Below are 72,089 nucleotides of genomic sequence, written 5' to 3'. Positions count from 1 at the left end.
GTGCACAAAACTAATTAGGGCTACAGAGTTTGTGTAGTAATGGGGTTTTTTTTTTCCATAATACAATGATAAAGCTAAGGATTTTAATCTGTGTAATGTATAGCACAGTAATTTGAACAAAAAAGCATAATAGGAAATTGGAAATTCTAATGCTTGTTTCTCTGTATGTCATGCAGGAATAAAACTGAGTTAGTTTCTTTATATAGACTTCTGTGACTAAGAATGCTCCTGTGTACCCTGGTACAAGTATAAGTAGGTAATTTGGCTGGGAGTTGAAATTTAGGGGATGTGGTGCAGAGATATAATTTTACCACCAGGGGGTGTTCTTTCATCTTCCGGAATGTTGATGAGTTTATGTAACCACAAACTAACCCTAAACCAGCCCCTCTAAAAATGGGCCAGGCCAGATCCCAGGAAATGGGATTAACTTACATCATTCACACAAATTCCCTTTTGCCCTTCCATTTTAGAGACTGTTGAGTTTTCCTTCAGTTGAGAGAATCATGCTGGCAGCAAGCCAACCTACATGAACTGTGGAAAACAGATTACACCCCTCCTGCTGATCAAAACAGGAGAATGATGACTTAAGAAGTTAGTGCAGGTAGCCATTTCTGATTATCCCCGGGGAGCAGGAGTTTCAAGTAAGAAAGAACTAAGCAGTTAGAAAGCAAACATCGAAAGGATTTGAGGGGTAGCAAAGTCTCCTGCTTGAATTTTGATCTGAGCTGATTTACAACTGAAAAAGGTTGATGCCTCATTACAGACCAGAAAAGCCTAGGAAAATTACCAGAGAGATTTTGACAGCTTCCAGAGTCAGCCAGGGAATCTGTCCCAGCCCATTAGTATAGCCAAGTTTAGAAAGCAAGGCCTTGGAGAGGTGCCCCAGGGAGATGCCCGAGGGAGTCCGTCTGAATCCAGCCAAATGCTTACTCTTGAAAAAGGAAGACTTTGTCCCCTCTGTCAGCTTAGTGCCAGAAGCTCTGTCAGGGAGAAAGGCTGTGAAGCTGAGAAATATGGGATATTAGGTCGTGTCCAACTGAAGCAAGTTCAACAAATTCAAACTTTGAGTCAATACATTTCCCCTTTTAATGTCCAAAAGTAATACTTGCTCATTGCTAAAACCATACAATACAGAGGCTAAAGTAAAAATCAAAGGACTGTCCTCTTATGGCCAGCCCACTCTCCTCAGCCCCACTTACCAGAAATACTCAGTTGAGAATTTGCTTATATTTTTCAGGGCTTCCTTTTTCCCATGAATTATTTTTAAATAATGGATCAGTCAATCTGTCTGGCTCTCCATCTATTCATTCTATGCATCTATTAATCACCCATTTGGTTTGGTTTGGTTTTTGCCAAAAAGATATATATATAAAATATATATTATATATAAGTATTAATATATACTATAATATATACATATTAATATATAATATATAATATATTAATACATAATATTATATAATATTAATTAATTGAAACATCATTTCAATTTAATGAAGCCGACTTTTCCAAGTCGGCTCCATTCTTTCTTATAGTGATACAATATTCCATTGTATGGATGGTCCATAACTTTATTAAGCCAGTGCCCTACTGATGAACATTTGTGCTAGTCCCAGTTTCTTTTTCTATTACAAGAATGATATAATAAAATTCGCAATTAAAAGATGTGGTTATTAATGGGTGTGTTGTGTTAAGGATCAGACATTGTGCTAAGCCCTCTACAGGATATTAGGATGAATGAAATATATTTCCTGCCATCTTGGAGTTTACCCTTTTGTGTGGGAGAACTATTTAAAAAATGACATGGTTGGGCATGGTGGCTCACACCTGTAATCCCAGCACTTTGGGAGGCTGAGGCGGGCAGATCACTTGATCAGCAGTTTGACACTAGCCTGGCCAACACGGCAAAAACCTGTCTCCACTAAAAATACAAAAATCAGCCGGGCATTGTGACACGTGCCTGTAATCCCAGCTACTCAGGAGGCTGAGGCAGGAGAATCGCTTGAACCCAGGAGACAGAGGTTGCAGTGAGCCGAGATTGAGCGACTGCACTCCAGCCTGGGCGACACAGCGAGACCAGTCTCAAAAAATATATATATATGACGTAAGAAAAATGATTTACATACTAAATAGTTGGATTAATTATAACATCTGCCCAGGGAGTAGAAAGGAAGGTGCTACCAATTCTGACAGTTGGGATTAGGGAAGATTTCGCTGAATTGACTTCATCTCTGTAGGAATTTGCTTTAGTCTGTTTAATGTGGGGTAGTTGAGGTGGAAGCTCGTACTCTTAACAAAGTCATCCTGTTCACCATGCACTGAGGCAAGGAGCTCTACAATTTTTGCTATTTGAATTTCCTCTAAAAAAATAATTTCATAAAGATCTGGGAATGATTTGTCCTTCTTTTTTCTTTTTTTTTTTGAGATGGAGGTCTCACTATGTTGCCCAGGCTAGTCTCAAACTCGTGGGCTCAAGCGATCCCCGCCTCAGCCTCCTGTGAGATGACACGCACACGCCACTGTGCTTGGCTCTTGCTTTGTCTTCTTCTAAACTTGTTTTGCTGAGTTTAGTCTACAGCTTTGTCTGATAATCTTAAAACTCGTTACAAATATTCAACATGGCACCGCTCCTTGCTCTGTCCCAAAATGTTCTGGGTAAATGATCTCCAAATCAAGCGTGCCATACATTGTTGAATTAGTATTGTTACATCTGGTGTGACTGTCTAGAAAAAGCCATTTTATCAGTACATGGAATCTAACAGTATGATTTTAAAAGAAAACATATGAAACAACTCACCTGTGATAGCAAATCTCTTTGAGTCAGAACCTTCCCAGCAATCATGTAAACATACTGGAAGGAGAGTTTTTATTTTTAAGCAATCTTAATTAGCAGGTCTCTTTCTTATTGACATCTTCAAAGGGCTGTCAGCTCCTCCCTAGATGAAAGGTCCTGTGTAAGGACAAATTATTAGTATGCTCACAAAATACACACACTAAATGCAGGAAAAGTGCAAACGGTTTAACTCCACAGCCTGCAATGCTCTTGAGATACTTTGATCTGCCAGGATAGCCATTAATTATTCTATATCCTTTACTCTCTAAATGCATGCATCAAAGCATGTTCATGCACACCCTTGTAAATCCAGCTGTTTATTTCAAAATAGTTCTTCTGAATTAACCCTTGTTTCCTTTTTCCTTTGTTGAGAGCTGCTGATCCAGCTTATTGGGGAAAGGGTATATGTAACCTTGGGTTAAGAGTAGAAAATAATCTTTTTTTTTTGCTCTATAAAGATGTTCATGGGCTGGGCGCAGTGGCTCATGCCTGTAATACCAGCACTTTGGGAGGCCGAGGAGGGCAGATCACCTGAGGTCAGGAGTTCGAGACCAGCCTGGCCAACATGGTGAAACCCCGTCTCTACCAAAAAAATACAAAAAGTAACCGGGCGTGATAGCAGGCACCTGTAGTCCCAGCTACTTGGAAGGCTGAGGCAGGGGAATCACTTGAACCCAGGAGATGGAGGTTGCAGTGAGCTGAGATTGCACAACTGCACTCCAGCCTGGGGGACAGAGCGAGACTCCATCTCAAATAATAAAAAAAAATGTTCATAATATAAAAATGTATATTAATAAAGATTCATTTGTAATCTGGGAAAATATATATAATATAATAAGTGAAAAAAGCATGATACAAAAATTTATAGAGTATTATCACAACTGTAATACTAATAATTGCTGACAAGAATTAAATACAATGCCAATCACTGACCTGAATGCTTTACCTGTGTAATATACTTTAATCTTCACGATGAGTTGAATGTTGTCATCTCTCTTTTACATATAAAGAAACTGAAGCTCAGAAAGGTTGAGTAACTAGACCATGATCACACAGCCAATCAGTGGTAGAGTTGATGGGGTTCTATCTGGTACTGACTGACAACAAAGCTTTGTGATGGTCCTGCTGCCTTTTAACAGTGAATATACCTAGGCAGAGAGATTTGGGGTGATTTTTCCCCACTTTTTTACACTTACATTTTTTTTAGAATAAGCAAAACTAACATACCAACTGCATGAAGTAATCAAATAAAATTAATAAAGAGGGCTGAGTAGCTCTTTTATTCATGGCGTGATAACTTGAGATAAATATAGGTAACGTGTCATTAAGCTTAAAGTTGTCTGGGCCTCTGCTTCCTTATCTTTAAAATGAAAGGGTTGTACCAAGCAATCTCAAAGGCACCTTTCAATTTTCATATTACTTTAGTTCATTGTTTCTGATTATGCTTCGGAGATGGCACTTTTCCTCAGCAATAAGTTGGTTGTAGTTCCCTAAATTTGCTCAAAGAGCTTACCAAAGGAAGAACCAAAGGACTGATTGGGATTCATCTTTAACACCTCAGGAGAATAAAGACTACCTTTGTTAATGATGAATTTTGAGTAAGTATTAATTTTGAATACGTATTAATGTAAAATTGTTACTTATTAAATTGTAATTGTAAATAAATAATAAGCATATAAATTTTTATCATATATAGTTAAGGCTTACATGTCTTGATATATACATGTAGAGAGAAAAGGTTATGATAGTTAGCAAATGAACCTATCCACCACCTCAGTTATCCTTTTTGTGTGTGTGTGGCAAGAGGACCTAAAATCTACTTTTTTAGCAAAAATGATTAAATATAGTTCTCATGTTGTACATTCCATCTTTAGATTTGTTCATCCTTTATATCTGCTATTTTGTATCCTTTGTCCTGCAGCTTCCCATTAAGCATATTTTTCTGATCTAATTCCAGAGTGAAAGACATATTGTGTTGGATATCAGTGCTAGGTCTTTTTCTGACCAGGGTTTAGTTTGGACATGTCTGGAATGCAAGAGTGAGAAACCCTTTGAAACTGCATGGAGTGTAGGTGTTTCCAGCTGAGAGGAGCATTTGATCTTTACTTGGAAAATAAGTACCTGCACTACAAAGAAAGGTTGCTTGTCTCCACAGAAGGATGAGTTCCTCCACAGGAAGCATGTGGCACCAACCATGAAAAAAGAACAGAACTCTCTGCAGTGCTATAAATATTAAGATGTCTGGGAAACATGAAGGATTTTTATTTCTGGCTACATTTATTTATCATTTCTATTTTTGATAATAGACTAGTCTTTATTTGGAACTCTTTCATTCCCAGTGTTGTATTTTTCAACATAGGGAAATGTAATGATTCAGCACATAACAGGTATCCAATAAATACTAGTTCAATAAGAAAGTTTGTTAACATTTAAGCTTTAATTAGAAGTACAGTTTTTTTTCAAGGTAAGTTTTAGGAACAGTTCTCTTCCTTTGATTAGTATCCAGAAGTCCATCTTCTGAAGACCCTAGCATCTTCACATCAACTTTTAAAAACTTTCCATACCACATAGACCAAAGATTCAAATATAAAAAATGAAATCATTTTTATACTAGACATGGAAGAATTTATTTATCATCTTAAAGTGGGGCAGGGCTTTCTACTATTTCTAAAAATCAAGAGCTTACAGAGGAAAATGATGAAGTTAGTAAAGTTAATAGAGTAATTAAAATCTTCAGTAAAAGCAAAGAACAACAAAACAGGCACATTATAAGAATAATTAAAACATTAACAGCAAACAAATATAAAAGGTTTGCCACCCATATCAAGATAAAATAACTAATCTACCAACATATGAAGAGTTCCTAGCAATGAATAAGAAAAGGACAGAAAAACAATAGAAAAAAGGCAGAGAAAATGAATTGAGAGTTCACAGAAAAGGAAGCACGTAAGGCTCTTAAACCTAAAAGCAGATGCTTAACTGAAGTCATAATTAGAGAAACCCAGGATATAATTACACTAAGTTGTTGTGCCCCATGCATCAGATTGTCAAAAATCTACAGATTTCATACATACTCTGTAGTCAAGACCTTGGGAAAGGAAGACTGCATTATTTGTGAGAGGTTAAATTGGTACAACCTCTACAGAGGACAATTCAGCAATATCTATCAAAATCACAAATCCACACAGTCAAAGACGATTTATCCTGAAACTAACAAAGCATAAGCTTCAGGAACCCTCACTTGCACAACCCCTTTTTGAGGTTCTGGAAGGAGCCCTAATGATTTTTCGCTATATTATATGTTTTTGGAATCGTTGCAAAGTAAGGATTTTAGTTACAATTGGTTAAGACCACTGCTTTCTTTCTACTTAGACATCTCCTCCATCATACTTTCCTTTGTGAACTGTGGCAATGGAGTGGCATCAGGAACTTTTGGGATCTAGCTAAAGGGAAATTGACTTGGAGATTCATTAAGGTTTGGGTTTATTAGGATGAATTTACATGTTGTGCAATCTCCACATGTATAGCCAGGTTATTGCTAGGTGTCCTGGTGCAGGAATGGTTTCCAGAAATACTCCTACCACCCACTGTGCTAACCACCTGCCACTCTAACTAGAAGATGCAGAACCAGAGGTCATATTGAAACATAAACATGTCTTATAATGCTTGATACCAGAATTATGTAGGTAGTAGAAAAGAAACAAGGCTTGAAATATGTGGAGTCAGAAGCCAGTCTGTGGAAAATTATTTTAATACTAGCCAGGTAAAATAACAAGCAGAATGTTTCATTATTACAGATGCCTGGTCAAAATGGGTATTTTAGCCTATCAGGAATGTACCTGATGATGTAGCAATTAAAAAACGCAGCATATATTAATAGTCTTTTTTACAAAATGGGAATCACATGAAATAGAATTTCTCAGAATTTCCAGGTTGTAGGATACAAACCTATAGCAGCACTAGACATAGCAAGCACGTCTGTGTGAAACCGAATGCTTAATGCATCACAGCTGTCAATAATTTAAAAAAAGACTTTCAATCAACCATACTAAACAGAAGACTGAATTCTCTTTCTGCTTTCTGTCTTTATTTTTTTTTTTATTTATTTATTTTTTTTTTTTTGAGACGGAGTCTTGCTCTGCCTCCCAGGCTGGAGTACAGTGGCCGGCTCTCAGCTCACTGCAAGTTCCGCCTCCCGGGTTCACGCCATTCTCCTGTCTCAGCCTCCCGAGTAGCTGGGACCACAGGCGCCCGCCTCGTCGCCCGGCTAGTTTTTTGTATTTTTTAGTAGAGACGGGGTTTCACCGTATTAGCCAGGATGGTCTCGATCTCCTGACCTCATGATCCGCCCGTCTCGGCCTCCCAAAGTGCTGGGATTACAGGCTTGAGCCACCGCGCCCGGCTGCTTTCTGTCTTTAAAATGATGTTACAAAACTGTGGTCACATAAGGAGGAAATCCAAGTCTGTACAGCAAAAAAAGATAGAGAAAAAAGCTTTATAAATGTGTGTCAGAGAGTTAATTAGCAAAAATATTACGTTATTTTTCAAGGTTCTGTGATACTTATGGTATTTGTTAGCTTTTTTAAATTAGTAATTTATTGTGATTTCATTTTGTTGTTTACATTCGTTATTTGGTTTTGTAACTACTTTAGATTTGATAATTTATATTATTTGTGTTTGTTTCCAAGGAGCTTATTTAATCAGAACTTCAGAGGGCCCTAGAAAGCTGCATTTTTAACAAGGACCTCCCCTCTGGATGCCCTTCCCCACTTCCCCTCATTTTAACAAGGATTCTAGGTGAATTAAAAGTATGATTTGGGAAGTAATTTTAACCTTCATTGTGTGTCAGGTTATATATACAGTAATATTAAGTTATAAATCATGTAATAGGAGAAAAAAATTTTTATACAAAATGTTAATAGAGGCCTAAATACAATATGGTTTTTAAAATAAAATGAATTTATGTGCATATTATTGTAATCATAAAGATAAGAATGTTACATTGAAAGCTATACAATGAGAAACATTAATGGCAAATCCAAGTACAAATGAAAATATTATCTGAATTCCCAGGTTTCATTGAGTATCAAAACCCACCAATATTTCAGTTCTTTTCTTATATGTTATTCTGTAAACACGTTCTCCACATTTGACTGGATCCCTGGACTTCATGTCATTTTATCTGTGACATTCTCCACAGTTATATGCCATTGGCTGCTGCTTTGGGATTTGAATGTCCTTCCGGGTGTCCTTTGTTAGTCCCTACACAGCATGATGAAATTTCTCACTCTTGTATTATTTTTCTTAGTGAAGGCTCACAAAATTATAATTGTTCAGGTATACAACCTGGATCAGTATTTGTAATTACCCAAATGCCTCAAAAAAATTTCGACTGGGGGAATTTATCTTAGAGTTGTTCTTGTACAGTTATGAAATGGCATGTGTACAAGGTTAGTCACTGCAAAACCGTAATAGAAACAGGTTGAACTCAGTGGGGATCTGGTTAAACAGATCATGGTACACCCTGCATAATGAAATACTGTACAGCTCTGAAAAATGAGGACACAGTCTATATTTTCATATGGAAAGGGCTACAATATATATAGCCCAATGAAGAAAAACAAAGCTTAGAACAATGTGTACAGTGTGCTAACTTTCATTTTAAAAATAAAGAAGGAAGAATAGAAACATTAACATTTGTTTATTTTTACATAAATAAATTCTGGAAATGAATACAAGTGATTGTAGGGAGGGGACATTCAGTGGAATGCACTGAGGTGGGAATGAGATTGTTCACTCTATAGCCCCATACAAGAGATGTGTATTCACTATTCAGAAGTTAAATGAAAAAAATACATATATATGTGTACATATATATATATATATATATATATTTCCCTTTTGAAACAGAATCTTGTTCTGTCACCCAGGCTGGAGTCCAATGGCAAGATCTCGGCTCACTGCAACCTCTGCCTCCCAGGTTCAAGCGATTCTCCTGCCCCAGCCTCCTGAGTAGCTGGGATTACAGGGATGCACCACTACACCTGGCTAATTTTTGTATTTTTTGGTAGAGACGGCGTTCCACCACGTTGGCCAGGCTGGTCTCAAACTCTTGGCTTTAGGTGATCCTCCTGCCTTGGCCTCCCAAAGTGCTGGAATTACAGGCGTGAGTCACCGCGCCTGGCTAAATTTTAATACATTGTTCACTTGGTCCACACTCAAGGAGGGGGGTTATTTCCAGAGACCTTTTTGGCATCTTTTTGAAATGCTGTTTAGTTGCTCATTAGCCATCAGATTAAAATTCATACCTATTCATTTCTGCAGTATTCATATAATCAGCTTTCTATCAAAAAAAACTGAAAATTATCTGAGTGAATTTAATGTAAGAGTTTAAGAAAAACTGGATAACACCAATGAAAATATTTAATTATGTGAGAAATTTAAAACACCCCCACTTCAAAAGAAATAAAGGCAAACAAACACTGGGATTTATTATCTTGAATACCCCCATTTACAGAAAATAAAAAGAAAACATTAACACTATCTAATTGATAATGAGATATGGACATGAATAAGAAATTCAAAAAACATAAAAGTATTAAGCTTAGAAGTCATCATTAGGTTCCATCACCTGCTCCACACAAATTCAACATACTGCAAGGTGTTGTCAGTTTTGCCTTCTAAATATCTTTCCATTGTTCTCACCCTAGTCTAAGTCACCATTTTCTCTCTTTAAGACTAGCATAAAATGGGCAAAGAACCTGGATAAACATTTTTGAAAGAAGACGCACAGACACTCATGCCTGTAATCCCAACACTTTGGGAGGCTGAGGCAGGAATATAGCTTGAGCGCAGGAGCTCTAGGCAGCAGTGAAGTAGGATTGCCACTGCACTCCAGCCTGGGCAATAGAGCAAGACTCTGTTTCAAAAAGAAAGAAAGAGAGAAGATATAAATAGCCAACAGGTATATGAAAAAATGCCCAATGTGACTGATCATCAGGGAAATGCAAATTGAAACAACAATGAGATATTGTCTCATACCCATTAGGATGGCGATTACCAAAAAGACAAAGATACAACAGTCTTTGACAAGGGTGTGGAGAAAAGTGAATCCATATACACTGATTGTGGAAATGTAAACTAATACAGATGTTATGGAAAATTGTATGGAGGTTTTTCAAGAAATTAAAAAATAAAGGTAGCATGTGATCCGCAATCTTACTTCTGGGGTATATATCCAAGGGAAATGAAATCAGTATGCGGAAGAGGTATCTGCACTTCCATGTTTATTGCAGCACTATTCACAGTAGCGAAGAAATGGAAACAATACAAGTGTCCATTAACAGATGAATGGATCAAGAAAACACACACACACACACACACACACACACACACACACAATGGAATACCATTCAGCCATAAAAAGAATGAAATCCTGCCATTTGTGACAACACAGGTAAACATTATGTTAAGTGTTTAACATAAGACATTATGTTAAGTGAAATAAGCCAGGCACAGAAAGCAAATACCACATGATCTCATTTATATGTGGAATCTAAAAAAGTCAAACTCATAGCAGCGGACAGTAGAATGGTGGTTACCAGGGGCTGAGAGAGGGGGAGGAACTGAGAGGTATCAGCCAAACTATACAGAATTTCCATTACACAGGAGGAATAAGTTCAAGTGATTTATTGTTCAACGTGGTGACTATAGTTAAAAACAATATTGTATTCTTGAAAAATTGCTAAGGGAATAGATTTTCAATGTTCTTGCCACAAAATAAAACCTGATAAGCGAGGCAACGCATAATGCCATTTAGCCTGATTTAGCCATTTCACAATGTATATATATTTCAAAACATGTTTCACACCATAGATACATACTATTGTGACATAAATATACATATTTATGTCAATTAAATTAGTGTCAATTAGAAAATTTGTGTCAATTAAAAAAAAATACAGGCCAGGCATGGTGGCTCACGCCTGTAATCCCAGCACTTTGGGAGCCCGAGGCAGGCAGATCGTGAGGTCAGGAGTTCGAGACCAGCCTGGCCAACATGGTGAAACCCCATCTCTACTAAAAATACAAAAATTAGGTGGGCGTGGTGGCGGGTGCCTGTAATTCCAGCAACTCAGGAGGCTGAAGCAGGAGAATCACTTGGACCTGGGATGCAGAGTTTGCAGTGAGCCGAGATCACGCCATTGCACTCCAGCCTGGGCAATAGAGTAGTGAGACTCCATCTCAAAAAAAAAAAAAAAAAAGACTAGCGCAACACCCTTTAAAATGCCTTCCTGGACTCCCTCTACGTCTCCCTCATTGCATTCTCTACACAGTGGGATCATTTTAAAAGAGGAATCTAATTATGTCTCAAATGCACACACCTTTACGACCCTTCACTGACCTCCCAGTGCTTATGAGGCAAAGATTAAACTTCTTTACGGCTTCTTCTCCTTTCAGGGCTTTTAAACACTGGTGTACCCTCCCCCACTGCCCTATCCTTCGTCTTCACTCATCACTCCACCTCCTCTGACCTAACTGACTCCTACTCTCACCTCAGATCTCACCTAAAAGCCCACTTTGTCAGGGAGGCTTTCCAAAGCAGTCCGGAACTCCCCATTCCACATTAGTGAAGCCCTGGTACAGCTCCTTCATGGTGCTTTGCATAGGGATCATTCCAATTCACTGCGGGAGAAGTGGGGAGGGATGGCCTCCTACACTCCACCAGGGCAGTGGCTGCTGTTCACTGCACCTAGCACTACATCTGACACCTGGAAGACCCTTATTAAAACATTTGTTGGGCAAGTGAATAAACATTACTGATAATAAAATAAATGGACCTTAGAACAAACATACTAATTTGGCCTGTAAAACTGGCAAAAAAAAAAAAAAAAAAAAATGAAAAAGAAGGCCACTGTCCACTTGTCATTAGCAGGTTTACAGCACCCTTCTACGTTTTTCATATCTTTTAATTGAGATGAATTTTGCATAATATAAAATTAACCATTGGAAAGTAGACAATTAAGTGACATTTAGTACATTCACAATGATGAGCAACCATCAGCCACCACCTCTATCTAGTTCCAAATATTTCCATCACGCCGAAAGGAAACCTAGTACTCATTAAGCAGTTGCACTCTGATATGGTTTGGATCTATGTCTCCGCCCAATCTTATGTTCAATCATAATCTCCAGTGCTGAGAGTGGGACCTGGTGGGAGGTAATTGAATCATGGTGGTGCTTTTTCAGGAATGGTTTAGCACCATCCACTTGGTGCTGTTCTCGTCACAGTGAGTGAGTTCTTGCAGGCTCTGGTTGTTAAAAGTGTGTAGCACCTCTCCGCGCTCTCTCTAGCTCTTACTCCTGCCATGTAAGACACCTGCTCCCCCTTTGCCCCTTTGCCTTCCACCGGGAATAACAGCTCCCTGAGGCCTCCCCAGAAACAGATGCTGCCATGCTTCCTGTACAGCTTACAGAACCCTGAGCCAATTAAACCTCTTTTCTTTATAAATTACCTTGTCTCAGGAATTTCTTTTACTTATTTATTTATTGAAACAAGGTCTCACCCTGTTGCCCAGGCTGGAGTGCAGCAGTGCAATCATGGCTCATAGCAACCTCTGCCTCTGGGCTCAGGCGATTCTCCCACCTCAGTCTCCAGAGTAGCTGGGACTACAGGTGCACACCACCATGTCTAGCTAATTTTTGTATTTTTTTTGTAGAGATGGGGTTTCGCCATGTTGCCCACGCTGGTCTCAAACTCCTGTACTCAAGCGGTCTGCCTGCCTCAGCCTCCTAAAGTGCTAGGATTACAGGCTTGAGCCACCAAGCCTGGCCTAGGAATTTCTTTGTAGCAATGTGAGAATGAACTAACACACTCCCCAGTCTCCCCCATCCCCAGCCTCTGGCAACCACCAATCTTTTTTCTGTCTCTGGATTTACCTGTTCTTGGCCTTTTATATAAGTGGAATCATACAATATGTAGTATTTCGAGTCTGGCTTCTTTCACTTAGCATAATGTGTTCAAGGGGGTTCATCTAAATTGTAGCATGGATCAGAACTTCATTCCTTATTACGATGGAATAATATTCTAATGTATGTATATACCACAATTTGTATATCCATTAATCTGCTGATGAACATTTGGGTTATTGTGCCTTTTGGCTATTGTGAACAGTGCTGCTATGATCTCTTACCTTTTTGATGGGCGTGTAAACTGGTAGTGGACAAACTGATTACCATGCTTGCTGGACTCTCATCCAGGTATCTGGCAGGGTTGCTCCATAATGGCACATTGACTGGGACTGATCCTCCAGTGCCTGTGCCATTAGTGGTTAAATATTTTGAATAATTATGAAAGATTACCATAAATTCAACAAAGAGGGGGACACGTTCTGCTCCCCTTAACCCCACAAAGGACTAAGACAGAGGTAGGTAATTTACCAAGGACAGCCAAATGTAATCTGTGAGAATGATCAATGAGGTAGCCAGAAGGAAAGTTCAGCCTAAATAGGCATGATGACTGTTAGCTAAGCCAGTCCAATTTCTTATGTGGGGAAAATGAACTCAAAATATGGACAGGAATTGAAGAGTTCGTAATGGGAGCAGAAGATGAAAAAGGCCGGCTGTGAATGGCTGATTTCTGGAGCAGAGCTTCTTGCGCTGTGACTACTGATGGGGGACAAGGTAGCTGGTCCCCAGAGCTCCCCTGCATCCTGAACGACCTTCAGTTGCACTCACTGGCTCAGTGAGTTCTTATTTGTTCTTTGCGGTTACTATGAGGCCTGGTTTCACGGCTTAGATTCCTGCCCTAAATATTTCTACAATTGTCATTCCGACAAACCTCCCAATGACTGAGGTAACCTGAGTGATTCTTTGCATCCAAAGGAGCTTAAGGAAAACACCTTTGAAAAGAAATTAAGTTACAGATATCAAGAGCTTTATAATAATTCAGTCTTTGATCCAATAATTCCTCTCCAGAGCTCCAGTCTAAGACAATGATCCCAGAGTCAGAAAAACCACATGCACAAGGAAGTTAATCTCAATTTTAGTTTAGTGCAAGAAATTGGAAACATGTCCAAATGTTGTCAAATGATTAAAAAAAGGAAAAAATTAAATTGCCTAAATTAGATTAAAAACTTATTTATTAAGGATTATGCGTATGAATAGTTTTACATTCATACTGAAGTATTGTTCTATAATGATTTTTATTTTAAAAAGGTAGGAAATATATATTTATATGGAAAATATTAACAGAAAGATAAAACAAAATATGAATAATGATTATCATTGGGTGATATTTTTGTGCTGTTATTTAAAAGATTTTTATGACACATGCATGTGCTCTTTTTACCATAAGAAAATGCTTTCTTAGGCCGGGGGTGGTGGCTCAAGCCTGTAATCCTAGCACTTTGGGAGGCTGAGGCAGGCAGATCACCTGAGATGAGGAGTTCGAGACCAGCCTGAGCAACATGGAGAAACCATGTCTCTACTGAACGTACAAAATTAGCTGGGCATGGTGGCGCATGCCTGTAACGCTAGTTACTTGGGAGGCTTAGGCAGGAGAATCGCTTGAACCCAGGAGGCAGAGGTTGCGGTGAGCCGAGATCACACCACTGCATTCTAGCCTGGGAGATAAGAGTGAAACTGCCTCAAAAAAAAAAAAATTTTTTTTTTAAAAAGCAGGGTATAGCCCGGCTTTTAGGCAGAAACAAATCATCCTAACTGATATTTACTTCTTAGAAAAGAGGGAGGGACAAAAGCTTCAGTACTAGTAGAAAACTAAAAGAAAAAGATCACAGAGACATGGCAAATTCAACCTCCACTGAATTCCTGAAGGAGCCAGATGGTATTCTCGTTTTCCAGAAGGCACAGGATACACCTTTTGAGGGAAGATCAAAGAAGGGTTTGCTGTAGCTGCGAACACTATGCCAAATCTAAGTCCACAGTGACCACCTAGACACCTAGACACAAAGCTTATTAGGAAAAGCTCATGCCATTCCAGATGACAGTTCCAGGTGGACAGACTTGTAATTTTTCCATGTGGATCAGAAACATATACCCACCATACAGCATTGCAGTGAAACTCCAAGAATGGCAGCAGGAAGGAGGTAGAGCAGTTAATTAATTAAACACTTATTTATTGAATGTTTACTATGTTTAGGCACTATTATGAGCCATAGGGATAAAAATTCCTGCCCTCATGGTGCACACATGCTACAGTGTAGGGTTGCAAGGTAAGGAGAAGGGGAGGCAATACATCAAAAGTAGCAGCAAATATAGCCTATTAGACACATATGGAGAAAAATAAAAAAGTGGAAGGAGTTCAGGAGAGTCTGTTGTCAGGTTCTTGGAGTTTAAAGAGGTGATGAGGTAAGGTGGTGCAAGGATATTTGAGTGAAGATGTGAAGGTAAGAAATTGAGTTCAAGAAAAACATTCTAGACAAAGGGACACCGGGCACAGTGGCTCACACCTGCAATCCCAGCACTTTGGGAGGCCGAGATGGGAGGATCATCCAAGGTCAGGAGTTCGAGACCAGCCTGACTAACATGGAGAAACCCTGTCTCTACTAAAAATACAAAATTAGCAGGGGCCTGTAACCCCAGCTACTTGGGAGGCTGAGGCAGGAGAATCGCTTGAACCCGGGAGGCAGAAGTTGCAGTGACCTGAGATCACGCCACTGCACTCCAGCCTGGGCAACAAGAGCGAAACCCCATCTCAAAAAAAAAGAAAAACCACACAAAGAGAGTAGTGAATACAAAGACCCTGGAGCAGGATTGTATCTGGCCTGTTCAAGGAATGCAAGGTCAGTGTGACTGGGAGCAGAGTAAGCAAGGCGGGGGCGGCGAGTGGTGGGAAGAGAACGAGTGGAGGAGGGTCAGGTCACATATAGCCTTGAAGGCCACTGTAAGGAGAAAGAAGGAGACCAATGCATCCACAGATGCTGACTGATAAAGATGCAGGTGGCAAAGATCAGTCCAAGGCCCCTACCCCAGGTCACTAGGAGATGGTTATGTCATTTGCTGAGACAGCACACAAAGAGAAAGGTCAGATTTGTGTCTGGGAGGGCATGGGAAGAAAAGAAAGGAATAAATCATAAATTTGTTTGGAAAGTTGTTTTTGTTTTTTTCGGGTTCTTTTTGGAGGGCCAGTGGGGCCCAGAAGTTGGAACTGGTACCTGGAAGCTGGTTGGGATAGAGATGCGGTTGGTGAATTAACAACAGAGTGCTCAAATTAGGAAAGTGAATGAGTAAATGACCAGTAGGACATACTAATAAACAGTTGTTGAATCAACCTTGTTAAACTGTTCAGGAATGTATTTTATTAGGTTATTTTGCCAGAAGAGGAACAGAGATAAGTGACCTCAGATACTGAGGTTATTGTAAAGCTGCACAGGAAGCTAGAATACATTGTCACATAGCAATCAGGACTCATGGAGCCTGAAAGGTCACTGAGGTGCAGTTACTGGGACCAGCCTACGTGTTCACGTGCCCATCACAGGAGTCCTTCTAGTCACAGAGCCACTCTGTCTCTGCTTCTATTGCTCTTGATAGGATATTTCTCTTTCTCCGTCAATCTCAATCTTAATCTCTGTCCATATTCCTCAAAGTGATCACCTATGAGAGAGAACATTTGATCAGAACCCTTTAACATTTTTTAGGCTGGGCACAGTGGCTCACACCTATAATCCCAGCACTTTGGGAGGCCGAGGTGGGTGGATGACCTGAGGTCAGGAGTTTGAGACCAGCCTGGTCAACATGATGAAACTGTCTCTACTAAAAACACAAAAAAATTAGTCAGACGTGGTCGTGGGTGCCTATAATCCCAGCTACTAGGAGGCTGAGGCAGGAGAATCGCGTGAACCCTGGAGGTAGAGGTTAAAAAGTTAGTGGCTGTGGTGGTGCACACCTGTAGTCCTAGCTACTTGGGAGGCTGAAGTGGGAGGATTGCTTGAGCCCAGAAATTCAAGCCTTCAGTGAGCCGTGATTGTACCACTGCACTCCAGCCTGAGCAACAGAGCAAGATTTTGTCTTAAAAAAAAAAAAAATCATGTAGATGATGTTTAAATAATGGGTTGATGAGATTACCAAGTAAAGACTGTAGAAAGGAGAAGACCTGGAATCAACTAACATTTAAAAGTCAGACATAGAGGCTGGGTGTGGTGGCTCTCACCTGTAATCCCAGCACTTTGGGAGGCTGAGGTGGGCAGATCACCTGAAGTCAGGAGTTCAAGACCAGCCTGGCCAACATGGTGAAACCCCGTCTCTACTAAACATACAAAAATTAGCCAGGCACGGTGGTGTGCGCCTATAATCCTAGCTACTCAGGAGGCTGGGGCAGGAGAATCACTTGAACCCGGGAGGCAGAGGTTGTAGTGAGCTGAGATTGCGCCACTGCACTCCAGCCTGGGCAACAAAACGAGACCGTTTCAAAAAAAAAAAAAAAAAAAAAAAGTCAGACATAGAAAGTAGGACCAGCAAAGAAGACCACAAAGAAAGAGTGAAATAGGTGGAAAACCAGGAGAAACCAGGAGAACATGGTGTCAACAGAGTCCAAGATTATTTCTGGAAGGGGAGTGGAGTGAACTACGTCAAATGCTACTCACAGTAAAATAAGATGAGGACTGAGAAATGACCATTAGATTTGGCAAAATGGAGGATACTTTGATAAGAGCCATTTATTAGAGTGATGAAGACAAGCCCAACTGGAGTACATTGAAGGGAACTGGAGGTGAGAAAGTAGAGAGAACAAATACAGATGTCTCTTTTGAGATGTTTTACTATGAAGAAAAGCAGAGAGGAGATACAGGGTTAAGGAAGTTTCAAAAGGGATGAACAATATTAAGGCATGTTTGTAAACTGTGGGAAATGATTCCATAAAGAGAGAGAGACTAACAGTGCAGTAAAAAATAATTGCAGGCATAAAGTCCTTGAGAAGGAAGACAAAATAGAATCCAGAGAACTCCAGAGAAGTTTTCTCCAACTGATTTTTTAACCTATGGGAGGGCAGTTTTAGGAAAACAGAGGAGGCCAAATCCAAACTGGGTAAGTTTAAGGAATGAAATATGGAACTAAAAATAACTCAACTAAAATGACATTAGTGGTTCTCTCTGGGTAATACAGGATTTGGGATTTTTTTTTTTTTTCTGTGCTTCTTTATACATTTCTGTGACTTTCAAATTTCCCGGAAGGAATTCTCACCACTATCATAATTAGAAAAAAAATGCAAAATGTTTAAGAAAAGTGGAGTCAGTAAGTGTACTGAATTGCATCTGTCTTGGAAGTAGGCCCACCCCTGAGAATACAGGAAGTACAAGAGTATCTAGACACAGAAGTGACCTTGGCAGGAAGGCCGTGTTGTTCATGATGAAACTGCTTCTCCTTTTCAAATCTCCAGTCCCATATCTGCTGGGTACTACTAATTCAATGTACTCCAGATACAGGAGGAAGTCCAGTCTAACAGGCAAAACACAATAGCTAAAAAGGGTGGCTGCAGTCATTGCAGTTGTTCAGTATTGTGGTTGCCTCAGGCGAGGCTTGCAAGTCTAGGCAGATGGACACTTCACACTACAGAAATGTCTACATGCAGGCAGCCATGCTACTGGAGTCCAAGACTGAGACTGGTGGGGTCGAGGGTGGCCTTGTAAGAACAAAACTAAGCCTCAGGGCCGGGTGCAGTGGCTTATTATGCCTGTAATCCCAGCACTTTGGGAGGCTGAGGCGGGTGGATCACCTGAGGTCAGGAGTTCGAAACCTGCCTGGACAACATGGCGAAACCCCGTCTCTACTAAAAATACAAAAATTAGCCGGGTGTGGTGGTGGGTGCCTGTAATCCCAGCTACTTGGGAGGCTGAGGCTGGAAAACTGCGTGAACCCGGGAGGCAGAGGTTGCAGTGAGCTGAGATCATGCCATTGCACTCTAGCCTGGGCAACAAGAGTGAAACTGGGTCTCAAAAAAAAAACCCAAAAAATAACAAACAAACAACAAACAACAACAACAACAACAAAACACACACAAAAACAAACAACAAAATTAAGCCCCAGCAGGCCCACCGTAGTGCTCCATTTAACAGAGGCCTCACATTCCTAAGGGACCTCCGAGCTGGTTATTTCCAGGTGAGGCCTCACATATTTACAGTGATGCACTAAAAGGACTGAAAAGGTGACTCTCACCATACAGCTTTGAACATGCTTCCCATTACCAGACCATTCATCTGTCATGCATTATAAATTAAGGTATTTATAACCCACAATTATTTTATGAGCAGCACAATTACATTGCATATTTTTCTTTGATTTAAAAGCCCCAAGGTTTTAAATAGAGACATTTAAAATGTACCACAATTAAAACTAGCCCTGTAATAGTATTTCTTTATTTTTTGCAGTTAATAGACTTAATTTTTTTAGAATAGTTTTATATTTACAGAAAAATTGAAGCTGGGCGAGGTGGCTAATGCCTGTAATCCCGGCACTTTGGGAGGCCAAGGAGGAGAGATCACCTGAGGTCAGGAGTTTGAGACCAGCCTGACTAACATGGTGAAACCCTGTCTCTACTAAAAATACATAAAATTAGCTGGGTGTGGTGGTGGTGTGTGCCTGTAATCCCAGTTACTAGAGAGGCTAAGGCAGGAGAATAGCTTGAACCCAGGAGGCAGAGGTGGCAGTGAGCCGAGATTGCACCATGGTTTCAGTGAGCCGAGATTGCACCACTGCACTCTAGCCTGGGTGACAGTGGGAGACTTCTTTGAAAGAAAGAAAAAAAGAAAGAAAGAAAAAGAAAGAGAGAGAGAGAGAGAGAGAGAGAGAGAGAGAGAGAGAGAGAGAAAGAAAGAAAGAAAGAAAGAAAGAAAGAAAGAAAGAAAGAAAGAAAGAAAGAAAGAAAGAAAGAAAGAAAGAAAGAAAGAAAGATTGAGCAGATAGTACAGAGTTCCGATGTTCTCCCCCCACCTCCAACCTGCTCCCAGCACAGTTTCCCCTATTATTCATATTTTGTGTTAGTGTGATTTATTGTTACAATTGATGAAAACCAATGTTGGTACATGATTGGTACCAGTTATTGGACTTTACCAACTGAAGTCCATAGTTTACATTCGGGTTCACTCTTGGCATTGTACAATTCTCTAGGTTTTGGCAGAAGTATAAGGTCGTGTATTCACCATCAGGGTGTCATACAGAGTAGTTTTGCTGCTCTAAAAATCCCCTGTGGGTCACCTGTTCACTCTTCCCCCTCTTCACTCCCCTTGGCAACAATTGATCTTTTTACTGTCTCTATGGTTTTGTCTTTTCCAGTACATCATATAGTTGGAATCATGCAGTATACGGTCTTCTCAGATTGGCTTCTTTCATTTAGAAATACTCATTTAAGGTTCTTTTTGTGGCTAGTTCTTTTCTTTGTATCACTGATTACTATAACATTGTCTGGATATACCACAGTTTGTGTATCCACTCATCCATTGAAAGACATCTGGTTGCTTCTAATTTTTGCACAGGTTTTTGTGTGGCCACAAATTTTCAGTTCAATTAGGTACATACCAAGGAGCATGACTGGTAGATCACATGGTAAGACTATGTTTATCTTTGTAAGAAACCGTCAAACTGTCTTCCAAAGTGGCTGTGCCATTTTGCACTCCCACCAGCAGTGAATGAGAGATCCACATCCTTGTCAGCACTTGATGTTGTTAGTGTTCTGGATTTTGGCCATTCTAATAGGTATGTAATGGTAACCCATTGTTTTAATTGGCAATTTTCTAATGCTATATAATGTGGAGCATGTTTTTATATGAATATTTGTCATCTGTATATCTTCTTTCAGGAGATGTCTGTTCAGATTTTTGTCCACTTTTTAACGGGATTTTTTAAAAATTTTTGTTTTTTGAGAAGAATTCTCGCTCTTGTCCCCCAGGCTGGAGTGCAATGGCGCGATCTTGACTTGCTGCAACCAAGGTGTAATCTTGGCTTACTGCAACCTCCGCCTCCTGTGTTCAAGAGATTCTCCTGTCTCAGCTTCCTGAGTAGCTGGGGATTACAGGTGACTGCTACGATGCCTGGCTAATTTTTGTATTTTTAGTAGAGACAGGGTTTCACCATGTTGGCCAGGCTGGTCTCAAACTCCCGACCTTGTGATCCACCTGCCTTGGCCTCCCAAAGTGCTGGGATTACAGGCATGAGTCACTGCACCCGGCCTGTTTTCCTATTGTTGAGTTTTAAAAATTGTTTGTATGTTTTGGACACAAGTCCTTTATCAGATATGTATTTTGCAGATATTTTCTCTTGGTCTATATCTTGTCTTTTCATTTACTTAACATTTATTTAATATACTAAAAGCCTAAAACATTGCAAGTGGCTCAGCCTTCCCTTGACCTCTGAGAAAGTAGAGATGAGATAGGTGATGCAAATAAGAATTTCTGGACTTGTTTGGCAGTGAAACGTAGCAGCTCCTAGCCACTCAGACCACTAGTCCTTGGGGAGCAAGGAAGAAGAGAGAAATAGTCGTATCACCCTACTATATGCCAAGCACAAAGCATTTTACATACATTGTTCCATACCTACCTTAAGAAGTAATTCTTGCCGGGCACAGTGGCTCATGCCTGTAATTCCAGCACTTTGGGAGGCCAAGGTGGGAGGATCACGAGGTCAGGAGTTAGAGACCAGCTTGGCCAATATGGTGAAACCCCGTCTGTACTAAAAATACAAAACTTAGCCAGGTATGGTGGTGTGCACCTGTAGTCCCAGCTACTAAGGAGGCTGAGGCAGGAGAATCGCTAGAACCCAGGAGGCGGAGATTGCAGTGAGCTGAGATCATGCCACTGCACTCCAGCCTGGGTGACAGAGCGAGATTCTATCTCAAAAAAAAGAAGTAAATCATATCATTTAGATAGGAAGAAACTCATCAAAGCTGTTAAGTATCAAACAAGTGAAACTATCCATGGTCTCATATCTATGATGTGGCAGAACTGGGACTCAACTCCGTAACGAACACCACCGGGCCAGATACAAGGCTACCCTGTCTCAAGGCAGGTTCCACAGGGAATGGAGAAAAGCACAGTCCACTGCATGCACAGGGTGCTGGAGTGTGGCTCGTTCTGTGCCAGGGCTGAGATCTCAGGGGCTCTGCTCGCGGGTGGAAGAACTGCTCCCATTAAGATGGATCTGGAAGGTCTCTTTGGTTTCAAACAAATCTCAACAAACAGTAGGGATATAGGGAATGGAGTCTAATCTTTGAGGGCAAGAAATAGGCAAAAATTAAGCAGGGTATTAATGCTTTAAACAAGTAGGCTGAAGCCCAGCACAAGGCTATGACAGAGGTAGGGAAATGGAGCAAAAATGAAGCAAGCTCAGTCACACTGACACACTAGCAACGTGGTGGGATGTTGAGAGACCCTACCCCTAAGGGGGTGAGAAAGGCTGGGCCTACCACAGGATCCCCAGCTACCGAGAGCAAGGTCCACTCCTGCACTGCTGATTGGTGGGTCTGAGTCTGCCTTGTCAGGGACAAGCTGAAGGTCTGCACATGGTTAAGGTTTCCTGTTAAACATCCTCAGAGCCTACCATGGAAGGGAACAGTAAAAAAGCTTCAAGGAAAGCAGAGACCACAAACAGAGGCTCAAGCCATAAGTCAGGACTTGGGGGGAAAAAAGCGAAGAACCGAATTATCAGAAGTGAGCACCAAACTCAGCACTATTTGATGCCTGTTCTCTGTGCTGAGCTAGGAAATGCTGAAACTCCCCTGACTTTAAGACCCATCCCAGGCCGGGCGCGGTGGCTCAAGCCTGTAATCCCAGCACTTTGGGAGGCCGAGACGGGCGGATCACGAGGTCAGGAGATCGAGACCATCCTGGCTAACACGGTGAAACCCCGTCTCTACTAAAAAATACAAAAAACTAGCCGGGCGAGGTGGCGGGCGCCTGTGGTCCCAGCTACTCGGGAGGCTGAGGCCGGAGAATGGCCTGAACCCGAAAGGCGGAGCTTGCAGTGAGCTGAGATCCGGCCACTGCACTCCAGCCCGGGCGACAGAGTGAGACTCCGTCTCAAAAAAAAAAAAAAAGACTCATCCCAGAGGTGAGCTTGGGGCTTAGCTTAAAGGCGGGGCCTGGTGGGCCTAGTGATAGAAACAAGGCTGTAGTAAATGAAGAGCACACCTGTGCCAGGCTGGCAGCTGGGACTCTAAGGGGAAGAAGACTTGGTCAACAGACTCTGCGGACCAGATAAATTCTGTAAACCGAAATTCCAAACCCGTTTAAGATTCAGGTGCACTGTATTTAATGCAATAGAAATGTTCCTGAAAAGCAATATATAACTCGAATTTTTGTAAATTGATACTTTGAGTGACCCAGGGGAATTTGCTGCATAAAGGAAATTATTATTTTTGTAAATCTGTTTTCAACTCAATTGGATTTTCTTAAATGGAGCATTCTTTTAATCTGATTTTCTTCTATCAGAGACTGAGACATATATCTCTGATATGTCAAAAAAAAAAAAAAAAAAAAAAAGGAATACAGCTGGGCATGGTGGTACATGCCTGTAGTCCTAGCCACTCAGGAGCTGAGGTGGGAAGACTGCTTGAGCACAGGAGTTTGAGGCTGCAATGAGCTATGATCACAGCACTGTACTCCAGTCTGGGTGTCAGAGCAAGATCCTGTCTCTGAAAAAAAATAATTAAAAGTAATAGATGCTACTAGTACATCTTGATTTTAGCAAGGTTTAAATTGTATTCCTTACAATATATTCATTAAATCAAAAAATGTGGTCTAGGCCAGGCGTGGTGGCTCACACCTGTAATCCCAGTACTTTGGGAGGCTGAGGTGGGTAGATCATGAGGTCAGGAGTTCAAGACCAGCCTGGCCAGCATGGTGAAACCCCATCTCTAATAAAAATACAAAAAATTAGCCGGGCATGGTGTTGTGTGCCTATAATCCCAGCTACTTGAGAGGCTGAGGCAAGAGAATCGCTTGAACCCGGGAGGCAGAGGTTGCAGTAAGCCGAGATTGTGCCACTGCACTCCAGCCTGGTTGACAGAGCAAGACTCTGTCTCAAATAAAAATAAACAAATAAATAAAGTAAAATAAAAAATGTGGTCTAAACCAGTGGTTCTTACATCTGACTGTACACAGAATTAAACTGGAAGTTTTTAAAAATACTGATTCCTGGGCCCCACCACCTCAGCTTCTGATTTACTGGGAAACATAGGAAGGTACCAAGGGCTCCCCAACAGGAGCCTATGACTTAGAAGCCTTTGTGCAGCCGTAGACATTGACAGCAAAATGAGGTTAACCCAGAGATGATCTCACTGCCACCATCCCAGGTCCTCCCTTCCCCAGTACCCATGGAAAAAGAGTTCCAGCTTACACTGAGCACAATGATCCCATGATGATGGGGGGCCGCTGGCCACATAAGTTGGGGGTTCTCTAAAGCCAAGAAGTGGCAACCACTCTCCAGATTGATGTGAGACCAGATCCTGGTTACGGCAGCTCCCTTGGCTTCAGAACCAGGCCTTCAGGTACAAGGCAGGGTGTGTCACTCTCCCCAGGTGCCTGTGACCTTCATGGAGAATTCTAGCAACATGATTTTATATCCACTTGTATCATACCTAAAAATTATTAGAAGAAAACTGAATACGGTCTTGTGATAAACAGAATAATACCCATCCCCTCCCCCGACCAGTGACATTCACGTCCTACTCCTTGACACTGTGAATATGTTAGGTCACACAGTAAAAACAGATAGTTGCTAATCTACTGATTTAACTGACTGACAAATGGGAAGATTATCCTGGTTTTTCTGAGGGGGATCGAAGTAATCACAAGGATCCTTAAAAGCTGAATAGGGAGGCAACAGAGAGATCAAGAGAGATAACAGCATGAGAAGGACTCAGCTCCACATTGCCAGGAAATGGGGCCACAAGCCAAGGGATGTGGACAGCCTTTAGAAGTTGGAAAAGGTTGGCTGGGTGTGGTGGCTCATGCCTGTAATCCCAGCGCTTTGGGAGGCCGAGGAGGGTGGATCACAAGGTCAGGTCGAGACCAGTCTTCCAACAGAGTTATGTTGTAACCCCGTTTCTATTAAAAATACAAAAAATTATCTGGGTGTGGTGGCAGGCACCTGTAATCCCAGCTACTAGGGAGGCTGAGGCAGGAGAATCTCTTGAACCTGGGAGGCGGAGATTGCAGTGAGCAGAGACCATGCCACTGCACTCCAGCCGGGGCAACAGAGCAATACTCCATCTCAAAAATAAAAAATAAAAAAAAAAAGAAGTTGGAAAAGGTGGCCTGGCCCAGTGGCTCATGTCTGTAATCCCAGCACTTTGGGAGGCCGAGGCAGGTGGATCACCTGAGGTCAGGAGTTCAAGACCACCCTGGTCAACATGGCGAAACCCTGTCTCTACTAAAAAAATATTAAAAATTAGCCAGGCATGGTGGTGGGCACCTGTAATCCCAGTTACCCAGGAAGCTGAGTCAGGGAGAATTGCTTGAACCTGGGAGGCAGAGGTTGCAGTGAGCCGAGATCGTGCCACTGTACTCCAGCCTGGGTGACAGAGCGAGACTCTTGTCTCAAAAAAAAAAAAAAATGTTGAAAAAGGCAGGAGAGAGATTACTCTACTCTAAAGCTACCAAAGAGGCATACATTGCTGCTGACACCTTGATTTTAGCCTAGTGAGACTTCTGACCTCCAGAACTGCAAGATAATAAATTTGCATTGGTTTAAACCATTAAATTTCAAGTAATTTTTTTTTTTTACAGCAGAAACAGGAAACTAAAACTCATGACCAAGTTCTCAAATTTTGTTTTTCATTAGAATGCAAGAAAAGGAAAGTAGAACTTAAAAGTCTGACAGATTCTCCGTTTTGTTGCAAGGCCCTGCAAGTCACCCCAATATTTTACTTTTCTTCTCTTCAATAGACAAAGAAAATTATATATTTAAGGTGACCAGGCTTATTTATCAGACCAAGTTTTTAGCACAGTATGATAGGATTGTGGTAAGATCCAGGATCCATATTTTAAAAGTCTCCCTAGGCATCTCTAATATGCAGCCAGGTTTGCAAACCACTGGGCTACAATTTAAATTCTAACCAACATAATTACAAGGTGGTTGCATTCCTAGAGAAGGAGTACCGGTGGGTTATCATTAATCTGGGAGGAAAGAACACAGGTGATGAAGATTCTCATTCCGTGACCTGCAGAATGGAATAGCCAGCATGTGAATTCAATGCAAATGTGGCACCAAATGGAAAACAGGCGGAGGAGGGCATTTTAATTTATTAATGAGGGTTGTTAGGATGGAGGGTTTATTGATTCTGAGGGCAGGTGACAGCAGGCTGCGGAGGTGCCAGAGGAGTTGCTGGGAGTTGAGTGCAGTTCAGAGAAGGCAAATGCAGAATAATATACCATCTGTAACAGGGAAGGACACAGCACAATAACCGGCAGGGCTGGGGAAGACCTTGCAAAATTAGCAAAGTGTCTGGAGACAAGGTCAGTGGCAGAGTAGAGCGGGTGTTAGGGGGTGTGAGGGGATGCAGGAGGGCCACTTGGCCTGGGCCTCTCATTCACATATGTCCTAAAATTTAGACTCCTGACATCTCTCAATATCTGATAAGGTGTTTGTTAATGTAAAAACGTGCAAAGCATGCCAGTTTAATAATTTCATTTTCGCAACGTTTCCTTTGTTAATGTACGGGGAGCCTGAAAACATGAGGCTAGTGGCCTAGCTGTCTCAACTTCAAAAGTCCATGGTGGCCCACAAGATCCATTCAGCCCTGCAGTTTGTGAAGCAATCCTAAGTGGACCCCCATAGGATATTTTTGGAAGGACACACCAAGAATAATGAGGGTCTGTAGTGATCTGGGCTAGGAGAGTTGGAATCCAGACAAGAAAAGAGATTTGCTTTTTTTTTTTTTTTCCTAACTACAATTTTAATAGATCTTTTTGTCTTCCTCTTTTTCTCCCAGAGTTATACCTGCACTTCATCCGAAATGTTAAACAAGTCGTTATAAAAAAAGAAAACAGCAGTCCCTTAGTCTCTCCTCCCCATTTTCTACACTTTAACCTTTTAGATAATTCTTTCAGTGTTTACTTCCAGGTCTCTACATTAACATGCTTGAAATGCTGTTCCTTGATTTTTCAACTATAGCCATTATCTGATTTTTCCTCCGGGTAGAAGATTAGGATTTGGTGTCTTTCTTCCTGCTGTCCTAGTGGGATACACTCATCCTTCCCCATCTCCCACCTTCCAACAGAGTCATGTTGTAATGCTGGTAATGTGAATGTTCAATGTGTATATCAGAGCAATAGTCACAGCTAAGCCATACAGCAAACTATGACCACTTTCTCTTTTCTGAACACTTTTTTTTTTTTTTTTTTTTTGAGACAGGGTCTTGCTCTGTCACCCAGCCCAGATAATTTTTTGTATTTTTTTTTTGGAGACGGGGTTTCACCTTGTTGCCCAGGCTGTTCTTGCACTCCAGGTCTCAAGTGATCCACCCACCTCTGCCTCCCAAAATGCTGGGATTATAGGCATAAACTACTGTGCCCAGACTCCTGCACACATTTTTTTGTTGCTCCTGGAGCTAATAACTGTTTTGGTTTTTGTTTGCTTCATTTTCTATGTACAGTACTTATATTTGCTATTGGTCTATGTCTGCTGTCAAGGCATTCAGAATTTTCAGATATTCTAATACTTTCACCAGTCTCCTAAAAAAAAATCTCTCCCATAGCCTTGTAGTATATGCTGTAACCTGCATGTGAGACATAGCTCTCATCTTGGAATCTCCCTTCACCAGCATCCCAGAGATTCTCTTGTCTCATTCCTGTTTGAACTTTGGAGTCCTCTTTCTAGTTTATTATTTTGACCTATGTTTGGGGACATCCTAAGGCAGGGGCATGGAATATAAATTCTCAAGAACGTGGATGTCAGAAAATGTTTATTTTTACTCTACTCTCACACTTGATGGATTATTTGGGCCAAGTATAGAATTCTAGAGTGGAAACCATTTTTCTTGAGAATTTTGAAAGCCATTCCCATCTGGCCTTCAGGGTTGCCATTGAGAAGTCTGATGCCATTCTGATTTGTCATCCTTTAGGTAGGACTTGTTTGTTCCTCCTCTTTGGAAGCCTGTAGCATCTGTTCTTTGTCCTCACTGTTTTGAGATATCACACTGGTGTGCCTTAGTGTAGGTCTGTTCTCTTTGTGCTGGCATTTGGTGGCCCTTTCATTCCAAAAATGCATGCTTGTTAGTTGTGGGAAATTATTTCTTTAATGACTTTTACTCCTCTGGTTTTTCTGGTTACTCTTCTTGGAAATCCTATTTGCAATATTAAACCTTCTGTTCTGATTTTTCTTTCTTTTTTTCTTTCTTCTTTCTTTTTTTTTTTGAGACAGTCTCGCTCTGTTGCCCAGGCTGGAGTGCAGTGGTGCGATCTCAACTCACTGCAACATCTGCCTCCCAGGTTCAAGCAACTCTCGTGCCTCAGCCTCCCAAGAAGCTAGAATTACAGGTGCCCGCCACCAAGCCCAGCTATATTGTCCTGATTTTCTTCTATTTCATTTGTCCATTTTTTTCTCTTTTGGGCTAATTTCAGAGAGATTTTCTTTTCTTTATTTCCTAACTCTTACTGAATTTTTAATTTTGTTATCATATTTCTAATTTCCAAGAGGTCTTATGTGTTCCCTGAATGCTCCTTTTACTAACGTTATATTTCTTTTTGGTGGTTATATATCTTACCTCTGAGGATATTAATTAGAGGATATTTGACATTTTCTTCAATCTGTACAGTCTCTCTTTCTTTGAAGTTGCTTTTTCCTATTCATCTTGGTCTCTGTTTTTCATGTGAGAGGTTTTCCTCAGTGTCTGTTAAATCTTAATATTTAAGAATGGAGCTAAAAAGCTGAGTAGAGATTTTGAACCAATAGGACCTTGTTGGCCGGAGGCTTCACAACATGTTCTGGCTGGGTTATTTGGCTGCAGGACCCACACAGTAATGCCTTTAAATTTTCACTCTTGGGGACGTCAAATTCCCCTTAGAAGACTCTTCCGGGTTCATGCTCGAAGGATATAATTCTGGCCACCAGTATCATGGGATCTCAGTGTCTGTCCACTTAATTTCTCAATTTCCAGCATAACACCCAGCCCTCAACTCTGCCCAGTGTCCTCCTATGTGAGGACCTTCTGTCATAGACTCTGTGGTGGGGACAGGCTACTGACCTGGTTGTGCAGAGAGGGGAGGGACCTGAGAGTCAAACTGCTTCCTAAACAGACTTTAAACCACTCCTGGTTTTAGGATGCCCCACATCACTTCCAGGAACCTGGCGCTGCCAATTCCCGAGCCTTTGTGGGATTCTGGTTGATTTCTCACATTTCCTCACTACTGACTTAGGATTCAGTTTTCCTAGGTCTATTGTATTGTTGGCCACACTTCTTACTTTCTAGCTTTCAAAATATTGTTGCTATGGGGAGTTGAAAAAAAATGTTGTTGCTATCATTTCTTCCCTTTTTATCAGAAGGAAGAAAAAGGAGATTGTGTGTGTGTGTGTTCTGTTCTCCATCTGCACCTGGAAGTTGGGAGATTTACTTATCACTCTTTAATTTTTTTCTGTTGTTTTATTGTTTAATCAATGTTTTGGTTACAAACTATTAATTATCACAAAACGTTTTACTTTTTTTTTTTTTTTTGAGATGGAGTCTCTCTGTTTGTTACCCAGGCTGGAGTGCAATGGCACAATCTCAGCTCACTGCAACCTCCACCTGCCGGGTTCAAGCGATTCTCCTGCTTCAGCCTCCTGAGTAGCTGGGATTACAGGTGTGTGCCACCACGCCCAGCTAATATTTGTATTTTTAGTAGAGATGGGGTTTCATTATGTTGGTCAGGCTGGTCTCGAACTCCTGACCTTGTGATCTGCCCACCTCAGCCTCCCAAAGTGCTGGGATTACAGGAGTGAGCCATGGCACCCGGCAGGAATTGTTTTGCTTTTTAAGATAATCTTGTTCATTTTTTTCAAAGCAGCTATGAGAGTATAGCATGTAAGAACTGCAAAATAATGATCAGCCTTTAAGGCTTTGAGTGGTTCCCAAGTGCTGAGCTCTGTCATATCTGCATGTATATTTACAAAAGAGACAGCTGTGAGCAACATGGAGAAGGTAAAGTACCCACAAACGATGACACAAGACCAATAAAAAATAACACACCTATAAGCAGGAAATGAAGTAGGTCACAATGAGTCATCATCTGTTGTGGGAAATTTCTTAGGTTATTGTTACCTCAGCCCAGAGAAGAGTTTTCAATTCAACTGGACACGAGTTATCCCACTCATAATGAATCTTCTGAAGCCATTAGTTGTTTCCTAATTTTTTGATTGTACATTTCAGCATACCCTCAAATATGTAAATGTATTTATTTGCAGGTTATACATGTCATATCAATATCAGTACAATGCTAACACACAATTAAGTAGAGATCTTTTAAAGGATGAGATAGAAAATAAAATTAGAAGTTCTAATATTTTCCCTCAGTACCTCAGTGGATCATCTTACACACCATGGAATTTTCCACCATGATGAATACCCAAACACTTAGAAAAGGTTTTCGAAAGATTCCTACTCAGACCCTACCTAGGCATTCTGAATCAGAACTTCTGAGGGTAAGGTCCTAGTGAGACAGCCACATGTCTAGGCAGGTAAAAAGGGGTCCCCAGAGAATCTCTGACCCTCCCCACAAGTGTTTACATCAGATGTTTTTGTGCGGATGAAGGAACCTGCCCAGGGCCTTGTCTGAGCACGCCGGCATGAGCACTGGGGGAGCAGGGTGGAGCCACAGACTCGGAGAGGAGCCGTGGGATTAAGTCTGTAAAGTGGGGAGCCTGTTTTCGCTTTGCTGAGGTTTTTTTTCATTTTTCCCTTTTCACCCAGTAAAATCCTGCTCTATTCACCCTTCAATGTGTCCACGTGCCTAATTTTCTTGGTCATGAGACAAGAACCTGGTTTTAGCTGAACCAGGAGCAAAATTCTGAAACACTAGCAAAGACATTTTGAAAAAGCTTCCCCCCTGATTCCCACGTGCACCTTTGGTTTAAAAATACAATTCTAAAGATATAAGAATTAGAACCCCTAGGCCGGGCGCGGTGGCTCAAGCCTGTAATCCCAGCACTTTGGGAGGCCGAGACGGGCGGATCATGAGGTCAGGAGATCGAGACCATCCTGGCTAACACGGTGAAACCCCGTCTCTACTAAAAAATACAAAAAGCTAGCCGGGCGAAGTGGCGGGCGCCTGTAGTCCCAGCTACTCCGGAGGCTGAGGCAGGAGAATGGCCTAAACCCGGGAGGCGGAGCTTGCAGTGAGCTGAGATCCGGCCACTGCACTCCAGCCTGGGCGACAGAGCGAGACTCCGTCTCAAAAAAAAAAAAAAAAAAAAGAATTAGAACCCCTAAAGGCCAGGTGAGGTGGCTCATGCCTGTGTCTCATGTATCTGTGTGAAGAGACCCCCAAACAGGCTTTGTGTGAGCAACAAGGCTGTTTATTTCACCTGGGTGCAGGGGGGCTGAGTCCGAAAAGAGAGTCAGCAAAGGCTGGTGGATTATCATTAGTTCTCACAGGTTTTGGGATAGGTGGTGGAGTTAGGAGTCATGTTTTGTGGGCAGGGGGTGGATCTCACAAAGTACATTCTCAAGGGTGGGGAGAATTACAAAGAACCTTCTTAAGGGTGGGGGAGATTACAAAGTACATTGATCAGTTGGGGTGGGGCAGAAACAAATCACAATGGTGGAATGTCATCAGTTCAGGCTATTTTCACTTCTTTTGTGGATCTTCAGTTGCTTCAGGCTATCTGGATGTATAAATGCAGGTCACTGGGGATATGATGGCTTAGCTTGGGCTCAGAGGCCTCACGTTCCTGTCTTCTTATATTAATAAGAAAAATAACATAAAATAGTGTTGAAGTGTTGGGGCAGGGAAAAATTTTTGGGGTGGTATGGAGAGATAATGGGCAATGTTTCTCAGGGCTGCTTTGAGCAGGATTAGGGGCAGTGTGGGAACCTAGAGTGGGAGAGATTAAGGTAAAGGAAGATTTTGTGGTAAGGGGTGATATTATGGGGTTGTTAGAAGGAGCATTTGTCGTATAGAATTATTGGTGATGGCCTGGATGCAGTTTTGTATGAATTGAGAAAAGAATGGAATAAGACAAGGAGAAAAACAGGTATTAAAGGACTAAGAATTGGGAGGACCAAGGACGTCCAATTAGAGAGTGCCCAAGGGGGTTCAGCATAATTACTTGCTTGGTTGGCACAAGTTTAGGCTCTATCCTTGAGTTTTTTTATGTTGTCATATACCATGCCAGATTGATTTAGGTAAAAACAGCACTCTTCATTTAAAAATACACAGTCCTCTTTTTTTATCAGTGAATAAGTTGAGACCTCGATGATTTTGGAGGAAAGAGAAATGCAAAGCCAGCAATTGTTTGTTAAAGAAGGATTAGAAACGGCTAGGAGAGAGCGACTGAGACTGATAGTGTGATGGAGATGGCTTGGGAGAGATAGAGGGTGGCATAAGAACGGGAATGAGAATAAGAATAAGTATAAAAGTAAAGAATAGGACTTCATCAGCGTGAAAGTATTGGAGGGTACCTTGCCACTGAAGATCTTCTCTCCACTTTAAGAGAGACTTAAGGGTGGTGATTTGAGGTAAAAACAGAAGCCACTAAATACCAAGAGCCTGAGAAACTGCTTGGGTGATTTGACTAATAAAGGCTGGTCCGTTATTGCACTATATAGAGGTGGGAAGGCTAAACTGAGGAATTATGTCTGACAAAAAGGGAAGAAATGACTGCGGTGGCCTTCTCAGACCCTGTGGAAAAGGCCTCTACCCATCCAGTGAAAGTGTCTACCCAGACCAAGAGGTATTTTAGTTTCCTGACTCGGGGCACGTGAGTTAAGTCAATTTGCCAGTCCTGGGCGGGGGCAAATCCTGGAGCTTGATGTTTAGGGAAGGGAGGGGGCCTGAACAATCCCTGAGGGGTAGTAGAACAGCAGATGGAACACTGAGAAGTGATTTCCTTAAGGATAGCTTTCCATGATGGAAAGGAAATGAGAAGTTCTAAGAAGTGGGCTAGCAGCTTGTAACCTACATGGAAGAGGTTATGAAATGACGACAGAATAGAATGGGCCTGTGAGGCTGGAAGGAGATATTTTCCTTGGTCCAAGAACCATTTGCCTTGTGTGGGAAGAGATTGGCAGGTGGAAGTTTCAGTGGGGGAGTAGGTGGGAGTGACCAGATGAGAAGGAGAAAAACCACTGTGAGGGATAGAAGTTGGAACGTTAGCTGCTTTTTTAGCTACCTTATCAGCATAAGCGTTGTCCTGAGCAATGGGATATGATGCCTTTTGATGGCCCTTGCAGAGTATGACTTCAGCCTCCTTTGGAAGTAAAGCAGCCTTGAGAAGAGTTTTTATTAAAGAGGTATTAATGATGGAGGACCCTCGTGTAGTGAGGAAACCTTTCAGCCCATAAAACAGCATGGTGGTGAAGGATATGGGGTCAGTATAAATATTGACACATAGTCCCTTTGCAAGAGTGAGGGCCCAAGTTAAGGCAATGAGTTCGGCTTGCTGAGAGGTAGTGGAGGGGGGTAGGCTTAATGATAGATGTGGAAGATACTATAGCATAACCTGCCTTTGCTGGTGTGTGGTGATTAGGCCTGGTGGAACTGCCATCGATAAACCAAGTGTGATTAGGGTGAGGAACACGAAAGAAGGAAATATGGGAAAATGGAGTGAATGCCAGGTGGATCAGAGAGATACAGTCATGGGAGTGGGGGCCAGCCTAAAACAGTAAGGTCAAGTTGTTTGGACAGAAAGGCTACAGGGCGTGGTCCTGGCTCTTGTGTAAGATATTTGACTGCACAGCCCTGTACTTTGGCTGTGTGTAATGAAAAGGGTTGGGATGAGTTAGGGAGAGCCAGCGAGGGGCAGCTTCTAGGGCTGTTTTTAAGGAACAGAACAAGGAGTGGTGAAAGGATTTAGGATCTATGGGGTCAGCTAGGTTTGCTTTTGTGAGTTTACATAATAGTTTAGTCAGGATGGTAAAAATGGGTATCCAAAGGTGGAAGTACCTAACCATGCCTAGGAAGGAAGGGAATTGTTGTTTTGTAGAAGGGGTTCGGGTTTGGGAGATTAGCCAGACATAATCAGCAGGGACAGCATGTGTGTTTTTATGAAGAATTATATCGAGATAGGTAATGGATGAGGAAGAAATTTGGGCTTGACTGAAGTAATGGGGAATGTCCGTGAAGCCTTGCAGCCGTATAACCCAGGTAATTTGCTGAGCCTGTTGGGTGTCAGGGTCAGTCCAAGTGAAAGCAAAGAGAGGCTGGGATGAAGGGTGCAAGGAATAGTAAAGAAAGCGTGTTTGAGATCCAGAACAGAATAATGGGTTATGGAGGGGTTGTGGAGGGAGGTATTGAGGATAGGAGAGTATATGGGTTTGGCACTACAGGGTGGATAGGCAAGACAATTTGGTTGATAAAGCGCTGATCCTGAACTAACCTGTAAGGCTTGTCCGGTTTTTGGACAGGTAAAATGGGGGAATTGTAAGGAGCGTTTATAGGCTGTAAAAGGCCATGCTGTAACAGGCAAGTGATAACAGGCTTTAATCCTTTTAAAGCGTGCTGTGTGATGGGATATTGGCATTGAGCAGGGTAAGACTCATTAGGTTTTAATGGGATGGTGAGGGGTGCATGATCGGTCGCTAAGGATGGAGTAGAGGTATCCCATACTTGTGGTTTAAGGTGGGGAGATACAAGGAGAGGATGTGAAGGAGGCTTTGAACTGGGGAAAAGGCGGCACTGAGGTGTAGATGTAGCCCAGGAATAGTAAGGAAAGCAGATAATTTAGTTAAAATGTCTTGACCTAATAAGGGAGCTGGGCAGGTGGGGATAACTAAAAAGGAGTGCATTAAAGAATGTTGTCCAAGTTGGCACCAGAGTTGGGGAGTTTTAAGGGGTTTTGAAGCTTGGTTGTCAGTAACCACAACCGTTATGGGGGCAAGGGAAACAGGCCCTTGAAAAGAAGGTAATGTGGAGTGGGTAGCCTCTGTATTGATTAAGAAGGGGACGGACTTACCCTCCACTGTAAGAGTCACCCAAAATGTCTCTGATGGTCCTGTAGGCTTCTGAGGCGATCGGGCAGTGTCAGTCTTCAGCCGCTAAGCTGAGAAGATCTGGGAAGGAGTCAGTCAGAGAGCCTTGGGCCAGAGTTCCAGGAGCTCTGGGCCTGGCTGCCAGGTGAGTTGGACAGTCCAATTTCCAGTGGGGTCCCGCACAGACGGGACATGGTTTAGGAGGAATCCTGGGCTGCAGGCATTCCTTGGCCCAGTGGCCAGATTTCTGGCACTTGTAGCAAGCTCCTGCGGGAGGAGGTTCCGGAGGAACTCCTGGCAGCTGCAGTTCAGGCATTTGGAGTTGTGTGCTGGAGATGTGGCTGGGGTTTGTGTCACAGTGGAGGCAAGGAATTGCAACTCAGAAATACATTGCTACTTGGCTGCCTCTACTTTATTACTGTACACCTTGAAGGCGAGTTTAATTAAGTCATGTTGTGGATTTGAGGGCCAGATTCTAATTTTTGGAGCTTTTTCTAATGTCGGGAGTGGGTTGGATAATAAAATGCATATTGAGAATAAGATGGCCTTTTGACGTTTTAGGGTCTAGGGTGGTAAAGCGTCTCAGGGTTGCTGCCAAATGAGCCATGAACTGGGCTGGGTTTTTCATATTTGATGAGAAAGAGCCTAAATGCTAACTGATTTGGGAGAAGTTGGATAAAGAAAAAGGAGCATTAACCTTGACTATGCCTTTAGCTCCAGCCACCTTTTTAGGAGGAAATTGCTGGGCAGGTGGGGGAGGGCTAGTTGCAGAACTAAACTGTAAGCTGGACTGGGTGTGAGGAGGGGAGGTGATAGAAGGATTATAGGGTGGGGGAGCAGAGGCTGAGGAAAAATTGGGACCTGGCTTGACCTGGTAGGAGCAGCCTGGGAAGAAGGGGAGCGGTCAGATGAGTCTGTAGAAAAGAAAAATTCAGAGGACTCAGAGCTTGAGGTGGAGACTCAAGGAACAGACAGGAGAGAAAGAAGAAAGATTTGGGAAGAGTCTCATTGGGAGCAGAGACTAGGGAGGGACCAAGGTGTAAAAGAATGCCCGGACGTCAGGCACTTCAGACCATTTGCCCATTTTTCGACAAAAATTATCTAGATCTTGTGGGAGAGACAAATCGCAAGTGCCATTCTCTGGCCACCTGGAACTACTGTCGAGTTTGTACTGGGGCCAAGCGGTACCGCAGAAGAAAATAAGATGCTTAGATTTGAGGTCAGGCGAGAGTTGAAGAGGTTTTAAGATCTTGAGAACACAGGCTAAGGGAGAAGAAGGAGGAATAGAGGGTGGAAGGTTGCCCATAGTGAAGGAGGCAAGTTTAAAGAGAAGGGTAGTGACACGGAGAAGGGGGTTGGGGAGCAGTCCTGGGCCGCAACGTGGGTGAGCAGCCAAAGCAGGCGTCCCCGCAATTGACTTGCCACCAAGGGAACCTGGATGAATGATCAAGGCAGGCGTCCCCGCGGAGATGAGACACCAATGGAACGCGGGTGAATAGTCAGAGAGGCGTCCCCGCAATGATTAAACACCAAGGGAAGGCTGCCTTCCCAAGTCCGTGACCGGCGCCGGAGTTTTGGGTCCCCAGATAAAATGTGTCTCCTTTGTCTCTACCAGAAAATGAAAGGAATTGAAATTAAGAGAAGGGAGAGATTGAAGGGTGGTGCCAAGACTGAAAGGAGAAAGAGGTTGGGGGATAGTGAGAGAGGTTGGAGAAAAGAGTAAAAAGAGACTGCTTACCCGATTTAAAATCGGTGAGATGTTCCTTGGGCTGGTTGGTCTGAGGACCCGAGGTCGTAGGTGGATCTCTTCACCGAGTGAGAGTGAGGACAGGGTCTCCCGAAGGAGTCCCACTGACCAGGGTTTTCAGCACCAAATGTCCCACATGTCCATGTGAAGAGACCCCTAAACAGGCTTTGTGTGAGCAACAAGGCTGTTTATTTCACCTGGGTGCAGGGGGGCTGAGTCCAAAAAGAAAGGCAGCAAAGGGTGGTGGATTATCATTAGTTCTCACAGGTTTTGGGATAGGTGGTGGAGTTAGGAGCAATGTTTTGTGGGCAGGGGGTGGATCTCACAAAGCACATTCTCAAGGGTGGGGAGAATTACAAAGAACCTTCTTAAGGGTGGGGGAGATTACAAAGTACATTGATCAGTTAGGGTGGGGCAGAAACAAATCACAATGGTGGAATGTCATCAGTTCAGGCTATTTTCACTTCTTTTGTGGATCTTCAGTTGCTTCAGGCCATCTGGATGTAAACATGCAGGTCACTGGGGATATGATGGCTCAGCTTGGGCTCAGAGGCCTGACAACCTGTAATCCCAGCACTTTGGGAAGCCGAGGTGGGCGGATCATGAGGTCAGGAGTTCGAGACCATTCTGACCAACATGGTGAAACTCTGTCTTTATTAAAATACAAAAATTAGACAGATATGGTGGTGCACACCTGTAATCCCAGCTACTCGGGAGGCTGAGGCAGGGGAATTGCTTGAATCCAGGAGGCGGAGGTTACAGTGAGCCAAGATCATGCCATTGCACTCCAGCCTGAGTGACAAAGCCAGACTCCATCTCAAAAAAAAAAATTAGAATCCCTAAAACACTGAACATAGTAGTCAAATGGCTACTGAATGCAAAGATCAGGCAATTAACACTGGGAAATGTATAGTTCAATAGACTATCTGGATCATCATGTGCCTCAAAAAACACTGTCTTCCTCCCAACTCCATATTTTTCTTCCTCTGTCTCTGTCCTTTCCTTTATAATTTATTAATTTATTATTATTATTTTTTTGAGATGGGGATCTCTCTAAGTTGCCCAGTCTGCTCTCAAATGATCCTCCTGGCTTGGCCTCCCAAGGTGCTGGGATCACAAGTATAAGCCAGCGTGCCTGGCCTCCCCTCGATTTTAATATAGCTTGAACTTTACTATTACATGCATAGATATTCATTATAGAAAATATAGATAAGCAAAAAAGAAGAAAATAAAAATGAATTCACACATCTACCATTCCAAAATAATGAAAATGTGTATTCATAGCCTTTGAGATATTTATGCAAACATGTTTTTTTTTTTTTTTGAGACGGAGTCTCGCTCTGTCGCACAGGCTGGAGTGCAGTGGCGCGATCTCGGCTCACTGCAAGCTCCGTCTCTCGGATTCATGCCATTCTCCCCCCTCAGCCTCTGAGTAGCTGGGACTACAGGCGCCTGCCACCACGCCCGGCTAATTTTTTGTATTTTCAGTAAAGACGGGGCTTCATCGTGTTAGCCAGGATGGTCTTGATCTCCTGACCTCGTGATCCGCCCGCCTCGGCCTCCCAAAGTGCTGGGATTACAGGCTTGAGCCACCGCGCCCGGCCGCAAACATGCATTTAAAAGGGAATCGGTGGGGAGCGGTGGCTCACGCGTGTAATACCAGCACTTTGGGAAGCTGAGGTGGGTAGATCACCTGAGATCAGGAATTTGAGACCAGCCTGGCCGGCATGGTGAAACCCCGTCTCTATTAAAAATACAAAAATTAGCAGGGCATGGTGGCAGGCGCCGATAATCCCAGCTACTCTGGTGGCTGAGTAAGGAGAATTGCTTGAACCCAGGAGGAAGAGGTTACCATGAGCTGAGATTGTGCCATTGCACTCCAGCCTGGGAGACAAGAGTGAAACTCTGTCTCAATAAAGAAATATAAAAGGGAATCATACTGTACATGCCATTTTTAACCTGAGTTTTTTCACTGTGTAATTATGTATTTTTTCCGAGATAATGAGAGTGAAAGCTCTGACAGAGCCAGGAACAGTGGCAAGAATGCTGATGGGCAAAGAACAGGTGGTGAGATCAGAAACTCCCCCACTAACCTGCTGAATTGCAATCCTCTTCCTCATATTCTCTTCCCTCTATCTTCTGATCCTCCCTGACTTCATGTCTCTCCCTCTGTTTGCCTTCTACATGCTCTTTCCCTTTCTCTTTTCTTTCACCTTCTACCCTCAATTCTCTCTACTAAAGCAACTGAGGCCTTCAGGACAAGGGTTAATATTTAATAGAATTAAACTTCCTGCTAATTTGACAAGGGATGCATAACCAGGAAGCTGGAGCGACAGCTGCACCCTCCTCTGAAGTGGGGATTTTCTGAGCAAGCCCAGGCAAGAGCCCTCTGTTCTTTTTCTTTTTTTTTTTGAGACAGAGTTTCGTTCTTGCTGCCCAGGCTGGAAGGCTGGAGCGCAATGACATGATCTTGGCTCACTTCTCCTGCCTCAGCCTCCCAAGTAACTGAGATTACAGGCATGCGCCACCATGCCCGGCTAATTTTGTATTTTTAGTAGAAATGGGGTTTCACCATGTTAGTCAGGCTTGTCTCCAACTCCTGATCTCTGGTGATCCACCCACTGTGACCTCTCAAAGTGCTGGGATTACAGGCATGAGCCACCACACCCAGCCTGAGCCTTCTGTTTTTGATGACTATCTGTTATTTTCACTCAGGAGTCCAAATTAAAGTTCCTTATTTGTCTCAGAAGCAAGGTGTGGCTAGAGGCAGTGGGGTACCCAGGTTGTCAGGAAGAGCCATGTCGGGAAGATTGCATTTCTGGAATTGAAACCAACGGAGAGATGGTTGACAGAAGGTGAGGACCGAGAAGGAGGCAGGCATGAAAATCCAGAACAAACCAGCTGCAGAGCTTCCCCACTGGTGTTGCAAAACCGGTCACAGAAAGCCAGTTCCTCTTGCTTTAGGTGGCAATAATCTTCTACATGCTGGTTACCTCAACCCCACTGACAAAGACATTTCCACCTGTAGTTATTAATCCACTGGTAGTGAGGAAAAGTTTTCTGAACTTTGAAAACTTCATTGGGCTGGTGTGAAAGAAAGTCAGCACTTTCTACTACACTAAAGCCAAATTGTGTTTTTCAGAGGCTGTAGAAAATTACTATTTTCATTAAATGCAAATTGTTGCCCCCAAGCCAGTGACATTCTAAGGGATGTAACTATCATTGGCTTTATTAACTAGGAGAGGCTACTTTACTCAGCTCTCTAAAGGCACTCTGCTGTGGAAGGTTCTAGAAAATGAATGGAAAGTGACTCATTCTCCACCCTCTTCCCCAAAACCAGAACTCCCCCTGCGGCAAAACACCCCCTGCAGCAGCAGGAGTTTATGGATTATCCTCAGAGTGGGGGTGTAGCACGTGGGCCACTAGATGCTTCAGGGGGCAGCAATTAAGTGCTTCGCCAGGGACATTAGTCACAGTGGGTGGGACCCTCCCTGTCATCCTGCAGAAATGGGAGCCAGAGAAGCTGGTAATAGCTGAAGAGAGGGAGGCCCCATTCCCTACAACCTCTCCCTTTTCCCAGCACAGCAGCAAGTACTTAGTATGTACAAGCACTTAGCATATGTACAAGGTCAGAAAGGAGGTGAAAAATAGGGAGAAGGTGTTTTGACATAAATATTTCCAGAAAGGATCTCTTAAGGAAGAGCATCTCTGGCTTATGGCAGAGTTGAAACTTAAAAGATAAAAAAATATATATATATTCGAGAAAAACTAGAAAATTTTTTCCTCCTCCTCACCCCGAGAAACAAATCTCTACTTGTAGTGGTGCCTGAAGTTTTACCATTAGTGACTCATTCCTTCGTGAATTGCAGGAGACTGGTATTTAAGAGGTCTGTATTGAAATACAAATATTTGTGAGACCTGCCAATAATTTTCGCTAGCATCAGAATCCTTGAGATGACCTCAAATACAGATTCCTGGTGGCATAGACATGCATACTTCGTCTCCCTTGTTCTCACTACAACCATGGCCTTCAGCCAATAGATGGGTTCTCCAGTTCTCTGGCTTCTGATGGGACCCTGATGTAGTTAACTTAAGTTCTTGCTTTTGCAGGCTAGAAAATGATTTCCACTGTGGTGACAGTTTGGCTACCTCAATCAGAATGGACCCTTTATAGTTAAAGATGAAAGCAATGGAAAACTGTAAATAGTTGGGTTTTTAAAATTTTGGCACATCAAAATGGAGGGTGGCTATATAGGAGTCAACACTGTCACCTTCCTCCACTGAATCCATGGCCCCTTCCTATATCTTGTCTCACTCTTTTCTCCTTGATTTCTCTACAATTACATTCTCTTTCTCCTTTTTCTCCTACCTCTCAAGACACAGACATATTAGGAATGCAATTGTACTTGTCTCATACGTACTTAATCATTTAATACTTTCTTTCCACAACATAGTGAGAAATAAAATTCTAAGCCCCTAACTGACTGAATGGACTCTTGGCCAAAGGAGCCCCAAAGAAACCTTGGAAGCTGAATTGGCCACAATCTGACACCTCCTCCCTCGACAAAAGTCATTAGGTTTCCTTCTCTAAGTTCTAAACAGAAACCAGTCCTTTCACACAGAACAAAGACAAGATGAGGTTAATGGTTCCTCCGTCACTCCCCAAGACCTCTGCTTCCTCTATTCCCCTTTTCTTCAACGCTGGCCTTATCTGATATGAAATGTAGATTTTGGGAGCACTAATTAAGTCTCACAAATACATTCTCATTGGTCTCACTGCCGCCCCTCATCCACCCCTTTTAAAAGAAAATGAAGAAATACTAAACTTCCTGAGAATCTCTTTGGAAAAAACAGCCACAGATGCTTCTGTGACTCATGTTTTTTCCCAGGCACGCCCTCACACTGGCTCAAAACCTGGATGATTTGAATCTTAGGCTTCAATCACTCATTTTGGTTTTCAACAGGTTTAATATTTTACTTGAGAATAGAGTTGTGTCAGTGAGTTGGCCATTTTTACTCAATGGGCTTAGCAGCTATGACGGGGATAAAAGGCCTTACCTCTGTTTCCTGATGTTAAGAGTGAAGGGATCATTGATCAGGTGCTGAGAGCCACAGGGCTACCTAGAGAGTGTCAGAGGGTAATAAGGGTGAGTTGGAGGTTTGAAAAAACAGGACCAAGGACAAGATCCCCCTCCCTCTCAGACCGCAAAAGAACAAGTTAAAATCAGACCTGACCAGTGAGCCCTGGTTAACAGTCCACCCTGGGGCAGCGGCAAAGACTCCACAGGTTGCTCTCTACTCACCCCCTCCATAAGATTTCCTCAGGTTGGGAGGGCACATGGACCCAGGTTATTCTGTAGAGTTGGGACAACCCTAATGTGCCTCTTCTACCTGTTGGCCTCCTTTTCCCTACTTCAATACACACAGGTGAAATCAAATGAAAATTAACACCAAGGACCCCACAACGGATAAAGAAGCCACTAAAAGCCAAGAAAGCAGAGTGTGTGGACAAAAGAAGGGGGAAGTCACTCCAGATTCTCTGGGTTGTTAGGTGTAGTTTGGAAGACAAAGTTACTGATATTTTCAAGCTTCAGCTGGCCAAGCCGTCTTCTCCCCTAGGCGGGGAGGCCTCCATGAGCTCCAACAGGCAGCCTGGCCGACCTCCCAGCTCTGCTCAGTTGCTCGGCACCCCACAGAGTAGAGAAGGTGAAGTCCATAATGAACACACTGCCCTGGCCACTTACTTCCCCCAACCAAAGAAGCCCTCGTCTCCCAGTCCTAGACCATTTCCGGAGACCAGCTTGTGACACAGCCACAACCTCTGGTCACTCTGTCAACTATCTGCAGTTCCTCCTTCTTCCTTTCCTCTCTCCCCTCATAAACAATGACCGTTGATATTTCCACTAGCTACAGATGCTGATGCCAAGATTAGCTGTGATCAAGATGATATTCTTCATCCTCCAAAACAATGACCAAAATGTTTTATTTTATGGCTAGGAATTTTACTTTCTTTCATATGAAATATTTAATATATTTTCACTGTGCTCATTTTTGTTCTGTGTGGTGATAGTTAATAGCAAAACTTATGCTACCCAACCAAGAAATAAACAAGGAACTTCTTGATCACAGGAGGAACTAACCATGCAGCTGAAAGCAGAGGCGCAAAAAAGAGCTTTTTCTATGTTTGATTCCTTTTCTGATTTGTATAATCTCCCCACCAAAAAAAAAAAATCAACGAATTGTGTAACTCAGTTTCTCAAGTGTCATAACAACTTGGGTTCCCTGTTCCACTCTCCCCACACACAGAATTCTTAATAAGAAATGAAAGCACACACAGACATCTATTGTTTTAAGCAGGTAGCTATATGCCTCTGCTGCCACTCAGCAAAGACAGGGCAAGTTCTTATTTATGTAAAGCCCAGATACCAATACTTAACAGCCTTCTCTTCTATAAGTTAAAATCTAAAAAATAGAATTTCAGAACAGGGGAGGAAACTATGAATATTACAACACATAATACTGAGGCAACCATAGTCTCATGGGAAAAAAACCAGGACAGAACCCAGATGATGCAGAGTTTTAAATGTAAAAATAAAAGAACAAAAGTAATAGAGAAAAAATGGTTTTTTAAAAACACGTTTTGGAGGTTGGGCGTGGTGGCTCACCCCTGTAATCCGAGCACTTTGGGAGACCGAGGTGGGCGGATCATGAGGTCAGGAGTTCAAGACCAGCCTGGCCAACAAGGTGAAAACCCTTCTCTACTAAAATACAGAAATTAGCCGGGCATGATGGCAGGTGCCTGTAATCCCAGCTACTCAAGAGGCTGAGACAGAAGAATTGCTTGAACCCGGGAGATGGTAGTTGCAGTGAGCCAAGATCATGCCAATTGCACTCCAGCCTGGGGGGCTGAGCGAGACTCCGTCTCAAAAAAAATTTTTTTTGGAGTCAGGAGGACCTTTCTAAGTATTACATAAACCCAAAATGCCATAAAAGTCTGATAGATTGAACAATATACTTTTCTTTTTAACTTCCAGAAACAAAGCCAAAAAAAGACAAATGACAAAATGAGAAAAATGTGTTGGTAACTCTCATCACAAACATGTAATTTTCTTCAGATAAAAAGAGCTCCAAACTTAATACTGTAAGAAAAAGACCAAAAACTCAATAGAAAACAAAAAGAAGGAAAAGGATACAAGTAGATAGTTTACAAAAAGGAAAATAGAAGTGCCTCATAAACATGTAAGAAAATGTTTTTATAAGTTAATTTAAATAATTCAACTTTACTATATTTAAATATAATTTAAATTTAAATTACACTAAAAATATCATTCTTTGCCTATCAGATCTACAAATTGCAAAATGTTTGATAATGTACTTTGTGGGCATGGCTGTGAGAAAACAAGCATCTTACCTGTTGCTAGTGAATGTAAACTGGTACCATCTCACCAGAAGGCAATTTAAACAGTATCTTTTATTTTGCAAATGTATATAACCTTGACCTGAAACTCTACTCATAGGAATTTATCCTATAGATATGCCTGCATATATGAAAAAAGCAAGTACATAGAAATTTATTTGCAACTGCTCTGTTGATTTGCAAATAGATTATTATGCAGAACTATAGAAGAGACTAAGGAAGTTCACCATGTACTGGTATATAATGATCTTCAAGATGTTTTGTTACATGAAGAAAAGCAAGGAGACAGCAATGCTTGTGTGTGTGCATGTATATGTGGGTAACACGTGTGCAAATGCATTTAGAAATATTCTAAATATTTATTATTATTGTATAACTTTGTGGAGGTATATTTTAAAAATCCATTCACTTATCTCTAGAAAAGGAAATTGAACAGCTGGGGACTGATGGGGAGACAGACATTCTACTGTATATCTTTTTGTATGTACCTTCTGCATTTTGAAACATGTAAATGTATTACTTTCTCAAAAATAAATAAAATATTATGATTATTTATTTATTTATTTATTTATTTATTTATTTTGAGATGGAGTCTTGCTCTGTCACTCAGGCTAGAGTGCAGTGGTGCGATCTCAGCTCACTGCAACCTCCACCTCCTGGGTTCAAGTGATTCTCCTGGCCTCAGCCTTTGTAGTAGCTGGGATTACAGGCATCCACCACCATGCCTGGCTAATTGTTGTATTTTTGTAGACATGGGGTTTCACCATGTTGGCCAGGCTGGTCTCAACCCCTGACCTCAAGTGATCTGCCCGCCTCGGCCTCCCAAAGTGCTGGGATTAGAAGTGTGAGCCACCACGCCCAGTCTAAAAAGAAATATACAATTATAATGAAGAATAAATAAAGAAGCAGTAATACATGAGCTTGAGTGAGCTTCAAAAAGGATGAATAGGATGGTGCATTTTATGTTATGTAAATTTTACCTCAATTTAACTACAAAAAGGAGAGCAAGATTGCAACAGGGAGTTAAAGGCAAAGCCTGTCCTTCCTCCAGTGCACCTCTCTCTTTGGCATGGCTCTACTAATGATGTGCTGATCAAGGCTGAACAAAAGATGCCTCCCCACCACAATAAAAAGCACAGATTTGTATCATTTGCCAATTTGTATCAATTGTATCAATTCCCACCAATGAACATGGAATTGGGACAAAATGCATACAATTGGCTCCTGTGAGCCAGTGCAATTGAGACCCAGGACACCACTGGCATTTACCCAGTTACTGAAACCAGAACCTGGGAAACATTCTCGATTCTTAAACCTTTCCTCTCTCTCCCCTCACTACCCATGGTCTGCTCAATAGCCATTGCACTCCTCCCACATCAGGTAGAAGCCTTGTAATTTAGGAATGGATCCTGTCCCCAGGTGGTCTAATCCAATATATATGCTGCCACCCATTGATACGCAAAGACATTTATCCTTTGGGATAGCCAGCTGAATCCTGGGCCACCTGGAGGCCCAGGGTGCTTGCCTTGAGTCATTCCAATCTGCCAGCTATATAAGCATTATTATTTGGTGAAAAGATAGGGAGGCTCCAGACTAAGGGAATTATAGTCAACTATTCCCCTCACAGGTGACTGACTCAGGACCTCAGTACTAAGTCATTTAGTGCATGCTATTCCCTAGTCACAGAGATTAGCCCAAATGTGGACTCATGACTCAGTTCAGGCCAATGAGATTTAATAAGAGGTTTGCTGGAGGTATCCGAAAAATTTCCTACTCTTCAGAGAGTTGCAGGAAGAGATAATTTCTCTCTTTCTTATATAGAAGATGAGGTCTGGAACCGCCACCACCATCTTATCGGGCAGCCTGAGCATAAACCCCTCCCCGAGAGGCAGGAGGGCCAAGTACATGGCCAGAGCCAGACACCCCAGCCTATGTTTGGACTTCCCATGCTGTAGGCCAATACATTTCCTACGTTTAAGGTAGTTGGATTTAGATTTTCTTTCTTGCAGTTGAATGCATCTTAAGCAACACAGTTTTGACCTATTTGTGCTGGTTTATTTTATGTGTCAACATGGCTAGGCTACAGTACCCAGTTATTCAGTCAAACACTAACTGGGAGTTACTAGTAAGGTTTGTAGGTGTGATAACATCTACTTAAAATGACTTGAAGTAGATTATCTTTGCTAATCTGGGTGGGCTTCATCCAATCAATTGAAAGTTCTTAAGAGAAAAACAAGTTTCCTTGAAGAAGAAAAAATTCCACCTGCAGACTGCAGCATCAGCTCTTGCTCAAGAGTTTCCAGCCTGCTGGCCTGTCTACAGTTTCAGACTTGCCTAGTCAGTCCCCACAGTCACATAAGCCCACTCCTGTCACTTCTCTTGCTCTCCTTCTCTCTGTGTATATATGTATATATGTACATATATATATATTTATTTTATTTTTATTTTTATTTTTTTTGAGACGGAGTCTCGCTCTGTCGCCCAGGCTGGAGCACAGTGGCCGGATCTCAGCTCACTGCAAGCTCCGCCTCCTGGGTTTATGCCATTCTCCTGCCTCAGCCTCCCGAGTAGCTGGGACTACAGGCGTCCGCCACCTCGCCCGGCTAGATTTTTGTATTTTTTAGTAGAGACGGGGTTTCACCGTGTTAGCCAGGATGGTCTTGATCTCCTGACCTTGTGATCTGCCCATCTCGGCCTCCCAAAGTGCTGGGATTACAGGCTTGAGCCACCGCGCCCGGCCATATATATATATTTATATACTGGCTCTGTTTCTCTGGTCTAACCCTGATCAATGCACCTCTTTTTTCCTTTATGATACTTATCTCAATTTGTGATTATATACTCTGCATTTATTATGTATACTCTAATATTCACAGTTAGACTATAGGCTTTATGGACATATGTAAGTAATTCCAGAAGTAGAATTTCTGGTCAATGATTATACACATTTGGAAGATGAAAAGTATTGCTAACTTACCATCTTCAGAGGTTGTACCAATTACACTCTTACTAGATTATAGCCTTCACGTCTTTTGTATTACTATGTGTTCCTGGCACATAGTAGGTGTTCAGTAGATATAAACAGATGGGATTCTAGGAAAAGAAACACAAATTAAGGCAAAGAGACATAAAGGTATGCTACATTGGGAAGTTTTTTGTTTGACTAAACCACTTTTTCTTTTAGTTCCCCTTTCCTCTACAGGTGACTTGAAAATTCGAAATAATTCACAATCTGGTGCTTATTCAGTAGCAGCAGGCAGAACTTTGAGTTTGGGGTAAGCCCTCAGTTTGAACACAGACTCTGTGACATTCAAGCTGTCCAACCTTGGGCAGATCCTTAGCCTGTATCATCCTCAGCTTCCACATCTTTGTGGAAATGAAGCTGATGATCTTCCAGACTGAAGTGAAGATCAGGAGATAATACATAAAGCACCTGGTCCATTATGCACTGTGGACATGGGGATTATCATAAGGTCCTCCCTGCAAATTTGGGAACAGAAAGCAACAATGTGCTCTAAAAACAATGTAAATTGAGCACATAAAGCACCAGGGCGGAGACATGAGGTGACCATGAGGAGACAAGCAGGATACCAACCAAGCTGAAGTTGGTAAAACACCTAAAGGAGGATATGACAACTAGAAGGCGATTGTCAGACACAAAGCCTAGAAAAAGCAGAGTCAGAGACAAAGTGAGGCTGTGCCTCTGAAGGCATGTCCCATCAGTCCCCAACATTCAGTCCAAAAGGTCATTCCAATCATGAGAACACATCCATCTGTCTGCCTGAACTTACATAAATAGCTCTTTTTGTTCAGATTCCACATTGATCAAAACTTTTCTGATAGTTTGGGGTCCTATCTGGCCTGTCCACAGGGAATTTTCTCTGGTGCAGGCTCACCTGGCCAACCAGCTCTCCTGACCCAGCATCCCACTCAAACACCTGTGTTCTCTTTTATTTTAGAGGTTAGACAGGACAATCTGATCCAGATGGGGGAGGAAATTGCAATCATGTTTTTTTCTAATTCACAGCTCTAATTAGGGGATAAAAGAAAAGTAGAGCATGAGAAGAAATTGTCCAAGAGCTGGAAAATTTGTAAAAGCACCCACATGCCTATGGGGAAGGCACCCTTGTGAACTTTGCCTCTACAGCTAAGCTGACCTCATACCAACTCTGCAAGGAAGACAGGGCAAGGACTTTACATTGTATTTATTTATTTACTTATATCCAGCTTATTCCTTAAAGGACTTAAGGCAAGCAGGCTTTAAGGGCAATCTTCCCTGACTAGTGATAAAACTAAGTGATAAAAAGAAGTTTGTCCAGAATCACATACTTTTTATATGTAAGTCCAGAAACCAAACTCTGACTTTCTTAGTCTAGGTTAAAGCTCTTGCCAAAGAACCAAACTGAAGATGAGAAAACAGTGCATTTGTTCTAAACAGAGTGCTGAATTCAGAAGACTTAAGGATGGCTTTAGACTAGGACTGAAGTTTGTAATCTGTGATTCAGTTTTTGTTTTTGTAATTTCCTTATTCCAGTCTTTTGAATTCTTTTAGATTTTTTATTTATCGTAAAGTAGATTTTTGATTCCAGCCATAATAGAGCAGCTTATATTGAGCTAACCCTCCCATTGAAAACAACTGTAACAGATGGACTAAGTACATAGCACATTTGAAGGCACTGGAGGGCAACCAAGGCAGATGATCCCTAAGAGAAGGGAGGCACATCAAAGTGATCTCTATACTCACCCTGGCCTAACTCACAGGTCAAGGAATAAAGTAAGTGGCAGTTCCATTAGGCTGAAGAGACAGATTGGAGTTCAAAGCTGCTCAAGTGGCTGCGACTTGATAGTAAAATCTCAAGGAGGAGAGAGTTGCAGAGAAATAAACCCAAAAAGGCTACATGCAATCTCCCCTTGAGATGTTTTCAAACTCCTAAGCTGAGCAAGCACAGGCAGAGACTGCAGGAGAACCAAAAGGAAAACAGCAGCTGGGAGGCTGGAGAGCTGGGCAAAGAATTTTGCAGCAGCGTGGTACTGAGAAGACAGAAAAATAAAGTCCACCAAGGTGAATAGGTAAAACACAGCCCAAACTCTTCGTTGAAACCCCAAGAAAGACCTGTGAATAGTCACTGCACTCCAGGCTGGGCAACAGAGTGAGACCCCATCTCTTAAAGCTGATAACCAATAAGTTAAAACAAGAGGGGAAAAAAGGGAATAATAAAAATACTTGATTCTCTCCCCCCGAAAAGCAAGAAAGGAGAAATAAAGAACAGAAATAGAAACAAGTTAACAATATAATAGAGTTAAACATAAATATTTCAATAATTACATTAAATGTTAATGGATTAGTATCCCAATGAGAATATCAGAATTACTTTTAGACAAAAAACAAAAATACCTATTCTGTTTACAAGAGACTCAATTTAGGCTGGGTGCAGTGGCTCACACCTATAATCCCAGCACTTGGTCACTTAGGAGACCAAGGTGGGTGGATTACTTGAGGCCAGAAGTTCAAGACCAGCCTGGCCAACACGGCAAAACCCTGTCTCTACCAAAAATATAAAAATTAGCCAGGCATGGTGGTGCATGTCTGTAATTCCAGCTACTCAGGAAGCTGAGGCAGGAGAATTGCTTGAGTCAGGAGGCAGAGATTGTAGTGAGCCAAGATCATGCCACTGCACTCCAGTCTGGGCGACAGACGAGATTGTCTAAAAAAATAGAGAGAGAGAGAGAGAGAGAGAGAGAGCATGAGAGAGACTCAATTTAAATAGAAGACACAAAGTTTAAAGAAAAACAATGGAGACTGGGCACAGTGGCTCACATCTATAATTCCAGTACTCCTGTACTTAGGGAGGCTGAGGTGGGTGGATCACTTGAGGCTAGGAGTTCACGACCAACCTGGCCACATGGCGAAACCCCATCTCTACTAAAAAAATACAAAAATTAGCTGGGTGTGGTGGCACAAGCCTGTAGTCCCAGCTATTCTGGAGGGTGAGGCAGGAGAATGACTTGAACCTGGGAGCTGGAAGTTGCAGTGACCGGAAATTGTGCCAGTGTGCTCCAGCCTGGGCAACAGAGTGAGACTCACTATAAAAAAAAATAAAAATAAATAAAAATTAGCTAGGCATGGTGGGCACAGGCTTGCAGTACTAGCTACTACAGAGGCTGAGGTGGTAGGATCGCTCTTGAGCCCAAGAGGCCGAGGCTGCAGTGAGCCATGATCGTGTCACTGTACTCCAGCCTGGGCAAGAGAGAGAGACATACACTGTCTCAAAAAAAAAAAACAGAATAGAAAAAAAAAAAAGCCACGCCATGCCAGCTGGTATAGCTATATTAATTCAGATAGCATAGACTTTAGAGCAAGAAATATCTCTGAAGAGGGACATCTCACAATGATAAAAAAATCAATTAACAGTCCTAAATTTAAATGTACCTAAGAATTTATCATTTGTAAGTTTTAAAAAAAATGTTTCCTAGCGTGGTTTCAATACATATTAAGCAAAGTTATCAAAACTAAAAGGAGAAATAGACAAATCCACCATCATTATTGGAGATTTTAACACTTGTTTCAATAGATGATAGAACAAGCAGACAAAAAAATCAGTAAGGATATATAAGATTTTAATAACAGAAGTAACTAAATTGATCTAATTGACATATATATATATATATATAGAACTTGACAAATGCAGACTAAATACTGTTTTTCAAGAGCACGTGAATACTTATCAAAATGGACCATATGCTAGTGCGTAAAGCAAGTCTCAAAAATTTCAAAGGACTGAAATTATGTAGCGTGTGTTCTCTGACTACAATGGAATCCAACTAAAAATCTATAACGGGAAGATAAGTAGAACCCCCCCCAATAAGTGTTTGAAAATCAATCAACAGATTTTTAAATAGCACGTAAGTCTAAGAAGAAATAGCAATAAATTAGAAAATATTTAAAACTAAATAATAATAAAAATAAGACATCTCAAAACATCTGAGATACAAGTAAAGAGGGGTTAAAAGGCCAGGCGCGGCGGCTCACGCCTGCAATCCCAGCACTTTGGGAGGCTGAGGTGGGCTTGCCCGAGCTCAGGAGTTTAAGACCAGCCTGGGCAACATTGTGAAACTCCATCTCTACTAAAATACAAAAGATTACCCAGGCGTGGTGGTGTGCACCTGTAATCCCAGTTACTTGGGAGGCTGAGGCAGGAGAATTGCTGGAACCCAGGAGGTGGAGGTTGCAGTGAGCTGAGATTGCACTACCATACTCCAGCCTGGGTGACAAGAGCCAGACTCTGTCTCAAAAAAAAAAAAAAAGAAAAACAAAAAAAGAAAGGGTTAAAAAGAAATTCATAGCTTCAAATGTATACATTTGAGAAAAAGAATGATTGGAAATTCACATGATGTAAGCTTCTATCTTAAGAAGCTAGGAAGAGAACAGCACATTAAACCCAAAGGAATTAGAAGGGAGTCAATAATAAAAAGATAACAGCAGAAATCTTTGAAATAGAAAACAAATATGCAATAAAGAAAGTCTATAAATTTGAAAATAAACTGGAGGCCGGGTGTGGTGACTTATGCCTGTAATCCCAGCACTTTGGGAGGCTGAGGCAGGTGGATCACTTGAGGTCAGGAGTTTAAGACCAGCCTGGCCAACATGGTGAAGCCCCATCTCTACTAAAAATACAAAAAATTATTCAGGCGTGGTGGCATGAGCCTGTAGTCCCAGCTACTCAGGAGGTTGAGTCAGGAAACTCGCTTGAACCTGAGAGGCAGAGGTTGCAGTGAGCCAAGATCGCACCACTGCACTCCAGCCCTCCAGCCTGGGTGACAGAGGGAGACTCTGTCTCCAAAAAAACAAAAAGAAAAAGAAACTGGAGATGATGCTTCCACTTGTTTCTTAGTCAAAGCTTGTTTTAGTTCTTGCTTCCATATCTGTACATTTTATTTCCTTGTCTTGTCCTATTGCACTAATAGGACTTCCCATACATTGTTGAATAGGAGCGATGAGAAGGGATGTCCTTGCCTTTTTTCTGATCTGACAGGAAAAGCATACAATTTCTCACCATTAAGTATGATTTTAGCTGTAGGCTTTTTGTAGATGCTCTTTATCAAGTTGAGGAAGCTCTCTCTATTCCTAGTTTGCTGAGAGTTTTTATCATAAATAAGTGTTGGATTTTGTCGAATGTTTTTTCTGTATCAATTGATAAGATCATATGATTTTTCTTTTTTAGCCTGTTGACGTGGTGGCTTACATTTATTTATTTATTTGAGATGGAGTCTTACTCTGTTATCCAGAGTGCAGTGGCGCAATCTTGGCTCACTGTAACTCCGCCTCCTGGGTTCAAGCGATTCTCCTGCCTCAGCCTCCTGAGTAGCTGGGATTATAGGCACCTGGCACCATGTCTAGCTAATTTTTGTACTTTTAGTAGAGACGGGGGTTTCACCATATTGGTCAGGCTGGTCTCGAACTCCTGACCTCAGGTGATCCGTCTGCCTTGGCCTCCTGAAGTGCTGAGATTACAGGCGTGAGCCATTGCACTCGGCCACATTGATTGATTTTTGAATGTTGAACCAGCCTTGTATATCTGAACTAAACCCCACTTGGTCACAGCATACAATTTTTTTTATATAGTGTTGCATTCAATTAATATTTTGTGTTAGAATACTTTTGCATCTATGTTCATGAGAGATACCGCTGTGTAGTTTTTCTGTTTGCCTTTTTTTTTTTTTTTCAGTAAGAGATAGGGTCTCACCATGTTGCCCAGGCTGGCCTCGAATTTCTGGGCTCAAGTGATCCTCCCGCCTCAGTCTGCTAACTAGTTGGGACTACAGATGTGTGCTATTGTGCCTGGCAGTTTTTCTTTCTCGTGATCTCTTTATCTGGTTTGGAGATTAGGGAAGGACAGATTAGGAAGTAATGGTTTGTTTCAAAATATTCCCTGAACCTTGACTATACTAAGGAGTGATCTTTGTGAGATCTGGATGGCCCTAGTTGGAGGGCTTGGGAAGACCTGCTAGAAACGGAACAGAAAACTATGTAAAGATCCCGGACATAAAGATTGTCAGGGAGTAACCATAGTTATTTGCTCCCCTGCTAGGTTAATATCTCATTGGGAAGGTTATATACACATTTATGAATACTAAATTAACAATGGAAGGCTGAGTGTGGTGGTTCACACTTGTAATCCCAGTACTTTGGGAGGCCAAGGTGGGTGGATGGCCTGAGCTCAGGAGTTCAAGACCAGCCTGGGCAACATGGCAAAACCCCGCCTACTAAAAAATCCAAATATTATCTGGGCATGGTGGCATGCAACTGTGGTTCCAGCTATTCAGGAGGTTGAGGCAGGAGAATCGCTTGATCCCAGGAGGTGGAAGTTACCGTGAGCTGAGAACACACCATTGAACTCCAGCTGGGGTGACAGAGCCAGACCCTATCTCAAAAATAAATAAATACATACATAAATATAAACATTAACAATGGAAGACAGTATATTGGCCAAAACCCCCCCCCCAGAAACCAAAAACACCTTAGAGACAGTAAATGATGTAGGATTTGAGAATGGGATGTTGGTAAACTCCTTCTTCTTCTAAACTAAGTTTACGGTTTCTTTACCTCTTCTCCCACCTATATGGCTGAGGATATAGGAATGAATATGTGAAACCCTGCCACAATTACACCAAATGATTCAGCATTTTATGCTCGGTGAGACATAAACACACTACAATAAAATCATATTAATTTGAGTTTCCTAAAAATCAGACACATTATTGTATCCCACGTTGACAAAGGCGTACCTTTGTAACATGGAGACAGAGACTGCTAATGAAGTTAATGGTGTAAGCAAAATTGTGTTGGAGAATTGGAAGAAGGAAAGATTTGGATTTACTCAAAAAGAATAAACACTTCAAGCCCATTAACAATTATGGTAAAGCCCCATTAAGTTGGACTGTACCAATTTGGCATTTGTGCCAAAATTCAGTGCTAGTGCTGAATTTTACCTATGCTAAACATAGGTGAAATTTTCTTCAAGATAAAAAGGTATTTTAAAGCTTGTTTCTCTAATTTCTCAAAATACCATTAAGTACAAATTAATTATTTCTTTACAGGATATACTTACTTCATAGAATATCCTCTATTTTGAACTTAATTTTTTTTTTTTTTTTTTTGAGACGGAGTCTCTCTGTCACCAGGCCGGAGTGCAGTGGCATGATCTCGGCTCACTGCAACCTCTGACTCCCTGGTTCAAGCGATTCTCTTGCCTCAGCCTCCCAGGTAGCTGAGATTATAGGCATGTGCCACCACACCCAGCTAATTTTTGTATGTTTTTAAGTAGAGATGGGGTTTCACTGTGTTAGCCAGGATGGTCTCAATCTCCTGACACCGTGATCCTCCCACCTCAGCCTCCCAAAGTGCTGGGATTACAGGCGTGAGCCTGTGCCCAGCAAGCAAACTGAATTTTAAGATACATGTTATTTTCGGAAATAGTAAATGTGAATAATGTCCATTTTAAGATTAAAGATATTCTGTAGCCCACTTCTTCTTGCTCAGCTTCAGACCCTTATAATCCACCTACTTGTTGGACATATCCACTTCTGTTTCAACAGCCCTGAAATTCAATTCATTATTCTGTCAGTCCCCTTACCCCAAACTGCTTTCATTCCTCTTATCCATTTCTATTTCCATTGTCAAAACTTTGCTCAAGTCAGAAACCTTGTCTCCTTCTTTCCTCTCACCCTCCACATCTGATCAACCACCAAGTTCTGTCCACTTTACCTCCGAGATATGTTGAGAACCCACCCACTCCCTCACATGACCCCTGACGCCACCCTTGCTTACACAACCAGCCCCTCTCTCCCGGAAGATAACAACAACCTACCCACTGATTTCTGCCTTCTCACTCCCACTTCTCTTTGCTGGAACAGTATTTTTTTTTTTTTTTTTTTTTTGAGATGGAGTTTCACTATTGTTGCCCACGCTAGAGTGCAATGGCGTGATCTTGGCTCACCACAACCTCTACCTCCTGGGTTAAAGAGATTCTCCTGCCTCAGCCTCCCGAATAGCTGGGATTACAGGCATGTGCTAACATGCCCAGCTAATTTTGTATTTTTAGTAGAGACGGGGTTTCTCCATGTTGGTCAGGCTGGTCTCGAACTCCTTACCTCAGGTGATCCACCCACCTTGGCCTCTCAAAGTGCTGGGATTAGAGGCATGAGCCACCACAGCCAGCCAGTCTTTTTTTTTTTTTTTTGAGATGGGGTCTTACTCAGTCACCCAAGCTGGAGTGCAGTGGTGTGATCATGGCTCCCTGCAGCTTCCACCTCCACGGCTCAAGTGATTTTCCATCTCAGTCTCCCAGTAGTTGGGACTACAGTGTGCACCACCACGCTTGGCTAACTTTTTGATTTTTTTTAGTAGAGACAAGGTCTCCTTATGTTACTAGACTCCTAAACTCAAGTGATCTGCCTGCCTCGGCCTCCCAAACTGCTGGGATTACAGACTTGAGCCACCATGCTCGGCTGGAACAGTCTTTTCCAAGCTCTGCACTTCTTGAGATCTTTTTAATAGCTGTCAAGACCTTTAGAATAAAGTACCAGATCCTTATTATGGCATCCAAGGCCCTTGTGATGGGAGCCAGTGCTTGGTTCGGCATCATCTCACTCCACTTGCCTCCTTGCTCAAGAAACTCCAGCTGTCTTGACTTATTTTAGTTCCTCAGTCATTCATAGAATGCTCTGGCACACTATGCACACATCCTACCAAAATGTTTCTTCCTCAAGAAGGCACTTTCTGAGCCCCAGATTAGACTGAGTCCCACTGCTCCATGCTCCCTCTACACACACGTTTCTCACAGTCGTAACACTCATTACTATTATAATCATCATTCAAATCCACCTTCCCCACTAGAGCGCAAACTATGTTCCTGCACTGCACTTAATGCCCAGCACACAGTAAGCTCTCCCTAAAATGTAGGTAAATACATTAAAAAGTAATATCATTAAAGAATAAGTATTACCAAAGAGTAAGCATTCACATATATGTTGCATAGGGCCTAGACTCTGGAATCAGACTGCTGGGTTCATATTCCAACTTCCCCACTTATTAGCAAGGTGATAATTGGTATAACTCTTTGTGTCTCAATTTCTCCCTTTATAAATGAGCATAACAGTGCATAACAATGCTACCTGCTTCGTGGGGAATTTTGAGGAGTGAATAAATTTGTGCAAGTAAAGCACTTAAAATGTTGTACAGAACATAGTAAACATTCAACAAATATTACTTATTATTATCTTGTTTATCTATTCCAACAATCCTAGAAGGAATTATAGTCAGTAAACTGAGGGATACATACAGTAAGAGTCCCCAGAATTTGAGTAAGGAAAAGGTCACTGTGTTGAGATGGAACTACTAAAAAAGCATAAAATCAGCTGTCAGCTGAAGTAGCCCTTCCTTCAGTGATGAATTGAATATAAGCTGCTGTTGATACAGCTTTGGGAATCATCCAAATGAATTGAGGTAGCAGAATGCATCTTCAGGTCCAGACTCCAAGATCAAATGAGATAATACTCACTATGAGCATTTAGAAAACCTTAAAGTGTGATATTTGTGGCATGGCTACTGTTATTATTAGTAGAGTAATTCCATTACCCAGTCAATGATATTATAATCTGATTGTCTGAAGCAATATAATTGCATGTACACACAAGGATCTAGTAGAAGGGCAAAGGAACTGAAGAGCTGGAAGAGCAGGCATTAGTAATGTTTATCCAGCACCATCCAAACAACAGGCATGTACCTGAGACACAACACAGGGAAAACTCATAGAACAAAGTTTCTCCTGAGACCCTACAAATACCTTGGCTCTAATTGTCACTATGACTACACAGTGGTAAGTTAGATAAGTTAGTGGTAAGTAGTTCCTGACCTCATGTCCAGAGGGGAGATGGACAAACAAATAATCACACAAATAAAAATATAATTGCATCTTGTGCTAATTACTGTTTAGAGGATTAGGAAAGGCTTTTCTTAAACTTTAAGTGGAGCTAGGAGTTAACCAGATGATGGGGTGAGGGGAAAGCTCTCAAGCAGAAGGTAGTAAAGAGCTTAGTGTATCTGAGGATCTGAAAGGCCGATATGGTTTGGAAGAGATCAAGGGAGAGAAGGGCGCACAGGAAATGAGCCTGGAAAGGTAGGCAGGGACCAGGTCACAAAGGCCCTTAGTGGCCACTTGGAGATAGTTTGGAATTATTTTGAATATGACACGTAAGGACAAAATTATATGTGATGAGATTTGTGCTTTAAAAAGATCCTTTGCTTGCTGTGTGAAAAATGGATTGGAGGCCAGGCACAGTGACTCACGCCTGTAATTCCAGCACTTTGGGAGGCCGAGATTGGTGGGTCACTTGAACCCAGGAGTTTGAGACCAGCCTGGGCAACATGGTGAAACCCCACCTCTACTAAAAATACAAAAATTAGCCAGGTGTAGTGGCACGCACTTGTAGTCTCAGCTACTCAGGAGGCTGAGGTGGAAGGATCATCTGAACCCAGGGAGGTCAAGGCTGCAGTGAGCCATGATTATTCCACTGTACTCCAGCCTGGGTAACAGAGTGAGACTTTGTCTCAATAAATAAATAAATAAAGGTTTGGAGGAATCATTAAGTTAGAAATGGTGAGATCAGTTGGGAGAATTTTGCAATAATCTAATCACAGGATAATAGTTCATGATGATCTCTTCTTCCCATCAGTTTATAATTTAGTTTTGCCTAAGCGCTTTCTTTGTTCTATGGTGTTCCCTTTGAGATCACAGATGTCTACATTTATTCACAAGCTTGTGATGACTTGTAGGGATCTATTCTTGAAAGGTAGAAAGAGCTCTTCTTAATTGCAATTCTATGCCCTGAATTTAATCTCATTCCTGTGTGTCACTCACTGATTCTGCAGTTTTAACTAAATTGCTTAAGCTTTCATAGTCACTTTTTCCTCTGCACAGTGGGGATAATAATCTCTGCTGTGTTTTAAAATAGAATTGCCATGATGGAATGGTCTGCTGCTTGTTTTGGTTTAGCTACCTTACTGGATTCATGACAGAGGGAGAAATGATTATGAAGTTGTTCCAGTTAAGAAACCCAATTTTATTAACCCTTCTAGAGTTGATAGGCTGTAGGAATCTGACTGATGAGAATGTAACTCACAAGAGACTGGTGGTTCTCTTTGCTTCTTTTCTACATTTTCTCCTTAGGTGACTTCTCTAATCCCAAGGGCTTTAAATGCTTTTTATACACCAGTGACCTCCAAATGTCTGGGACAGTCTGTATCTCTCTACTAATCTTCATTGCCATATACCTAAATGGCCACTTGGCATTTCTCCTGGGAGGTCCCACATACTTCTTAGGCTTAACATATTCAAATTGAACTTATGTGCACTCCATAGTACCTGCGTTTCCAGCCAGAGTCACATCTAATCTATTCCCCCTTTACCTTTGCTCATTTTAATGAATGGATGGTATCTCTTCAACCCAATTGCTTAAGCCAGAATCCTGGACTGTTCCTTCATGCTCCTTCTCTGCATCCAATCTATCTCTAGCTCTTTTAATCCTATCTCCTCAACATATCATCAATCTACCCCCTTTTACTACCACTCTTGTCCAAGTTACCTTCTCCTACCTTTCAAGAATAGATCCCTACAGGCATCACAACCTTGTGAAGAAATGTAGATATCTGTGATCCCGAAGGAAGACGAGAGAACAAAGAAAGATCTTAGGAAAAACTAAATTATAAATCAGTGGGAAGAAGAGATCATCATGCACTCAGGAAGCTAATGCAGCCTCCATACATATGTGGACTGTGAAGGATAAGAAGGAATTAGAGTAGGTAAATGGAGAGGGGCAAAAGTCTCAGGTTAAGGACATAACGCACAAAAATGCAGGGGTAGGCCTTACCAAAAAATGTCAGTGACCAGTAGGCTATGGCTCAGTGCAGGAGGATTGGCAGGATCTGTCAAGAGCAGGAGATAAGGAAGTAAAGGCACCACAGCCTTACCTTTCCTGGACTACAGAGTCTGTTTGGGTGACTACGGAAACATATTTGTATAGCTGGAGTAGGGTCAGATAATGTCTGCCTGGAAAGCCAGGTCAGAAATGTTGAATTTAATTTCGTAGTCTACAAAGTGGATTTATAGATTATTGAAGAGGGAGAATATATAACAAAATTTCAGAAAATGTACTAGGTTTTTGGTGGTGCTCTAGGTAAGATAAAGAAGGGAAGGACTGGAATCCCAGAGGAGAATTAGGAGGCTCTTAGCCTAATAAATCAATGGCTTTTGAAACTTTCTTTAGGAGGGAACACTTTTCTGAAAATGAAATCTTATGTGAAATACTACTGGTATAAAGCAGACAAAAAACCTGGGTTTTTAAAACTAGGTTTTAAGTATGGTTTTTTAAGTATAGTTTATGTTATAGTTTTAAACATATAACCTGTGTTTATAATAGAGTCGACCAAAAGTTAAAGAAAACTGATTAAATAAACATAAACATTTTAATCTGGGTGTGATGGAAGACAGCTGCATCTTGCATTAGCTTTAGCATCTAATTATCCAATTTGTTTCTGAATTTTATTTTGGTTTTACAGTACTAAGAAAAATCCTGATTCACTTTGATTGACATGATAACTACTTACATATGGTAATTTTTATTTTTTTGTTTTGTATTTTACAATTTTCCTGCAATCTCAAGGTACCCTTCAATTAAACTAACTTAGAAGGTAGTGTCATAGGAATTTTTGTTTCCATAGTAAAAATATGAATAGCAGAAGCCTCCAAAGCAAAAACAACAACAAAAAAAGAGGTCATCTATAGCATGAGGTTATCATGACAGGCCATGGCATAGGCCATTTGCTCCTGCCCAGTCAATGTGGCAAGAGGAGTGACAGTGCTTGAAAGATGCTATGGAGCCTGGCTAGGCATTTAATCAAGTGCAGTGTGCCTACACAGTAGTAGTGGCTTCATTTGTGGTTTTATAGGAGCAGATGTGCACAGTCTGAAAGTGAGAAAAGAACAGTCTACTATGTCAACTTTCCCAATATTGAAGACTTTAGGCTTTACATTTATGTTAGGATCTGCTGGCGTCACAATTCTTTATTTCACTTGGATTACCCTAATACTCCAAGAATAAAAACTAATGAAGGTAGGGAGTTGGAGGAGAGGGGGAGGCGTCAGGTCTGAGATATTTTTCTTTTTCTTTTCTTTTTTTTTTGTTTTTGAGATGGAGTCTCACACTGTCACCTGGGGTGTGCAGTGGCACCATCTCAGCTCACTGCAACCTCCGCCTCCAGGCTCAAGCAATTCTCCTGCCTCAGCCTCCCAAGTAGCTGGGATTACAGGTGCCCACCACCACTGCTGGATAATTTTTCGTATTTTTAGAAGACACGGGGTTTCACTATGTTGGCCAGGCTGGTCTCAAACTCCTGACCTTGTGATCCACGTGCCACAGCCTCCCAAAGTGCCAGGATTACAGGCATGAGAAACCGCACCCAGCCAGGTCTGAGATATTTTTCTAGCTAATAGAAGAGTCTCTGTAATTTATTTAGCGATAGGCTTGGATTAACACAAATCACGTACTCATTAAGTGAGCAAATTCCATTCCATAGTACAATGTATTCCATATTACATATCCAATGGTTGAAGGAACTTTGTATTTAAAAGATAACTTGAAAGGTGCTCATAATTCCCCTCTTCATATTAAAGAAGGGTGTTTTGAGTCACTTATATTCCAGAAATTTCAGAACCATAAGGAGCATAGAAACTGTGGGGAATAAGTGTCAATTACATTTAAACATATTTAGGCTCTATCTTTTGATATTGTAGAGGTTTATTCATTTGTTTTTAGGTCTTGGGCAGGAAAGGAATCTTTAGAAGTAGAAAAAACTATTTACACTTACTGGGATAGCAAATTAATATTCCATTTTTTATTACACAGTTAAAAATCTAGTTTTTCTTGAGTTTATTTATTTTTATTTATTTATTTATTTTTTGAGGCAGAGTCTAGTTCTGTTGCCCAGGCTGGAGTGCAGTGGAACGATCTCAGCTCACTGCAAGCTCCGCCTCCCAGGTTCAAGCCATTCTCTTGCCTCAGCCTCCCAAGGAGCTGGGACTACAGGCGCCCACCACCTCGCCCGGCTAATTTTTTTGTATTTTTAGTAGAGATGGGGTTTCACCGTGTTAGCCAGGATGGTCTCGATCTCCTGACCTCGTGATCCACCCACCTCGGCCTCCCAAAGTGCTGGGATTAGAGGCGTGAGCCACTGCGCCCGGCCTTTCTGGAGTTTAAATTACTAATCTTGTTATGCAGATGAAGAATAATTCACTTTTCTATGATTAATATTTGGTGAGCTGATGTTGAAGAAACTAAATTTAATTAACCAATTCAGTACCATTTACAAAGTAGATAATTAAATCCCCTAAACATTTTAAACTGCATTTATAAATTTAATAAAGTCAGGTTTTATTTTAAACATTTCAAATGCCTGAAGAGCTAACTTACAACCTAATAAGCAAAACCTCCCTCAAATACTTAAATAACTCTTATCAACCTAACACATCAAATGTACAAATATGGCAAATTAAACTCTCTTAAACATTCCAATTTCTCAGAAAAAGCAAGAGTATTAATACTGAATGAAATGGGGAAACTGGAAAGGGAAGGCGGTGTGATAGAGCTATGCTGATAGAAACCTTTAAAGTTGTACTACAAGGAATTGAAACTAAGAGTTCTGGAACTGTGGTTCTCTGAAATAAGAATCACCGAATCCCTCGACATACAGTTGCCCAAGTCTCACCCGAGACCTACTAGATCTCATCTACTATAAATATTTTGAAAACATTCCCTTTTTCCTGATATTGTCCATCTCCCCAAACTCCCTACTCCATAATCCCCTATCTGTGCCCCATATCTTATACCTTCTGACTAGTTGACTCACTGGCTGGAGTGCAGGGAAAAGCTGCTGTGGAAATGCAGATTTGACGGTGATTACCTGGAGGAAACAGTGTGTCCCTTCATAAGCAACTTCCATAGAGCAGATGGATAGCCAGAGACTCGAGCACCAACGCCTGGGAGGACACCCATAGTGAGGCGGGAGAAAGAAGATAAGCCTGAAAAAGAAATGTTAGCACTCTATCCACCTATAGTTCTAGGACAAAATTACAAAGTCCTAAAACCATTTTTCCTTAGTACATATGTGAAACTAAGGCCTGAGTTTTACTGGCCAAATATATACAAGGGAACTGACTTCTTTTTTTTATTTTTAATTATTATTATATTTTTTTGGAGATGAAGTCTCACTCTGTCGCCCAGGCTGGAGTGAAGTGGTGTGATCTCAGCTCACTGCAACCTCCGCCCCCCTGGTTCCAGTGATTCTCCTGCCTCAGCCTCCTGAGTAACTGGGATTATAGGCGCCTGCAACCACGCTCAGCTAATTTTTGCATTTTTAGTAGAGATGGGGTTTCACCATGTTGGCCAGGTTTGTATCGAACTCAGGACCTCAAGTGATCCACCCACCTTGGCCTCCCAAAGTGCTGGGATTTCAGGCATGGGCCACCGTGCCTGGCCGCAACTTCTAAAAGTTGATGGAAAATGCATTTTATGGAAAACTATGTATAGATTTCAAATTTTTTTCACACTAAAAGAAGCTCACACTAATTTGTTGTAGCATATCTGAACAGGATCTCATTGAGGCACTAAGAAGGATGAAATATCAGTTTGAAAGAAGCCTCTATCAGAGCAACATGAATTCTGCTAAAACCGAAGAAAGAGCAAATATCTAATTGCTGGTGAGGCTTGGGTGGAAGAATGGTGACATTATTGATGCTTTATGAAAAATTTATGGGGACAATGCCCCCCCCAAAATCAGTAGTTTACAAATGGATAACTCATTTTAAGGAAGGACGAGGTGATATTTAAGATAAAGCTCACCATGGCAGACCATCCACATCAATTTGTGAGGAAAAAATTCATTTCGTCCATGCCCCAGTTGAAGAGGACTTGCGTAACAGCACAAACATAGCCAACACAACAGGCATCTCACTTGGTTCAGCTTACACAATTATGACTGAAAAATTAAAGTTGAGCAAACTTTCCACTTGATGGATGCCAAAACTGTTGAGCCCAGATCAGCTGCAGACAATGGAAATTTTAAACAAGTGGGATCAAGATCCTGAAGCATTTCTTTGAAGAACTGTAACTAGAGATGAAACATGGCTTTACCAGTGTAATCCTGAAGACAATGCACAATCAAAGAAATGGTTACCAAGAAGTGGAAGTGGTGCAGTCAAAGCAAAAGTGGGCTGGTTAAGATTACAAGTCATGCCAACAGTTTTTTGGGATGTTCAAGGCATTTTGCTTAAGCATCTCAAAAAACTTTCTGGAGACTTTCTTGAGGATCAAAGAATGGTAACTTCTGCTTATTATGATTACAGTTTGAGAAAGTCAGCCAAAGTTTTAACAGAAAATGCCTGGGAGAGCTTCACCAGAGAGTCCTTCTCCACCCTGACAACGTTCCTGCCCATGTCAAACGAGGGCAATTTTGGGAGAGTTTTGATATTAAATTATCAGGCATCCACCTTACAGTCCTGATTTGGCTCCTTCTGACTTCTTTTTGGTTTCTAATTTTAAAAATCTGTAAATGGTACCCATTTTTCTTCAGTTAATAATATAAAAAGGATTGCATTGATATGGGTAGATTCCCAGGATCCTCAGTTCTTTAGGAATGGATTAAGTGGCTGGTATCATCGCTTACAAAACATCTTGACCTTGATGGAACTTATGTTGATAAATAAAGTTTGCATTTTTTATTTATATATTTTAATTCCATTTTTCCATGAACTTTCTGAAGTCCGTGTGTGTGTGTGTGTGTGTGTGTGTGTCTGTCTGTGTGTGTGTGTTTATAAAATCAAATGCTTAGAATTAGAATAGAAATCTGGTGCTGTGGTAAGGGTTTTAACCAATAGTAAAATATTTACAAGTTCATTGCAGGGTTCTGGTAGAGACTAAAAGGGTCCCTGCCCTGAATGACACAAACAAATTAATCAATCTTTTTTGTTTTGATTTTTAAAACAGGAACTGCTATGTGCCTAGCCCCCTGTGAGGCCCCATGGAAGTTGTGGGAGAAACTTAGGTGATACTCCTTTCCTCCAGACTGCAATATTGTCGAGGAGATGAAATTAAATGCACATAACAATAAAAGATGGTGTACAATCAAATGCTAGGCAGATTGTGGCACTCCATAGGTGAAGTAGGAGATGGGAGAAGGAAGGTTTTTGGAAGAAAGCAGGTCAGGCTTTATACAAATGCAAAGACATCAGCCGATTCTCACAGAATGGGTGGGATGTGAACCCCAACCCACACAAAGGTGTCTGGGTACCTTGAAGAAAAGGCCCATTAGGGAAATACTGACAATTTTGAGTAAGCTGACCACATTTTCCATAAAAATATCGGTACATACGGTCTGACACATGGTCTAACAACAGGAAAGAATATTTTTAATTGGGGCTGCCCCAGAAAATCTAGAACATATGGTTACTTTATTTACAGGCCAAGAAACTCCTAATTACAAGAGAAAATGGAACTGACCAGCCCTAGGTAGACAGACCTAGCCACTGCCATGCAAGAAACTGCTAAACAATTTCCCTCCAGTCATCAAAGTTTATGTTCTTTTTTAAGGTTTCTGTTAGTATTTTCAGATAAAAGGTCAGTGCCTGAACTATACAACACAAGCTAGGGAAATTCTACTTAGATGTCTTCAATTGCATTCTTTAATTGTCTCTCAAATTGCCTCAGATATTTTTTGTACTTGGCAGGGTATAAATAATGAATGCAAAAATGTTTCTTCCACCTGGGGTAATAAAACAAGATCCAATTTAAAATTTCCTTCCCTTAAAGAAAACGGGAACATCCATGCCCATGAAGTTTTTAGCTTGTTATCAGAGCTCTCATTTATATTGAAAAATACATTTTACATTATCAAGATTGTTATACGTAATTTTGTTCTTTGCTTCCCTGATGTCTCGCTGTTTTTCTCTTTAGTAGCTTACTGTCTGAAACAAAATACATGCCACAAGCTTCCTTATCCAGCTTTGCAATTTAATAATCTTAGCAATTATTGGAAAAGAAACAATTTAAAAGGCTTTAACTCAAGTCTTGGCAGGTTAGAACATCTTCCATTTCACCTTTCAGCCCATCCCAGAGCTCAGAGATCACTTGCCAACTCATTACTAATATTATCAAGGAAATGCACAGTTTTCTGCTTTTATGGTCAGTGAATACATTGACCAAGATGATGTGGTAATCATTACAGATGAACAACAACAAAGCTACATATCTGAGCAATCCTTTTTTCTTATGTCTTAAACAAAATCTCAATTAAATGCATCTTAAAATACAGGATGAGTGTTTCTGATAAAAGCAAGAAGACGTGTTTTTATGAGATTTTCTGGGCACTAGACTTGTCTTTTCTCATCTTCCGTTATTATTTGAGGCCTCAAAATACTTACACTGAAAGAGCCCGATTTTCATTAGCTGCAGTTGTTAAAAATGGGGAACCACCTAGACACACAACAGTAGAAAGTGGCCAGGTGCAGTGGCTCAGGCCTATAATCCCAGCACTTTGGGAGGCTGAGTAGGGCGGATCACCTGAGGTCAGGAGTTCAAGACCAGCCTAGCCAACATGGTGAAACCCCGTCTCTACTAAAAATACATATATAAAAATTAGCCAGGTGTCGTGGCAGGTGCCTGTAATCCCAGCTACTTGGGAGGCTGAGGCAGGAAGAATCCCAGCTACTTGGGAAGCTAAGGCAGGGAGAATCACTTGAACCCAGGAGGCAAAGGATGCAGTGAGCCGAGATGGCACCACTGCACTCCAGCCTGGGCGACAGAGTGAGACTCCGTCTCAAAAACAAAAAACAAACAAAAACCAAAACAATAGAAAGGGAATATTTTACACCCACTAAAATTTAAAACTTAATTCAGCCTTAAAAAGGAAGAAAATTCTGTCACATGCTACAAACATAGATGAACCTTGAAGACATTACACTAGGTGAAATAAGCCAGACACAAAAGGACAAATACTGTATGATTTCAGCTATATGAGCTACCTAGAGTAGTCAAACTCACAGAGAAGTAGGATGTGGTTGCCAGGGGTTGGGTGAAGGGGGGATGGGGAGTTGTTATTTAATAGGTACAGAGTTTCAGTTTTGCAAAATGAAGAGTTCTAGAAATGCATAGTGGTGATGGTTGCACAACAATGCAAATGTACCTAATGCCATTGAACTGTAATACTTAAAAATGGTTAAATGGCAAACTTCATGTTATGCATATTTTACCACAATTTTTTAAAAATCAAAAGTCTAATTATGAAAAGAATTCTAAATGTTGATATTGCTGGTTATGCACATGGTTAAAAACTCTCTTTTCCTATCACCACACCTAGGTCTAATGCTGATGATGAATTTTCCATGGTCTTTGGATAATTGAGCACTCAATAAATGCAGGTGGTGTCAATGATGTGACAGTTATTTTCCTGGTCTCCTTGAATAAGTAAGTATTGATATACTAATATCTTTATTTATTTATTTATTTATTTATTTATTTTTGAGACAAGGTCTTCTCTATCACCCAAGCTGGAGTGCAGTGGCATGATCACGGCTCACTGCAGCCTCAACTTCCCAGGCTCAAGCAATCCTCCCAGCTAAGCCTCCCCAGTAGCCAAGACTGCAGGTATGTGCCACTACATCTGGCTAGTTTTTGCATTTTTTGTAGAGATGGGGTTTTGCCATGTTGCCCAGGCTGGTCTTGAACTCCTGGGCTCAAGTGGTTCACCTGCCTTGGCTTCCCAAAGTGCTGGGATTACAGCATAAGCCATTATGTCCGGCCAATGTCATTTTTAATAACAGCTGTAGCTAAGTTTCTTAAGTGCTTGCTATATACTGAGTACTGATCTAAATATTAAAATTCTCACAGCAACCCTATGAAAATTTATATATGATATATCTAGTCTCAGAGAGGTTAATTTACCCTCTGTCGCTAACCAGCAAGTGGAAGAGCAGGGCTATTAACATAAAGGTATGGGTCCAGTGCTAACCCTTTACAGCATTAGTCTCAAGCCAGATTCTTGGAAAACAAAGGAGCCTATTATAACTACCACTGTTTTCATGGGTGAATCTCTTTACTAAATCTTTCATTTCTTCAACAAAAGTTTGTTAAGCACTTACTATGTTCCAGGCAATGGACCAAGTGCTAGAGATTCATAAAACTAATAAAACATAGTCTTACAATCCAATAAGAAGAGAAAAATAAGTGAAAGATAACATGAGATGGTGTGATTAACGAATACTGGGGGAGGGGGATCACAAAGATGAAGGGCTCACAGTTTCACTCAGTGTGGGGCACTTCACCTATTTTTTTCCCTTTGCATGCTGTGGGAAACGTTTTTACTCTTTAATTTCACTGGTATAACATGTAAATAGATTGGGCAACAAAGAAAAGTAAAATAAGTGTCAGAAGATATTTGAGGATACAAGACACAAAAGGATAGAAAACATTCTAGATGGTCTATGTTAAAATGATACCAGCCAGAAAATCCAGATTAGAAGGTAGAGGAGAGTAACTGGGAGAAAAAGCAATAAAAAGGCCAGTGTAAGAAATACACGATATTTAGTGCGTATCCTCAAACAGTAGGATCACGTACAAAATAGTTCAAGGATTTGTGCTGTATTGAAAAGGAGCATACAATCTAACAGGCACAAATAAGACAAAAGGCACAAATAAGAAACATATATTTCAAGCAATAATTCGTAAGTACAAATTAAAATAATGCAGAAGATAAGTACAATCAAGGCAAAGGAATAAAAACAGCAAGATCCTAGGGGGTTGGGGTCCAATTTTGAAATAAAGAAGGAGTACTGCTGGTGAAGAGGAACAAGGCATTGCAAACTAGGAAGAGCAACCACATAGCCATGGAGATTGGAACCAACGAAGCCCTATAGCCTAGCACAATGACTTTAAGAGGAAGCAAGCAGCGAGTGGGACTGTGCTATAGGGAAGAATTCACAGATGACCTGGAGAAATTCAGGAGAATAAGAAGTGGTTACACATTAATGTAAGAACTCCAAAATATATACTTCCAAACTTCTGCAAATTTTAATTTTGCTAGCCATAGAAGGGGAATCACTGCAATTGTGTGGATTCAACAAGCCAAAAGGTGAACTTCAAATAGTGAAGGGGTCAAGAGTTTACCTTATTAAAATGTCATCAACAAGAGGGCTCAAAGTTGTCATAGAGCATTCACTGTTGATTCTGAACTAGCCCTTGGGTAACTGAGCTAAGTCTGGATGCAGTGTGGGAAAAAGGCAAGAGAGAAAGAGTGCATCAAAGACAGGAAATCAATTCTGCAATGTTTAATAAGAGTAGTTCTTGAATATTGCACATGTCGCTATGCCCCAGGAACTATTGTAAAGGGCTCCTCGGGGAGCTCTACTGTAAAGGAGGGTTTGCTCATTTCATTTTCACCATCCTCCTGGAGGTGGGGAGTGGTAGAGCTGCTCCTAGGAGTCCAGACTCTCTTAACCACCAGACTACCCCATCTTTCTACTGCTTCTCAAGTGATTATGCAAAATTTGCTCTCTTGAAATGGAGGGGCAATTACTTGTGTATATGAATGTAATGTAACAAGTATTTTCCAACTGTGATCTACGCAGCCTAAAGAATCTATTTTATTTTTAATGAATTTACTTGTAGTCTGCCACATGCCATAAAGAATTCGATGCCAAATGACAGGTGTATAGGAAGTAGATTATGAATTTAGTTAGATTTTATACATGATTCCGTAAAAAACTATTCTTCTGAATTTTGAAAAGTATTGAAAATGAGTCACAGAGAAGTTATTAGACTGGGCAGAGTTTATTCTCCAGAACTCTGTTTGTGGCTCTAGGGACTTGGAAACAGCCAAGCCCTTTTTGGAAGTCATGCCATATGCTCATCTGGGCACTTAGCAAGTATTGATTCACACCCCAATCTGAACCCTGAAAGATAAGATAATGACTTTGTAATATCAGTCATCAAATGATAAATATTCATGCTCTGACTCTCTGAAGAGAAGATACATTTAAAATGTCAGCTGCATTTTATTGTAACTAGATGGAAATTTGTTTCATTCCTGCTAAGCTGTTAAATAAAGAAGCTACAAACCATGCACTGAAGAAGACTAAAAGTAAATGCTGACGTAATAGTAATCACACCCTTCCCTAGAAATTACCAGTAGTGCTAGGAGCACAAGGATACTGTTTAGTCTTAATCTCAGCTTTTCCAGCCCTTCTTTCTGAAGCAATTTTTCTTTTCTTTCCTTCTTTTCTTTTTTTTTCGAAATGGAGTTTCGCTCTTGTTGCCCAAGCTGGAGTGCAGTGGTGCAATCTTGGCTCACCACAACCTCTGCCTCCCGGGTTCACGTGATTCTCCTGCCTCAGCCTCCTGAGTAGATGGGATTACAGGTGCCCACCACCATGCCCAGCTAATTTTGTATTTTTAGTAGAGATGGGGTTTCTCCATGCTGGTCAGGCTTGTCTCGAACTCCTGACCTCAGGTGATCTGCCTGCCTCGGCCTCCCAAAGTGCTGGGATTACAGGCGTGAGCCAGCGTGCCCGGCCTGATGCAATTATTTAATTGCTAGATGTTATGGGTTGAGTTGTTCCCCCGAAAACTTAAAAGTTGAAGTCCTAACTCCCAGTACCTTTGATGATGACTGTATTTAGAGATAGGGTCTTTACAGAAGTAATTAAGTTAAAATGAGGTCATTAGGGTGGGACCCTAATCCAATATAACTGGTGTCATGATAAGAAGAGAACATTTAGATACAGACACACAGAGAGGGAAAGTGATATAAAGACTCAGCCAGAAGACAGCCATTTACAAGCCAAGGAGACAGGCCTCAAAAGAAACCAACTCTGCCAACAGCTTGGACATCTAGTCTCTGGAATTGTGAGAAAATTAATTTCTGTTGCTTGAAGCCATTCAGTCTGGGGTACTTTGTTATGGCACCCCTGGCAAACTAATCTACTGCACCCTCCACTAGACTAAGCTCATTGAGGGCCAGCACGAGTCTAGGCGTCTTCTTTACCCTTGAATTCCCAGTGCGTATTGTGGAGCCTAGTATAAAGTCGATGCTTATTGAATGTTGTTGAATGAATAGCTGAACTTAGCTGAATATTTTGGCCCATTTCTCTGGAGTACAGGGATTTAATCATTACCAAAAATAATCAAAGGACATTTTCTTCCTTTGTCAAAAAATAACTTTAGATTCAGATTTTTAAAATAGCGATCATACATTGTGAAAATAGAGAGCAGTATAAAGAAGGAAAACACAATCATAAGGTCTTGCCATTTAGATGTACCTACTTTACATTCGGACACTTTCCAGTCTTTTTCTATATACATACATATTTTAACACAGAGGAAATACTAGTGTTTCACTTTTCATTGTGTCACATTTCCCCTACATCATTAAAGATTATTCATAAGCATTTGAATGGCTATAAAATGTATAATATCATATGCATCTTTCACAATTGAAATGCTTGGCTGAGCACAGTGGCTCACGCTTATAATCCTAACACTTCGGGAGGCTGACACGGGAGAACTGTTTGAGCCCAGGAGTTCAAGACCAGCCTAGGCAACATAGAGAGACCCTGTCTCAATATACACACACACATACAAACACACACTGAATTCCTTATAGTTAGACATTCAAGTGTTTCTAGCTGTCTCTATCATAATTAGCACGGCCATGAGTTTCTTTGTGTGAGGAAGCTTTTATCCACTTTTCTGAATACTTTAAAGGATGACATCCTTGCACTACCATCGTTGATTCAAAATGTATGGCCATTGGTAAGGTTTTTGGTAGACATTCTTCCATCGCTTTTTAAGAAATTAAACCAATTTATACTCTACAAGCAGTCCATGAGATTTCCCATTACACTTTACCCTTAAGCATTACTTTTACACATCTTGCTAATTGGATAAGTTGAAATGGCATCTGAGTGTCATTTTAATTTACATCTTTTGAATATTAATGAAGCTTCCCATTTTTCTACATGCATTCACCACCCATAATTTTGCCTTTTGAATTGCCTGTGTGTATTTTGAAAGGGGATTTTCTGAACACCTTTGATGAAGTAGTTTCCTAGTCAGGCTCCTACTGCAATATTGCCTGCTCTTCAGCAAAGGCCTCTGCTTCTGAGGGAATGAGACTATACACCCTACAGCTGCCCCAGAATCTTATCATGGGCTAATACACAGCAATGAAGTCTTCACTGTTCTGATTTGACAGAGAGAGAAACCTGTTCCAATTATTTAGCTCCTTCTAACAAAATTTTGATACATCAATTGCATGTGGATATATTTAATCTAGCTAAGTCTGAAATCAGTTTTCCTTGTAAAACGAAAAGAAAATTCTCAGTTCAAAAAAAAAAAACCCAGAATTTTTGTGAGAAAGGCAGATAGCTCTGTATTACCAACATAATTTTGGAAGTATGTCTATTTCCCAGCTGCACTTATTAAATTCAGAACACAGAGGAAATTAAAAAATACGTATATTTTCCAACTGATTTATTCTAAAATTCACATCTGTAACAAAACAAAATGTTGTAGCTTGCATAAACCGTAGAGGTCTTCTGGTCAAATATCTTTATGTTCAGATGGGAAAAATGTCGACAGAAATGATTTTGGAAATGGTAGTTAGTGGCATAGCTTAGTTTTGGAGTAAGAAATAGATCAGAGGGGTCGAATTCTGCCGGCATACTGGTGATAGAGAGTAGGTAGGGGAGGCAGTTCAGTACAGTGAAAAAAGACGGCCAGGAACCAAGGCTCATGCTTGTAATCCCAGCACTTTGGGAGGCCAAAGTCAGCGGATTGCTTGAGCCCAGGCATTGGAGTCCAGCCTGGGCAACATGGCAAA

The 72,089-nt window shown here is 41.4% G+C and overlaps 2 long non-coding RNA genes across 2 annotated transcripts; both read right to left on the bottom strand.

Annotated features, from left to right (window-relative positions):
- Window positions 1-16,144: 16,144 nt before the first annotated feature.
- LOC115894617 lies at window positions 16,145-36,883 on the bottom strand. Its single transcript, XR_004054755.1, has 5 exons — window positions 36,682-36,883; window positions 34,928-35,024; window positions 24,176-24,416; window positions 21,380-21,506; window positions 16,145-16,447 (listed from the first exon to the last, which is right to left on the bottom strand). It is a non-coding gene; the product is annotated as an uncharacterized LOC115894617 (long non-coding RNA).
- Window positions 36,884-39,274: 2,391 nt separating this feature from the next.
- Window positions 39,275-42,417, bottom strand: LOC115894616. Its single transcript, XR_004054754.1, has 3 exons — window positions 41,994-42,417; window positions 41,749-41,811; window positions 39,275-39,508 (listed from the first exon to the last, which is right to left on the bottom strand). It is a non-coding gene; the product is annotated as an uncharacterized LOC115894616 (long non-coding RNA).
- Between the last annotated feature and the right edge of the window lie 29,672 nt (window positions 42,418-72,089).

This window comes from Rhinopithecus roxellana, chromosome 18, assembly GCF_007565055.1.
Source record: "Rhinopithecus roxellana isolate Shanxi Qingling chromosome 18, ASM756505v1, whole genome shotgun sequence".
NCBI lineage: Eukaryota > Metazoa > Chordata > Mammalia > Primates > Cercopithecidae > Rhinopithecus > Rhinopithecus roxellana.
Note: the sequence above shows the minus strand (reverse complement) of the source record. Positions and strands in the feature narration are given on the sequence as shown.